Here is a 69664-nt window from a genome sequence, read left to right as displayed (position 1 = left end):
TTACAGAGGTAGGAGAACAGTGCAAACTTCTAAGCCTGCCCAGGTTATAGAGATGCCTACTTGAAAAACTCACTTTTTCATAGTTTATGAAAAGTGGGGTAAAATGAAACAAGTAAATAAGGTTATGCTAGCCTCATGAGGACTGGCTTCACACAGGTTGTTACTACTGCTTCAAAATGTGGATGCAGAACCTCTTAACTGGGCCTACTCTTGGTGGACTGGTTCATACAGGTGATGGGATACTGGGTGGGTAAAAAGACTACCACTTCACACTGCATGTGGAGAATGCATTTTAGAATACTTCTCCTACGTTAAAATCTCCTTGACAATTGAAAACCAGCAGAAAGGGAGATAACTTGTCTACCTGCTGTGCTTCTTTCCCGGTTGTGTAGATTTAAAATAAGGGAACATTCCAAACCGTGATCCTCTATCTGCAGCCAAAGTGGTGCAGTTCATTCTACTTTGCCATTTCCTTCTCCAACATGTGTGAACTCAGCCTAAAATGAGATGAGCCAATCAATGCTCAGGTCAGCTTGGAAGTGTTGTTCACAGATGTATGTGTGTGGGCAAGCCCATGGGGAAGGGGACAAGTATCCTGTACGTGCTCAGAGGCAGTTGATTATTAAACCCCATTTTTGCTGCTGGTGCTTGCAGAGGCCTCCACCTGGTGAAACTCTGTGACCTCTCCTTGTATGTAACAGACCTCATGAAACCCTCCCTGTCCTCAGTTCACAAGTGCACTCCATTTGTCATATAATGGAGCCTAGGGAATCCACAGCTCGGAAACCCAACGGTGTGACTTTTGAGCGAGCCCCAGAGGACGTGACTTCATTCCTTTTGCCTTGTAACAGGGAATCCCCCAGCACTGAGGCAAAACGACATCTCTTCTTCTGCCATGTTCCAAGTCCCCCTGCCAGCGAGGTTCTGGCTGCCGTGCGACAGGGAATCCCGTGCCTGGGAAGGCTGGCTTCTCATCCGGACTGGAGTCTAGACATTCCAGGGGAATCCGGGATGGGTTGCCAGGGGTGGGGTCACTTTTTGGACACGGCGGTTAGACTCTTGAGGTTGCTGCGCTCATGGGGCGGATGAGTCGGTCCAGGGAATCGGTGTCATTTTTGCACTGAGATGGAAAAGTTCTTAGCTAGCAGGTGACGGAGCCGAAAGGGCCGTGGGAGGCTCCCGCTTTTTGTGTGTGGCGACTCTCCCCATTCTTTTGGCAGGATGAGGTATTTGGCAGCAGACATTGCCAGAGGGCTGGAAGACAGACCCTTCTGCATTTGACAGAAGAAAACAAGCCCTGTGCTGTGCCAGAAAACAGGCAGGCAGAAAAAGTACACACAGAAAAGGGAATGGATTTCCTGGGAGGGGGGGAGACATAATGGCGTGCCAATTCCGCCCCCCCCCCCCAGGAACAACCGGACAGCTAACTGCAAAACTCAGCAGCATTCCGCAGTACTGAAGGTAACTTTTTAAACATTTGGATGCCACAAATATTCAGGCAGTTTAGGATTTCAAACAGAGAGCGCCGAAGGAATTAATTTCTGTCTCAAAGCAGGGGAGGAGGGAGGCGGTGGGCGTATCTGTTCCCACCAGGCTGGCCCTGAAACCGACCCAAGCCCACAGGCTCACCCTCTCACTCAGGGTCACAGATGCATCAAAACCCTCCCTCCCCTCCCTTTATGCTCTGAGTTTGGGCTGCCCCATATTCTGTCCCACAATCCCTTCTGTTCACTTTGACGGGGGACCATGTGCTTAAATGTATTTAATGCTGTTCACTTTACTTCATTCACAAAGTAGTAAAACAGCATACTAGAGTCAAGGCACTGAAGTGGACAGGGGTGTGGGCCTGATGGTTACTAGACAACCACGAAGAGCTACCTGCCCCCTCTTCAATAGTAAAAAACATCACCGGGAGTCTAGAGGCGCTTTGCAGTTGCCTAGCAACCACAAGGTCCAGTCTCTATTTTACACCACAGTGACACACACCACATTATGCACTCCTGTCATTGGTTTCTTCCTAGGGTTGCCAACTCCAGGTTGGGAAATGCCTGGAGATTTGTGAGTAGAGAATGGGAAGTATAGGGTTTGCGGAAGGGAGCGATTTCCCTTCCCTGTAGAGCAGGAATTTTCTCCAAGGAACTGATTTATGTAGTCTGGAGATCAGTTGTAATTCTTGGAGATCCCTAGGCCCCATCTGGGGGTTGGCAACCCTATCTGTTCCTGAGACCACAGAGGATTATCTGGGCTATGCAGTGGTAATCCGCACTCTGAATGTACAAAGAGTTGGTCTTCCCTGCAGTACTAAAAACTCCTCTGAGTCTTGGGAAAAGCCAAAGCCTTCCCCACAGACAGAGCAAACCTGAGTTCAGATCTAATCACTGTGGCTTAACTCACACACAGCAGAACGCAGGCACGTATGCGAAGAAAGAAACACAAAATCTACATGTACATTAGAATGTGCAATTGCAGTGCATGCAGGTTTTTGCTGTGCCTACATGTGATGGAAAACAAGCTAAATAGACAAGCAGCAGCTGCACACACAGCCACAGCAACCACAGCAGGCCATTTTAAACAGAGCTCTCTCAGCTTCAGTCTCCTGTTGGGTAAATGGTCATAATCGTGGTTTATCTTACAAGACTGTTGCAGTAATAGGCAAGGTGGAAATTGTAGAGCACTGCACACACGTCAAAGCACGGTTGTCGTCTAAAACAGAAAAACTTCCGTTGTAAAATCTGCTGCTCCGCTATTAACTCCAAATCTAATTCCCGCCTGCCAAAAATGTTGGCACACTTTGCCTACTGTTACAAAATTCTGGACTATTTCTCCAGTTTTCTTGCTGACTTTGGGCAGGAGAACAAGTTACAAAGCACAAGAAATGAGGAGAGGCCAATGAACTGTTCTCAGTTTTGTAATCCAGCGACCCAAAGAATTCTGCTGTATTTCTCAGGCACATCCCAGAATCCATTGCTGTGCCTTCTATCTCTAGGTTCTTCCCTCTACCCAGAAAACCTTTCCACAGTAATTGGGGGGGGGGCATATAGAAAGGAGAAGAGCCAGAACACTCCTGCCTGGCTTCAGTTGCTTGGCCAAGGTGTGCAAAGGGGTGGACCCTCCATCTCTTTCTAGGTTCCTTTTGGGAGAATTTGGCCCATGTCAGCACATTCCAGCTTTGAACCTGCCTCCCCCATGGGTTCTTCCAGGCATACCCCCTACCAAGGGCTCCAGGCTTCTCTCCCTTGCCTTTAGTGAACCGGCCAGACCTCCAACACCATCAGACACGCTAAGCCTCTGCTGTTCCATTCCTCGCTTGCTCTGAACTGCTGCCCAGTCTGAGGTTTGGGAGGCAGCCTACTGGAGAGAAAATGGAGCCAGCTCCTGTCCCACTCCCTACCGTCCTTCCCTCAGACAGAACTCTGATCCTTATTCCCCTCCGGTGGCTTCCCCACCACCACCCTGCTCTTCAGAGAACCCAGGAGTCCTGGCTCCGTGCCCTTCTAGGCTGACCCAAGTAGGCTGCTGTGAAAGTAGCTCTCCCCCTAGCTTTGACTATTGAGCCAATTTTTCTAAAGAAAAGGCTAGTCTCACTACTAGACAATGACCAGCTTTACGCATTTGCGTGCATGTCAGTTAGTACACACAAATGAACCACTGCCTGGAACATATAAAAACCACTGCAGCAGGCGTGAGCTCCCTTTCCCAAGACGCGCTCCTGTTCTGTCCACTTCTGCGCCTGCAAACCACCCACTTCACAATGGTTTTGTTTGCATTCCCCCTCCATCCCACCCCATCCTTCTGGACCAGCGCCTGCTGTGCTGGGAGTTCCCTCCTTGCTGTGGCTCTGCTTAGCGGGCCCTGGTGGCTTTGTGGTCGATTCAGACAGGACGATCATGGCCACGGCCTCCTGTTTTCATCCCAGCTGCCTGCTGTCTGTCCCAGGGAGAGGGTGTGAGGCCCTAACGGTGGCGGCAAAGAGCCAGGCTGTGCTGCAAGGGATTATGGGAATGAGGAATATAGCCCCCACCATCACCTATAGCCAGGGCCCAGAAACCATTCACAACTAATCTATGTAGCATCTTTTCTGCTAGAGTGTACATGTGAGCTATAGGGTTGCCAACTCAGACTGGAGGAAATTCCTGGGGATTATGGGGTGATGCGTGGGCAGGGCAGAGTGCGGAGAAGGTGGGGTTTGGGGAACAGAGTGAATGCAGTGGAGATACCATGGATTTGCCTTTCCTCTGGGGGACAGCTGCAATGCTGGGGGGACTCCAGGTTCCACCTTGAGGAGTGGGCTGTGATAATGATGATGATGATGATATTGGATTTATACCCTGCCCTTCACTCTGAATCTCAGAGTACCAAAGCAGCCTACAATCTCCTTTATCTTCCTCCCCCACAATGAACACCTTGTGAGGTAGGTGTGGCTGAGAGAGCTCTCACAGAAGCTGCCCTTTCAAGGACGACTTTGCGAGAGCTATGGCTGACCCAAGGCCATTCAAGCAGCTGCAAGTGGAGGAGTGGGAAATCAAACCCGATTCTCCCAGATAAGAGTCTGCGCACTTAACCACTACACCAAACTGGCTCTCATGTAAAAGTAGCAACAACCTTTGGTGCAATTTGCAAGTGAACAAAAGGATAAAGAAAAAAGAGATCTCTCTTAAGCAAAAATAAGAAATACACCAAAAAAGCCAAATGTACAAAATGTATTAAAGATTTAAATTCCAAAAAGGGAAGTCTAGGGGCAAAATGAGACTAAGAAAGTCAGCATATTGTCCAATGACCCTCAAAAGCCTAGGCCTGGCGCTTTCTATAACGGGGCATCCGAAATTACACTTTGTCATGTGACCACATGGAGCTGCTGCTCCTGAGTCAGACAACTGGCCTATCATGGTCAGTGTTGTCTATTCTTACTGGCAGCGGCTCTCTGGAGTCTCAGGTCTCAGAGACTTTCACATTACCTTCTACCTAATCCTTTAACTGTAGATGCTGTGGAATAGACCCTGGGTGCTAGTTTCATGTAGCATGGCAGGTGTGAGTGGAAGCACAACTGCTGGCAAGGCAGGCTGGAGCATCTTCATGTGAGGAAACTCACTTGCAAATCAGCCCAGTTTGCTGCTTCACATGGCAAGCTTCTGTAATGACTAGTGAGTTATCCAGTTTGCTCTTTGCAAACAATGGACTGAATATGAACAAAGGGCAACCCAGAAATCCATCTAGAGGCAAAGAAGAATAGAGCTTTCATTGCCCTTTTCCCTTGTCCCCCGGAAACATCTTCTGGTGAAGACACAACCTAAGAAGGCAGTACAGAGAATTAGGGACCTAAAGTTTTATGACAGTACCACTATGTAGATGCAGCTAACTATTCCTGTCATAGTACTACAGCCACAATTCACCAGTAGTTACTCTCCATATGGATTTTTTTTAAAAAACAGTTCCTTCTCCAGAGTGTCTGGATCCTGGGTAAGTAGTCTGTAGATTAGCACAAAGTTGGAGTTCAGTGGCACCTTTAAGACCAACAAAGTTTTATTCAAGGTATGAACTTTCATGTGCACGCACACTTCCTCAAATACATTGAGATGAGGTTGAACAACAAATTAGCATACAGCATAATAAAGATGCATACAGAAATAACAAATATGGTTACATACAGTTCTCAACTCAAAACAGTTCAATGCATCATCAGTGACTTACAACCTCTACTGGATAATGACAGTTCTCTTTCACAAGTACGGGGGGGGGCAAACTTTTTATTGTGCATAAACAGCCCCCTAAAGAACTCCTCACCCACAATAATACAACATCTAATTTGAGCATGGGCACTGGTACCAGAGCTTGCAGGTGCCAACTTTGCTGCCACATACACCCAGACAACACAATCACTGGACCTAACAACATCAACTACATCATCTCAGGCTTATTCACACACTCATTTTCTAACATTGTATATGCCATTAAATGCCCCAAATGCCCTTCAGTTCTCTACAAAGGGCAAACAGGTCAAACCCTATGCCAAGGGATAAATGGACACAAATCTGACATCAAGAATCACAAGACTGAGAAACCTGTAGGAGAACACTTAAACGTTCCAGGACATTCAGTGGATGACCTCAAAGTAGCTGTTTTATTGCAAAGAAACTTCAGGAACAAATTGGAAAGAGAAACTGCTGAATTATATGTTATTACAATACTTGGAACAATCCCCCAGGAATTAACAAGGATATTGCTTTCTTATCTCACTATATATGCTAAACTCATTCTGTCCTTATATCTGCATTCTCACCAAGAGGGGCTATACATCCTCCTTGTTTTAGTGTATTTCTTATTTGGAATAGCAGATTAGAATAGTGATTGTAATGTAATGCAAGTAATATTAGAATGTAATGTCATTTAGAGTGGTATATTGGAATGCATTTCTCTGGTAACAGTGGAGACATAGCACTGCACTGCAAATTACCCCACCCAAAGAAAAGGATGGTGTTAGTTACCTCTATGCTTGAGAGGAAATGGATGGAACAGAACAACAGGGCCTCAGTTAATTATTCTTAGCGCTCCACGATTAAGAGGGATGCATTTACACATCTGTCTCCAATTCTGACATATTTATTTGCTTCACTTCTCCCCCCTTCCCGGAATTAAATCAAAATAAATGGGCACCATATAAATTTAGCTTCTTATTTCTGTTTGTATCTGTTAAAACATTCTGCTATGGCAATCCTACTGTGATCTGGGGCAGTTAGATACTGCTTTCCCCCAGGGGCAGAGTGTTGGGTTGGACTGTCTATGACCTACAGCCTGAACTTCTGGTTTTAAATTGAAATCCACCATTGGCCATGATTATCTAACAGACTTAGACGTATTGGCTCAGGTTGTTGTTGGTGCATGCCTTTGTGGTGAAAAATCTAATTGTTTTGCATTGGCAACAGATGAATACTGAAAATGTTTGGTTTGTAAGGACTACAGTGGGATTCAACCTGCTTTGTTCCTTTTCTTCTTTCCTCTCTTACCCAACCAAATACAGAGCAGCTATAAATGCATGATTTCCAGCAGGTAAATACGTGAAGAGCAAGAACAGGAGATCCTGCCTGGGATGTACTTACTCTGGGAAAGAAAAGGTAAACGGAATGGATACAAAAGCAGCCGGGAAGTGGGGTGCTGCTTTACAGTTCCAAGTTCAACTTGAATTCAGGTTCCGAAAAGCTCTAGATTAGAACCACCAGGGTTTCTTCTTCCAAGGCAACTGTGAACCAGCGGTCAAGATCCAGGTTTCTGTAGTATGCCTTTGAGAATAACTAAAGGAAGGTTTTGCTTTAGATGTTGGAGGTGTACTTTGGTTTACCTTGCTGCATATAAAAATGCAAATGTATGCAAATTAGCATTGGGATATGCAAACGAGCATCAGTGATCTCCTCTGTAACACTGGCTACTGCAAACTGCTTAGGTTGCTGCGTCCGTCCAGCAGGGAAAGGCAGGAATCCCAAGTGCATGCCCAACTGGATTCAGTGGCACAGCCAGCGGCTTCCCTCCCCCATGTGCTAACTGTAGTGGGGGTGAAGTTTGCAAGCCTGCCTATTTCCCCCTCCTTCCCTGCTTCACAAGGCAGAAATAACCTCCTGCTTACTGAGGCTCTGATGCTAAGCATGCTTACTTGAGAATAAGCTTGCATTAAGTTCTTCCTTGACCCCTGGGAGTCGACCATATGTGTGAAAGAGCGACATGGCTCCCAAGCCTCAGTTTGGCCACCCTTGTGCTAGAAGGATCCAAACTTACTAGTGAGATCCAGAATCAAGGTTGCCAAGGCAACACAGAATTCTGCAAAGGAGGATTCCAGACATAATCATAGGAAAGCGGGTAGGTTTCTAAAGATGCTCTAAAATGTAGATATTGTATGATGTTGTCTAATAAGCCCATACAGAGCAAGGATCTTCTATATTAATAGTTGTGGAGAAGGGATTCCAACAGGGTGTTCCCTTACTGAAGCATGCCAGCAGGAGAAATGGCAACTGCCAAAGTTCTAATCCCTCTATGCAAGCAGAGGTGGCAAATATCCCCATATTTAAATTGCTACCAATTTTAAGTAAAGCCAGCAATTTTTAAATGTCTTGCTCAGAAGCAATACTAAATCAACTTTCCTCACAATGAGTTGGCGACCTCTGGTGATAAATGTTTGTAACTGCAGGGAATTGTTTTATTTTATTTTATTTTATTTTCTGTAGAAGCTGATGCATCTGGCAAAGTCCCAGTTTCCTTCCCTTCATGCCATTATGACCTACCCAGAGAACCATGAAGTCCTAGCTTGCGCCACTTTAACTCACTCAGCTCCTTTACCTTCTGGGAACGACCAAAGGATTCAAACTGCCCTCTTCACCTTTGCTCAGCCGTTTCTGAGGAGTCTTGGCTAGGGTTGCCAAGTCCAATTTAAGAAATATCTGGGGACTTTGGGGGTGGAGCCAGGAGACATTGGGGGTGGAGTCAGGAGACATTGGGGCGGAGCCAAGAGCAAGGGTGTGACAAGCATAATTGAACTTCAAGGGAGTTCTGGCCATCACATTTAAAGGGACTGTGCATCTTTTTAAATGCCTTCCTTCCATAGGAAATAATGAAGGATAGGGGAACCTTCTTTTGGGGCTCATAGAATTGGACCCCCTGGTCCGATCTTTTTTAAACTTTGGAGGTATTTTGAGGGAGAGGCACTAGATGCTATACTGAAAATTTGGTGCCTCTATCTCAAAAAACAGCCCCCCCCCCCAGAGCCCCTGATACCCATGGCTCAATTCCCCATCATTCCCTATGGGAATCGTTCATGGAGGTGCATGATGGCTGTGGGGGTGGGGCTTCCCCCTCCAGCCAGCTGGCGGGGGGAGGGGGAAGCCTGTAAAACCGGGGGATCCCCCTCTGGGACCTGGGGATTGGAAAGCCTAGTCTTGGCTCCGGCTCCAAGAGGTCTAGCCCCAAGATGGTCAGGTCAGCTGCTTGGCCAGCAGCTAAAGCAGTTTTATCTGGCCCCAAACTTGAATGAAGATGTGTTTAAAAATGAATCAGATATGGAAACTTCAGGAGGAACAGTGGCACGGTACATAGCCTGACCTCAGATCCCAGAAGTTTGGTACTTGGAAGGGTGTCCTCCAAAGAAGACTCTGCAGAGGTAAGGTGATGGCAAATCACCTTTGCTTCTCACATGCCCTGAAAGCCCCTTGCTGGGGTTGCCATAAGTCAGCTGTGACTTCAGCACTTCACACACACACACATGGAAACCGCCTATTTCTGGGATGTCCTTGGCCTACCCTAGTCAATGTCCTGGTCCTCTGGGAGAGCATGTCCCTGCACCCAGCAGGATCAACAAAGATCCTTTATCAGGCAGATTCAGTTTAGAGTCTGTTTACTGTAAAGTAGAGGTAGCAACTAGCTACCTCTAGACCAAATCTGCCCTCTGCTACCAAATGAAGCTTCGAAAGAAGAATGTGGAGGGAACAGCAGCCATGGCAACAGGATTTGTCAGCAGGTTCTAATCAAGGGAGGCTGTGGCCTAGGCCCACCCCACTCTCTCTCTCTTGATTCTCAACTTTCTCTTGCTCAGCTCTGCCAACTAGGGTTGTAAACAGTTGGTAAATGGATTTTTGATTGACTGAGAGCCAGCATAGTGTAGCGTTTAGAGTGTTGGACTAGGATTCAGGAGGCCCAAGTTCAAATCCCTGTTCCCCCATGGAAACTTACTGGGTGACCTGGGCCAGTCACACACTCTGGGCCTTTTCACACTTACCAGTGGAAACCGGAAGGGAGTTGGTATTGTGCCACCTTGCAGTAATCCAAGACAGGGATGGGAGTTTTCAGACACATGTTTTTTCCCCTCAATAGGGTTCCGTGATTGAACCGAGCCATTTCACACTGTTCCACTTTTATCTCGCATCCACCAGCGCCAGCTGTTTTCGCCTGCTGGCGCGCGATCTCCGGCTTTTTTTTTTTTAACGTCTGGCTAAGACCGCTATAGCGACATCTCATAACAGCACCACCATAGGGATGCCTGGGCTCCATTGAGATGCCAGAGATTGCCGCTGCTGAAACTTGGTAACAGGTGCCCCATTGGATACACAGTTCAAGCGGAAGATCAGGGCACCAGGCATTGGTCTGTCACCTGTTACTATCACTTCCATGCCCACACAGGAGTCAGGGGAATGAGATTGGTTTGTAGGTGACTCTGAGGCACATTTTTTTTTGGGGGGGGGGTGCTGTTACCACCTGGAGAGGGGTTGCCCATAGGGCAGCAGCTTTCAGCGTGAGAACAGACCAACAGTGATTGGTGAGACAGATGGTTTGTGTGGAAGGCTATTGTTCTATTAGTTCTATTGTTGTAATAGTCATGGTTTCCATCACAACAGTATTGAGACTTTTTGGATTTCATCATCTCCCCATACTGCTAGGAGATCCAGAATCTCCTGCTCACTCCAAACTACACCTCTTGACCCACTCATCCTCCTCACAATTCCTGACAAACCACTCACAAACCTATTAAACCAGACAATCCACTCACCAACTACAACCCACAGAAATCTGTGGCTTCCCCCCCCTGACGTTTATACCTGCTGCAGCTTGGCACAAGTCACTTTCCAGCCAATGGCCTGTGGGCATGGATGGGTGCACATCAGGCTAGGTTAGCAACATCTGTCTCACCAATCACTGTTGTCTGTTCTCCCACTGAAACCTGCTGCCCTATGGGCAACCCATCTCCAGGTGGCAACAGCCCCCCCCCCCAAAAAAAAATGTGCCTCAGAGAAACCTACAAACCAACCACATTCCCTTGACTCTCATGTTGGCATGCAAGTGATAGCAACAGGTGACAGACCAATGCCTGGTGCCCTGATCTCTCGCTTGAACTGTGTATCCAATGGCGACCTGTTACCAAGTTTCAGCGGCGGCGATCTCTGGCATCTCAATGGAGCCCAGGCATCCCTTTGGTGGTGCTGTTTTGAGACGTCGCTATAGCGCTATTGTGCAATAGCGCTATAGCGATCCTAGCCCGATGTTCCAAAAAAAAAAAAAAGCCGGATATTGTGTGCCGGTGGGCAAAAAAAGGGTGCGAAAACTGCTCCCGGATTAGGTACTGGACATTTCACACAGCGCTCCATACCGATTTCAACCCGGAAGGAAGGGTTGAAAACTGGAAGAAGCTGCTCTTTGTTAGTAACGACTCAGGCATGCCTCACTACCGGGACAGCCGCGGGACTGTGTGAAAAGGTGACAGTATTCCGGTAGCAGCCAGTGACTGAGTCAGGTCTGTCTGAAATGCCAGCAGAAACCTGTTACTGTTCAGTAACTGATCAGCTTCCATACCGGAATACATAGGTTGTGTGAAAAAGCTACCTCACAGGATTGCCGGGATAAAATGGAAGCGGCGAGAGTCACATAAGTTGCCCTCAGCTTTTTGAAGGAAGGGCAGGGTAAAAATGTACTAAATAAAAACAATGTTAATGATTAATTATTGCACCACATTGATAATTGCGGCTGGATTCTCCAGTGCTCTGAGATGAGCATTTGAAATGCTGCAAGAAACTAAAAATAATTTGCAATGGGAGTGTTAACAAGGTAGCCTTCTGAGATGCAAAAGGCTTTCAATTGCTTACTTGTTTGCCTCTTGAAATTAGGTGATATTCCCACTTTACAGGGGAAGGCTGAGGGTCAGTCGTTGGCAGCAGTGGACTGTTCTAACCCTCTGAACTAGACTTGTGTGGCTCAGAGGCAATGCATCTGCTTGGCATGCAGAAGGTCCCAGGCTCAGTCTCCAGCTAAAAGATCAGATGGTAGATGTGAAAGACCCCTGCCTAAGACCCTAGAGCACCACTGCCAGTCTGAGTAGACAATACTGACCTTGATGGACCAAGGATCTCTGATTCAGTAGAAGGCAGCTCCATGTGTATTCATGTGTCTGTGACTTCGAAGCTGGGTCTGCAAATGCCACTCTGGTTTCTGGACTGCACTGTCTGTTAAGCCCAGGATGGAGAATATGTTTTAGGGGCTATGATTTTTTTGGGGGGGTCTTTAGCAGATATTGGGGGGCAGCTTTGGGATGAGTCCAAGGGCACTGCGGGGCTGAAGTGGGGAGCCTCTGCAGTAAGAGAGCAAGGCAGGAATTCACTCATTCCCATCATTTCCCCCGGGGCATCACAGCCATGACCTCAGTTCCCAATAAACGTGGAGGCTCCAGATTTTACTGCCTGAGCCCGACATGGAGGGAAGGGTGGAGGGACGTATCTGCATTTAATAACCCTTGATTAGATTGTACTTCCATGCCGCTGGGCGCCAGGAATGGCGGAGCCACGAATGGCCGGGAATCTGTAAGATGGCTTCCCGCTAGGGTGGGAAGCAAGGACGGTCCCCCCTGAATCCTAGCCCATGAACACAATTGCCCGTTTTATTGATTAAAGCAATATGGAGAGAGTGGGGATCGTGATGACCAAAGGCACTGGAACAAAGCATGACTGTTGAATAAAAGGACGCGTCTCAAGGGAGATTTCTGGGGGGTGGGGCATGGTCCAGATATGTTTAATTTCTTTGAGTTAATCAGTTAACCAGTCTCGGTGGCCAATTCAGAAGCACCTGTCAAAGGATAGGATGTATACATAGGGCTGATTCCTTTGCCCTCGTCCAAACATTCACTGTCTTTGTTCTTCTCTTTCTCCTTTTTAGGGTATGCTTTTGGATGGAATAACAATTCTGAAATAGGTTTGCTAAGTAGCCAGCAAGGGCGGGGAGCACAAGGACAGTGCCTCCTATAGAATCTGCAGCACACTCATCCAATCTTCTCTTGAAAGATTGAGCGGAGGTGCTGCAGATTCTGAAGGGGGCATTGCCCCATGTGCTGCCCCCGCCCTGCTGTCTATGGCACTGGCTAAGTATAAACAATAAACGGTGGGGACTATTAGTTACTCCCAGGTAAGTTGATCCAAATTGCAGGGGTACAATCCTTGTGATTTATAATATGACCTTGGAATCAGTAAAATCAGGGTTTTCTTTGTAGAAAAAGCCCAGCAAGAACTCATTTGCATATTAGGTAACACCCCCTGACATCACCATTGTTTCACACAGGACTTTTGTGTAGAAAAAGCCCAACATGAACTCATTTGCATATTCAGCCACACCCCTTATGCCAAGCCAGCCAGAACTGTGTTCCTGCTAAAAAAAAAGAGCCCTGAGTAAAATAGTGTGACGGGAGTGTACTTCCATAGTTTCCAGCGAAGAAGTAACCATTTTTGCTTTAGCATGATTACTTGTTAATGAGCACTAAGGGTCAGTCACTTGTTTCCAAAGCAAGCTAAAGATTCTTGATCAGTGGCTTTTGTGGATAAAATATATTCCTTTTAATAATGGTTGGCGGCTGCTAAGGACACACCTGGTAAGCCCAGGTAGGAGAAAGTCGAGTCTGCGGAATAGCAATGAGGCCAATGGAAACATCTTCCACACTCATCTGAAGTCAACACTACTGTGTTTTAAGAGAGAATCCAAAAGATAATATGGACTGCACGGATCCCTTCTAGCATGTTTTAAGGATCTGAGTTGTGGCATCTGTTTATTGTAATCATGTGATTACAAAATCGCACTCATGAACTTTAAAAAAATAATAATAATAATGAGCAATCACTTTGACTGCAAAGGGAAAAGCAGAAATATGAGTCAAGTGATTCAGGAGCCATTGAGGAATGCTGTAGGCGCTGAGAGCTAGCAAGAAGTAATGAAGAAGTGTGGAGAAACAGAAACCCTGAGAGATGATGCACTGTGAAACCCTAGAGGGAAGTAACACAGTGCAAGAGACAGCTGCAGGGAGCAGTAGTATACTGAATGGGACTTGCTTCCAAGTAATCATAGTAGTAGGATGTCTGTGGGAAAGACATGCTATATTTTATATGTGATATAGTCATAATGTGCGGTAAGGAGCCCCTGTTTTAATTCTTCTTGCACCTGACTGGTAAAGGAATTCTTCCATTGCATGAACAGGTTATAGTATAAAAACAACCTGTTTAACAGAAACGCCATAACTCTTCAGTTATGGGTTCTCCCCCCCCCCCCCTTCACACAAAGAAATAGACCCAGAAGAAGCTGTTCCTGAAACATCCAGCTGGGAGGAAGGAACTGGAGAACCACATTTGCATGAAATAAACTTTGGTCTGACAATCTGCTTCCCCATGACAAATGCAGACACTTGGTTCTGTGAATACAGTGCACAGGTTGCCAGCCTCCAGGTAGGGCCTGGAGAACTCCAACTTTTACAACTGATCTCCAGCTGGCAGAGATCAGCTCCCCTGGAGAAAAGGGTGACTTTGAAGGGTGGACTCTGTGGCACAGTACCATGCTGAGGCGCCTCCCCTCCCCAAACCCCACCCTCTCCTGGATCCACCCCCAAATTCGTCAGGTATTTTCCAAAACAGACCTGGCAACCCTAACACACACACACACACACACACACATGCATGGAACTGCCTTATACTGAATCAAGCCATTGGTCCATTAAGGTCAATATTATCTACTTTGACTGTCAGTGGGTTTCCAGGGTCTCAGATAGAGGTGTTTAGTATCTGCTACTGCCTTGTCCTTTTCAACTGGAGGTACCAGGGATTGAACCTGGGGCCTTCTGCATGCAGTTTGGTGTAGTGGTTAAGTGTGTGGACTCTTATCTGGGAGAACCGGGTTTGATTCCCCACTCCTCCACTTGCACCTGCTGGAATGGCCTTGGGTCAGCCATAGCTCTGGCAGAGGTTGTCCTTGAAAGGGCAGCTGCTGGGAGAGCCCTCTCCAGCCCCACCCACCTCACAGGGTGTTTGTTGTGGGGGAGGAAGGTAAAGGAGATTGTGAGCCGCTCTGAAACTCTTCGGAGTGGAGAGCGGGATATAAATCCAATATCATCATCATCTTCTTCTTCTTCTTCTTCTTCTTCTTCTTCTTCTTCTTCTTCTTCTTCTTCTTCTTCTTCTTCTTCTTCTTCTTCTTCTTCTTCTTCTTCTTCTTCTAAGCAGAGGCTCTTCTGCTGAGCCATGGCCCCTCCCCTAGCAGCTCAACCCTGGACACTGCCGAGTCTCCGTGACATCATTAATCCCTGGCTCCCCCTCCCCCCAGTCTTACTGGTTGCTAGGTGTGTGAGTACTCTAGAACTCCCAGGTTCTATGACACTTCTCTGCAGTTCTGACGCCACCCATGAGCTGGGCCCAGCCCTACTACCACAGCAGAAGAAGGTGTTTGTCAATTTCTGCTGTCGCTGTGGGGAGCCTGTTGTGGGCACTGGCCCCACATGGAACGGGTATCCCCCAAGGGAGAGAGAGATGAGCCAGCCTGCTCTGGCTTTACTACTTTGCCTGGGAGCACTGGTCCTGAAAGGTACGTGGAGGAGGCCCTGGACTGGGAAAGGGATGGGTGTGCGGATGTATTGTGTGGGGCAGGACTTATGAGCCCGCTTGCTTTCCTTCTGGCTCTCATTTTGTTCTTTCCTTCCAGCTAGTGCTAGTGCTAGCGAAGAATCAACTTTCTTCAAGCCTCTCAGTGAGTAAAAACACTCCTCTTCTATTCCCCCGTCAAATTCCCTTTCTAAAACAAATCCTGGGCCTGGAACTAAGTTTGAGTCCCGTGGCACCTTTAAGACCAACACAGTTTAATTCTGGGTATAAATGTTCCTGTGCATGCACACTTCTTCAGATACATTGAAACAGACTTCCTCAAGCCTTACATACAGGTAAAGAAAGGGTGTGGGGGAGCAGTTGCCAAGAGGGGCTAGGGAAGTCTGGTCCTGAAATGTTCATGGCTCCCTCTAGAGGCCAGAATAGGAACCACAGCTTCAAAGATTCTCCCCATTAGAATTATCTCAACATTCTTGCTGAAATGCTCAGGAAGGTTTTTCAGATATCCTGTCATCCCCCATATGCTTGCCCCATACCTTTTCTGCCCTCAGCACCTCTCCCCCTCCCCCCAATGCCTCCTGTTTCCAGAGACATGATCTTCTCATCCACTTCTCATCCTGCCTTTGATGCTGGGCAGGAAGTTGCACAAATAATATAAGATTGCCAACTTCCAGGTGGTTGCTAGAGCTCCCTCACTATTACAAGTGATCTCCAGGTGACAGAATTCAGTCTACTTGGAGAAAATGGCTGCTTTGGAGGGCATGATACCCCACTGAAGTCCTTCCTGTCCCCAAATCCTGCCTTCCTCAGGCTATACCCCAAAATCTACACCCCCCAAATTGGCAGCCCTATCCTTGTGTTTGTTTTGTTGTTGAAAGCATGAGGGAGGGCAGGACAGAGGGGCTGCTGCTGTGCAGGCATGGAGCCATCTAAGTCTTAGACAGGGTTGCCAATTTCCTGATGGGGCCTGGAGAGCTCCTGGAATCCCAGTTGGCCTCCAGACTACAGGGATCAGTTCCTCTGCAGGAAACGGCTGCTTTGGTGGGTGAACTCTATAGCATTATACCCCGATGAGGTCTCTCCAACCCCGTATTCTCTGGCCCCTTCTTCCCCAGGCTCCACTTCCCAAATCTTCAGGAATTTCTCAACCTGGAGTTGGCAATGCAAGTCTCAGAGGTCAAGGGGTGCCTAGGCTGTTGCCAGCTTTTGAGACTCCACGCCATAATACAAATAAATAAGAGGCCAGCTGATGCTGGTATAAAAAAGTTTCCAAAATTCCCAAATGAGGCTCCCTTTGAGCCTGAGACCCAGGCCAAATGGTGCTTCCCCTCCCTTTGGCTCTGCATATTCCCTGGGAGGTGGTGTTGGTAATGGTAAATGTTCTCACTCTCTCTTCTAGCGTGTGACCAGGATCCCTCACACCGCCACAATTGTGGGGGCGAAGCAGAAAAGTTCTACCCTCACCAGTGTCTGCAGAAGAAATGTTGCTACATGAATCATACCTGCTACCACCACATCATTGACGGTGAGATGACAGCCTCTCTAAGCAAATGCATTTATGGTGCAATTCATGCACAATTGCTCCATAGCTGCTCTGGGATACTTGGGCACCTGCCTTTGCTACTTGTCCTTCTGGGCCATCACGCTTCCTTGGGCCTTGGTATAGAGTAGTAAGCTAAAAGTTCCAGCTCTCACCTGGGATGTCGCTAGCTGTCAATTTCATGTCAGCTGCCAACAGACTAGGTAGTCTCGGGCCATCCTCAATTCCTTGGCTACAGCATGGGTTTAATGATGCAGATCTACCTTGTAGGGCTGTTGTGAGCATTACTTTGAGAAGTCTGTAGTGGAAAACTGCAAAGGACTTTGAGTGCTGAAGGCACTGCACAAATTATTCCTGGTAGCGTTCTTACACTAAGGCTTGCACTAAGTTTTATGCCCAGGGGTCGTTTTGTAGAAAAATGTGGTGGAGCTCATCCAGAGATTGTTATGCAGCTTTACATACTATTCAATGGACAAGGAGGTGGAACTCTCAAAGGAGGAGGTGGAACTCTCAGAAAGGTTCAGGAGCTGAATCTGAGGCCTGTTTATGCCCATTCCACAGTCATGGTTTCCCCCAAGGATCCTGGGAATTGTAGTTTGATAAGGGGACAGAGTAGTCTTTGTTCTCTATCACTGTCTGCCAGTGAGTGAAGACTTTTCTGTTTTGTTTGGCTTTATCTCAGTGACCCTCTCTTCCTGTTAATGTGTTTGGTTGAATTGGTGTTGTTGTGTTACGTATGCATTTTAATGTTTTGACCAGTCCCCATCTTGGGGCCTTGAACTGGGTGGAAATGCAGCCTAAAGTGTTTTAAATAAATAAATAATAAAGCGATCCCTAGCTCCACTCACAGAACAGAAGTGCCCTAAGACAAGGGAGTTATGGTTCAACCAGTTTAAATATGTGCTGGAGATACAAGCAAGATGCTGTTGCAGAGAAAATATACCTTTCCCTAGGGCTTTTTTTGAGCAGCAATGCACAGGAACACAATTCCGGCTGGCTTGGTGTCAGGGGGTATGGCTTAATATACAAATGAGTTCCTGCTGGGCTTTTCCTACAAAAAAGCCCTTTATCTCCCTTGTGTAGTAGGGTCATTTCAGTTTGAAATGTGATTGGGGATGTGGCTTCTCATAGGAGTGCTAAGTTTGGAAATTTCTGGATATTTGAGAGGGAGAGTTCGGGGGAGAGGAGGGACCTCAGTGGGGTATAATTCTCTGGATTCCACCCCCCAAAGCAGCAATTTCCTCCATGGAAACTGATCTCTATCCCCTGGAGATCAGTTATGATCCCAGATGATCTCCAGAGCTTGGCAACCGCAGGGCTTTTTGAGCAGGAACGCAGTTCCAACTGGCTTGTTGTCAGGGTGTGTGGCCTAATATGCAAATAAATTCTTGCTGGACTTTTTCTACCAAAAAAGCCCTGGGCAACTCTATTAACTGTCTGCACCATCATTCATGGTAAGGAGCATATTTTTGCCCCTAATGTTGTCCAAGCCAGATTGTGTCCCTAATACTGATGCTCAGCCTGCAAAGAAGAAGAAGAAGACCGTACATTTATATGCTGCTCCTCACTCTGAATCTTAGAGGGGTTTACAATCTCCTTTATCTTCTTTCCCCACAACAGACACCCTGTGAGGTGGGTGGGGCTGAGAGAGCTCTCCCAGAAGTTGCCCTTTCAGGGACAGCTCTGCGAGAGCTATGGCTGACCCAAGGCCATTCCAGCAGCTGCAAGTGGAGGAGTGGGGGATCAAATCCGGTTCTCCCAGATAAGAGTCCGCACACTTAACCACTACACCAAACCTAAAGGGGCGTCATCCACTCTGTGGAACTGAAACCTACCAGGTACTAAGGTGAAAAATGAATAAAATTCCTGGTTTCGCTCTCTTCCCCTCCCCCAAACTAGTTTCTTCAGTGGAAGGCATTCTTTACCACAGAGGACAACCCACATAGGTAATTTGAAGAGCTACAAGCCTGGCCAGATGCTGGACTGTACCATTTCCAGTTACAGGTTGGGGATTTACCCTCCCCCCTCCCCCACCAAATAAAGGACTTCTTGTACAAAACCAGAACCTGTCTCCCTAACACACTCGACCAGTCGACCAGTCAATCTGCCCCATTGAGGTGGCACAGTCCAGCAAAAGCTATACACTGACACTCTCCACAGGGGTAGAGCTCAGCTTCAGAAGTTGTGAATAGACCTTAGGTGGCTTCTCTGCCAAGACAATTCCAACAGGCCTGCTTGAAGATTAGTGTGGATTCAGATCCCATCCTGTTGTTTGGGGTGAGCAGGACTGAGCCCATACAGTGCCCTAGCAAGTGTGTGTTTGGGGCGGTGGGGGGGGGGGACAGAGACAGTGGAAACATGCCCTGTTCATTCCCCTTTCCTGTGGTGAGCAGCAAAGCCAGTTTATAGAAGCAGGAGAATCTGGATATGACAGTCAAATTTCCCGTAGGTTGCACTGTGCCAACCTGCAATGGACAATGGAGATGGGCTTTGCACATTTGAATGCTCCTCCATTGGAGGGGGGGTTTCCTGCCCAGAAAAAAACTAGCACTGAAGGAGAAGAGCATCTTACCACCAACATGTATCTTTTCAAAGCAGGGATATTTCTTAGCCAAAGGACCAGACATTCAAACATGTAACCACACCACCATGTAACCACTGCAGTCTGCAGTGCTATCCTCAAGGGGAAAAACACTCACCACTTGATTCAATGTAACCATGCCTCTCAGGGCCTGCCCTGCAGAAACCAGAATTATTCCAACCTGTAGGTCTATCAGTCTCCAGATGGGGCATGTTCTTTGACAATTGCAGCTGATTTCCAGCTGTTGGAGAGCAATTCCCCTCAAGAAAACAGCAATTGGGCTATATGGGATCACATCCCTGCAGATCTTCCTCCTCAAACCACACCCACCAGGAATCCCCCTCCCCCAAGCCAGAGCTAGAACGAGGGTGTTTTTTTGAGCAGGAACACACAGGAACCCAGTTCCTGCTGGCTTGGTGCAAGGGGTGTGTGGCCTAATATGCAAATGAGTTCCCACTGGGCTTTTTCTACAAAAAAAAAAAGCCATGGTTGAAACTATAGCTGCCTGGTCATGATTTCTGTGGACTGAAGGTTCAAGACCCCTTTTCAGCTGTGCAGGAGTATCAGCCATTCTGTTCCCTGCCCACCTCTGGCTTCTATCCAGTGTTGCATCATTACACCTTGGCATCCAGGTGAGGCGTTTCCATCAAGACAGATGCTTTTCTTTGACAGGTGGAATTCAACGGCGCAATGCAGGGATCCTTGGTGGCACCTGCGTCGTGGTGATCATCTTCTGTGCATGTCTCTTTTATGGCTGGTAAGTCATAGGACCTTTGAGGCCAGCTGGCTGCCCTGGCCTCTTGAATTGGGCTGCAGTGTGTGTGTGTGGGGGGGGGGGGGGCGGGAATGACAGCTGGTGATTGTTCTCATGCCACATGAACAAAATTTGTCTTTTGCTTCTCCTGGGATTGCTGCTATCAGATGGGCGAGAAAGACAAAACAACTGTGCCCACAAAACAATCCTTATAATTGGCTTAGGAAATGTTTCTATTAAATAAGCATAACAGCATTTAAAACATTCCTATAGTTTCATAGTATGTTCACAAAGTCCAGTATCTCTTAAAGCAACAAAAGATAAATTCTTCCTGTATGACTCCTCATGAGAAACACTTCTCCTTTCCCAAAGTCCTGAAGGCTCCAAAGTTCAAGATGCCAGGAAGAGTCAATGTGCAGGATTCGGCTCCAAAGGGTAAATTTCCTTCACGGGGTTGCCAGCTGGAAGATCCACGTTCCGCTATACAAAGCTTTTTCGCAAGCCGAATAACAATATTTACAATTTGCTTTCAAAACATCACTTTGGTGTGCCTACTTCTCAAAACATTTCTTCAACAGACAGCTTGAAGTGTACATGCTCATGTTGCTTTAAGAGATACTGGACTTTGTGAACATACTATGAAACTATAGGAATGTTTTAAATGCTGTTATGCTTATTTAATAGAAACATTTTCTAAGCCAATTATAAGGATTGTTTTGTGGGCACAGTCGTTTTGTCTTTCTCACTCTCACTGTGCTGCCACTGACTTTTTGGCTATTAGATGGGCGGCATCAGGGCTCTTTGTGTAGCAGGAACTCAGTTGCATATTAGGCCACACACCCCTGATGTAGCCAGTCTTCCTGGAGCTTACAGTAGGCCCCATACTAAGAACCCTGTAAATTCTTGGAGGATTGGCTACATCAATGGTGTGTGGCCTCATAGGCAAAGGTGTTCCTGCTACAAAAAAAGCACTGAGCAGCATCAAGAGGAAGCCCAACGACCAGGCTTCCAGATGCAAAAGAACGACAAAAAACTCTATTGCAAAGGATTAAACGATAGTCCCTGTGGGACGCTGTTAGTCTGTGATAGATGGATGCATGTTGATCTCAAGCTGCTCAAAGCTTGATCTAAGGAGCTGTCTGCATGTGGTACATACCAGAACTAGTAGCAAGACTGTCATGGCTGGCTGGCTGAGAAATGGATGTTGGGAGCAGTATGTTCCCTCTAAGCTGTGGAGCGAGCAAAAATTCTACTTTGTGAGCAACTGGCATTAGAGTTGCGAGCTATTGGCATTAAAGTGGTGAGCTGGTGCATGAATTAGTTTGCTCTAGAGCCATTTTCCCTGAGCTGAGACAAAAATGTGTGAGCTGGAGGCTAAAAAATTATGAGGTAGCTCACACTAACTCAGAGGGAACACTCGCTGGGAGTCGTAGTGATGTGAAAGAGCTAGAGAGGGCATGATCTCCACAATCTAAAAAATAATAGGCAAGGGAAGTCGCGCTAATGAAACCTCACCTCAAGTGGGTTTAGAGTGCTGGTGGATGAGAAGAGTCCCTGCGGCTATAAACCCTCTCCCAGTTCTGCCACCTTGAACTCGCAACCCCAAGAAAACTTGTGACCCACCCCATTCACTGGTCAGGATAAAACAGATGAAAGCAGGATCCTTTCCAGCCTCTATTCCACTAGCCACCCCACCCCATAGGGTATCTGCACGAGGCTTTGGGGTGTAACTACTCAAAGTTCATTTCCCTAGAAATGAGAGAGAACACAGGAGCCTTGGCTCTAGATCCAGACCCCCCCCACACACACACACACTCTTGCTTTGATCCACTAACTTATTGATTCCCATGCTTGTTGTTGTTCAGTCGCACAGTCGAGTCTGACTCTCTGTGACCCCATGGACAAAGTCACACCAAGCCATTCTGTCTTCTACTGTCCTCTGAAGTCTGCTCAAATTCATGTTAGTTAGTCAAATTCATAGCAAACCATGCTATGCAGCTGTAAAAGCATAGCTATCCTCTGCTTGCGAAAACCGTTTCCCCTTCTCCCCCACAAAGCTGGAAACGAGAAGTACATGAAGTTGGAAAGCTATGCTGATATCCTTGCTAGTTAACATAAGAAGAGTTCAACTGGATCAAACCAATGATGCATGGAGACCAGCATCCTAATTTCACTGCATCCTAATGGCCTAATATAATTTCACTGCATCCTAATGGCCAACCAGTTGTCCTGGAGGACCATACAAATAAAGCACAGAGCCAGAGAGGGAGACCAGTGTTGCCTCCTATCACTAGCTGACTGCCTCTAGGCCAGGAAGTTAGAGGCAAGAGGGTCACTGATGGGCTTCTCCTCCCTGAATCTGTCTAATCCCCCTTTAAAGCCATCTGTGCATTCGGACATCACCACATCCCCAGCAGTGAATTACTCATTGAGTAAAGCAGAACACTTATACATCCTGGACCTATTCTTGCACTAGGGCCGGCCCTAGACTATCTGGCACCCTAGGCAAGACTAGCTTCTGGCGCCCCCGCCCCCCACACTGTTAAAGTCACTGAATCACAAGGGGGGTGCCCAATTCAGCACCCTCAGAAGGCTGCCTAGTGGCAGGGCCAGCCCTGTCTTGCACACTGACATTATGCTAACAGAATGTAATTTACAAAATGAAACAGTAATAATAGCCAATCAGAGAGAGCAAAAGGAAAAAAACAAAATGCAAATGCAAAAAACATGTACACAGTGCCCAACTAGAAATACCAATGACAAGTCACGGCTGATAGTATTCTTGTTTCTATCTAGCCGAGAGCTTTTTTTGAGCTGGAACACATAGAAACACAGTTCCGGCTGGCTTGGTGTCAGCGGGTGTGGCCTAATAGGCAAATGAGTTCCTGCCAGGCTTTTTCTACAAAAAAAGGCCTGGTCTAGCCTAAACTTGTGGGGAGAGACAGGAGGTGGATTGTTTGTGTTTTTGTGGGTTCACCCCTTTCTCTATTACTTTCTGGGTTTTAAAACTCACCTTTTGGGGAAAGCTGCTTTGCCACATACCCATGACAAAAAGTGTGGTAGCTTGGCTGTGGATAGCTTAGCCGTATTTGCAGTGGCTCAGGGCTATTGTGACTGAATCTTGATATATAATTTCACTGCAAATAAACCAGGTGTGTATGTGTGGGGGGGTGTGATGGGAAGGGGGAACGGAGAGAATTGACTCTTTCACATCCCATGCTGTTTCTCAGTTTAAAATGCCTCCTCCCATCTGCTTTAAGGCCCAGTAGAGAGAAAAAATACAGGCACCCATATCGTGTCTGTATTTTTCCCCTAATGGAATTTAAAGCAATATGGAAAAGAAGTGAGTAGTCTTTTTAAAATTAGGAAATGGCATGGGGGGGGGACATTGACACTACTCCTCCCAGCATTATGGCCCTGATCCATACCACAGCCTTCTGCAAGTGCTTTTAGCAGCTGAATTCTACCTTAAAGGTAAAGGTAGTCCCCTGTCCAAGCACCAGTCATTTTCGACTCTGGGGTGACATTGCTTTTACAACATTTTCATGGCAGACTTTTTACGGGGTGGTTTGCCATTGCCTTCCCCAGTCATCTACACGTTCCTCCCAGCAAGCTGGAGACTCATTTTACCAACCTGGGAAGGATGGAAGGCTGAGTCAACCTGGAGCCAGCTTCAACTGGGATTGAACTCAGGTTGTGAGCAGAGGCCTCTGACTGCAGTACTGCAGCTTTACCACTCTGCGCCATGGGGCTCTTTGAATTCTACCTTAAGGCAGGGCTTTTTTGTAGCTGAAACGTCTTTGCATATTAGGCCACACGCCCCTGATGTAGCCAATCATCCTGGAGCTTACAGTTGGCCCTGGACTAAGAGCCCTGTAAGCTCTTGGAGGATTGGCTACATTGGGGTGTGTGGCCTAATATGCAAAGAAGTTCCTGCTACAAAAAAAGCCCCGCCTTAGGGTTCTGATCACAGATTCCAGCCCCTGCTCATGAGCAACTGGGCCCTTGTACATTAACTGGAGCTCTTGGGTAGCCTTGCTGCAGGGGATGGGGAATCAGCTTCTTACCCAAGCTCACAAAGACTTGCATTCCAGAGGAATACCCCCCCCCACACACACACACACTGAGTCCTTGTTTCGTTCTTTCCTTATAGTAAATTTAGAGAGTTCCAAAGGAAAGAAAGACTGTCTGAGGGGCCAGCAAGTGAAGGGAACATAGACGATTACCTGGTCAGACTCTTGGACGATGAGAGCATGGCAGGATCAGAGCCCCAAGAGGGGACTGTGTCGCTACAGGAAGATGACTCTTGGACACAAAGAAGAGCCTCTAAGCAGGTGGCATGGAGCCCGGAGCCCGTGGAGCTGGAGGAACTCAGGATACAGCGACAGTGGACCCCAGAACCAAGCCCAGAAATCAGCCTGGGACCGAGCCCCGAACCACCGCCGCTAAGCCCAGAACCACCACCGCCACCAGCTCCTGAAGGACCACCACCTCCACCCTCGGATGCGCCACCACCACCCACCCCGGATGCGCCACCACCACCCACCCCGGATGCGCCACCACCACCTGCCCCAGATGAACCACCACCACCCGCTCCAGATGCACCACCGCCACCTGCCCCGGATGAGCCGCCACCACCATAAGAGGGAGCGTTGGCAGCTGACCGGGAGCCAGCACTGATTGCGCAATAGGTGGTGAAATATCAACCTGATATGGCAATTTCCGTGTACCTTTATGTCTTTCAATAAAAAAGTTTAGTTTTCTGCTTATTTAGGTAGTCTTAAATCCCTAAATCTGTATGTCCCTTTCCAGAGATCCCAGAGTTCCTTACCACCCTAAAGTGTCAGTGTCGCCCTTCCCTATCCCACCCACTTGGGGATCTTGTTTTCCAGCAGCTGTATGACAAAGGCTATAGACAAGCTGGAAGGGGTCCAGAGGGGGGCGACGAAGATGGTGAGGGGTCTGGAGACCAAGTCCTATGAGGAAAGGTTGAGGGAGCTGGGCATGTTTAGCCTGGAGAGGAGGTGACTGAGAGGTGATATGATCACTATCTTCAAGTACTTGAAGGGCTGTCATATAGAGGATGGTGTAGAATTGTTTTCTGTTGCCCCAGAAGGTAGGACCAGAACCAGTGGGATGAAATGAAATCAAAAGAGTTTCTGGCTCAACATTAGGAAGAACTTCCTGACCGTTAGAGCGGTTCCTCAGTGGAACAGGCTTCCTGGGGAGGTGGTGGGCTCTCCTTCCTTGGAGGTTTTTAAACAGAGGCTAGATGGCCATCTGACAGCAATGCTGATCCCGTAAACTTAGGGGGAGGTATTTGTGAAGTTCCTGCATTGTGCAGTGGGTTGGACTAGATGACCCTGGGGGTAAAGGAGATTGTGAGCCGCTCTGAGACTCTCCGGAGTGGAGGGCGGGATATAAATCCAATATCTTCTTATTATTCTTTATGATTCTATGATGAGCACAAAGGCAGCAGATTCTGCTTTCTGGGTTGTCATTGGAAGAGGGGAGCCTGAATTTCTGAGGTCTGTGCACATGTTAAAGTAGGCTCAACAGCTCAGGCTTGGGAAATACCTGGGGATTTGGGGGGGTGGAGTCTGGGGAGGAGAAGGACCTTAGCAGTGTCCAATGCCACAGAGTGCATCCTCCAGGGCAGCCCTTTTCTCCAGGGGAACTGAGCTCTATTGTCTGGAGATCAGTTGTAATAGCGAGAGATCTCCAGGTGTTGGAATACAAGCTATGCACATTCCAGCCATTATAGAGTTAACTGTTTGTTTACCTGAAAGAGGAAATGATGTATTGTAACCTAAACCCAATTATGTGAAGAGTCTTCTTTGCCCTGGAATGATGTAAACACAACATTGGTCAGAAAGGACATTAGGTGTGAAATGCTTTGATCTTGTATGCAAGCTGAATTGCTCTTCTTCCTGGCAAAATGCTCTTTGGGAAGAAGAACTATTAGACAAAGGGTTGTATAATGTAGCCATGTAGACAACAGACATAGTTAGACTAGCTGGTATGCTAAATTGTTTTTCTTTTTTATCCCAAGTACCCTATCCTGATGTTTTCTAGTAAACTTTATTTCTTTTGATAAGCTTAAGCCTCGACTCCAATTATTGCCACTCCAGGCCTCTGAATTCAACGTGCATTTCCCATCAAATTGGTAGCAGAGGATGGTTTTTGTTGGAATACAAGCTATGCACATTCCAGCCATTATAGAGACCAGATCCTACTTGGAGTTGGCAGCCCAATGGGGCAAAGATACAATCCCTGCTTCCAGGCACTGAGACCAGCTTGTGGTAGAAATGAATGAACACAAAGCATGGTACTGAAAAGACAGGTTTTTGAAACGCAAAGCAGAATTCACACGAAAATTCAGGTCAGACTGAGGAAAGAGGAGTCCAGCGTCCTGGTTTGGTGTTCAGTGGGCTGAAGGTCAGCTCTGGTACTGGCAGGAGACCAGCATTCGTGCTGGTGAGTTCATCCTTCTTTCCTACAAGATCCTTCTGTTAATCACAAACTTGGGGTGGGTGGTCACCTGTGTAAAAGAATAGACGGAGATCAACTTGAGAATGGGATCATGACACCAAGATACTCCACTTTAGAAGCAGGAAGAGAAACTGGATAGTGTGGCACTGGGGGTGAGGAGTGAACCTCAGTAGACAACATCCTTCTGTTCTTTAGAGGGGAAGAAGAAGAGGCAATTGGATTTATACCCTGCCCTTTGCTATCTGAAGGAGTCTCAGAGGGGCTTACAATCTCCTTTCCCTTCCCCTCTCCACAACAGACACCCTGTGAAGTTAGGTGGAGCTGAGAGAGCTCTGATAGAAACTGGTCTTGAGTGGAACAGCTCTGTGAGAACTTGTGACTGACTCAAGGTCACATCAGCAGGTACATGTGGAAGAGAGGGTAATCAAACCTGGTCAACCAATGAGAGATGCTGGGGGAGGGGACATACAAATATATATTGGTGATGCTGCAACATCACTTTGAAAGTGATGTCATCAAGTCAGCATGATGCTCTAGGATTCCTCTCAAACTCTATGGTATGCGTGATTCCATAAAGTCTTTAAAAATACTCCGGTCAAACCTATGACACCCCCTGCCCACCTCTAGTGCTCAACATCCCCTTTGTTTCCACAGTCCTGACAACCAGGAGGTTATGGATACATTACTGATCTGCCCTATATGGCAGGGAGGCCAGGCTGGGTTAAGCTTGGAAGGCTGCAAGTTGAGCAGACCCATCTTAGGTGGGATACACAAGAACAGACAGGCAATGGCTGGGGGGGGCTGTGAAAGTCTCTCGTTTCAACTGAGACAAAACTAGCATCTGCTTTCTCTGGTTTCAGGTCATGAAACACTACAGAAAGTTGGACAAAGGTGCTGGAAGAGGAACAAAGGGAAGCAACCAAGCAGAAGAGAAACAGCAGAGCTGTAGCTCTCCAAGCATGCTTACGAAAATCAGATAGATCAAAGGAAAGATACTTCACCCTCTTTGCAACAGTGGCCAGGCTCTAAAGAGCTCCAAAGTGGGAATGAAAGACAAGCTGGCTGCCCCTAGCAACAAGGGTTGCCAAGTCCCTTCTGCTCCCCCAGCAGGGGATAAGGGGGCAGGGTTGCCAGATCCAGGTTGGGAAACTCCTGGAGATTTGAGGATGGAGCCTGGGGAGGACAGGGACCTCAGTGGGGCAAAGTGTCATAGAGTCCACCCTCCAAAGCATCCATTTCCTCCAGGGAACTGATCTCTGTAGCCTGGAGATGAGCTGTGGGGATTTAAGCAGGACAATCAAAAGTATATCAATCTGGCTAACATACAGTGTAATATTTATATCCTAGAGTTACAGTGCCCGTTTTATGAAGTTCAAAAGACAACTTGCGGTATGTTAGTTTTGCACTAGACCTTGAATCCTGGTTCAGCCCTGTCCCCAAGCTGACATCCTACACTTGACTCATGGAATCATAGAACCAGCTCTGTGAGTTTATGATTCTATTATTTGAGTGCAGAAATCCAGTTTGGGGACAGGGCCGAACCAGGATTACAGGACTAGTGCCTTTTGCACTTCATAAAATGGGCAAAAACCACCTTCCAAAGCAGCCAGGTGAACTGACCTCTGTCATCCAAAGATCTGCTGAAATAGTAAGAGAACTCCAGCCACCACCTGGAGACTGAATAGAATACAATCCGAGAGAGGTCACTATAATGGATAACACAACAAAAAATGCAAGCTAGTGACCAATTTATTAAGAAGTATATAGAAATCAGTCCAAATGTCCAAAACATGTATATTCAAGTCCCAAATAGTGTGGTGACAAGCCAATCGATTAAGTACAATTTTCAAAAAATATGTTATCTGGTGTATCCAGTATGCCTCTTTTAACTCTGAGTCAAAAGAGGCATACTGGATACACCAGTTGAATTGCATTTCTCCATATGGACTGAATATGACCAATGATTTGACATGCTTTTTATGGTCTTCTTTATAATATTATGAGTGCAGTGCATAATTTGCCTATGTGATAACATATTTTTGTATAAATTATGGGATTTGACATTCTTTGTATGGAATATTTTATATGTTGTATCTGCTGTGATATAGTTTGTGGTGTTTGTGTCTTTTAGCATGTTGCATTAGAAATATGTTACTTTACCTTTAAGAGGTTTGTGTAATGGCAGCTGTAAATGAAATGCCTTTTTAAACATGTTAGTTGCACCATTAGGGTGTGCAAGAAGCCATATACTGAGCTGTAGCTGATGTAGCTCTGTGTCCCTCTTTTTTTGAAAATTGTGTAAAAAATCTATATAATTGAATCAATTTGTAAGTATGATATATTTTTTTCACTGGAAGAGGGTTGGTGGTGTCTGAATGTCCTTCTGATATTTTTGTATAATATTTTCTTTTGTTAGTGGTCCCAGGTCTGATGAAGACTGGAAAGAAACAAGTACTTAATCGATTGGCTTGTCACCACACTACTTTGGGACTTGAATATACATGTTTTGGACATTTGGACTGATTTCTATATACTTCTTAGTAAATTGGTCACTAGCTTGCATTTTTTTTGTTGTGTTAACCACCTGGAGACTGGCAACACTAACACTATGCGGCAGGCCGATCATGAGGATTCCAGCTAAGATGCCTCTGACTTCAATGGCTGCATAGAGAACTTGCAAGGGGTCACTGCTCTCCATCAGGCTGTAAATTCCATTGCTGTTCTGTGCTCTGCCAGTTGATCTAGAACTGCTTCTGACCCCGGACTCACAATCATAAATGCCAGCTGGAAGTGGAGTAGGGTTGCTGGGTCTGTGTTGGAAAATACATGGAGGCTTTGGGGATGGAGCCGGGAGAGGGCAGGGCTTGGGGAGGGGAGGGGCCTCAGCATGTCATAGAGTCCACCCTTCAAAGCAGCCATTTTCTCCAGGGGAGCTGATCTCTGCCAACTGGAGATCAGTTGTAAAAGTTGGAGATCTTCAGGCCCCACCTGGAGGCTGGCAGGAGGCTTACATTTCTGGAGAATGTTGTCAAATTGTAGTCCACTTATGGTAGGCTTGCCAATCCCCAGGTCCCAGTGGGGGTTCTTCCTCTTTCCCAGGCTGCTTCCCACCCTCAGTCAGCTGGCCAGTGGGGGAAGCCCCGCCCACAAAGCCACCATGTGACTATTCCCCTCCGGAGGCTCCAGTCTCCTATTGAACATATGAAGCTGCCTTATACTGAATCAGACCTTTTGGTCTATCAAAGTCAGTATCGTCTTCTCAGACTGGCAGCGGCTCTCTAGGGTCTCAAGCTGAGGTTTTTCACACCTATTTGCCTGGACCCTTTTTGGGAGATGCCAGGGATTGAACCTGGGACCTTCTGCTTCCCAAGCAGATACTCTACCACTGAGCCACCGTCCCTCCTTATTGAAAGGCTTCCTCTTGGGATGGGGTGTCTGTGTTACTTGGAAGAAATTGGCTGCAACTCGTGAGTAGAGAGGCCAATCCCTCGCTTCAGAGTCGCCAGAAAAAGGGGGGGACGGGGGGAGAAGGGAGGGACGTCTGCTGAGCACTTCATTATTCCCTATGTGGAGATTGATTCTCATAGGGTATAATGGGGAATTGATCTGGAGGTTTCGGGGGCTCTGGGGGAGCTGTTTTTTGAAGTAGAGGCACCAAATTTTCAATATAGTATCTAGTGCCTCTCCCCAAAGTACCCCCAAAGTTTCAAAATGATTGGACCAGGGGGTCCAATTCTATGAGCCCCAAAAGAAGGTGCCCCTATCCATTATTTCCTATGGAAGGAAGACATTTAAAAAGGTGTGCTGTCCCTTTAAATGTGATGGCCAGAACTCCCAGAACGCCCCCAATGTCTCCTGGCTCCACCCTCAAAGTCCCCTGGCTCCACCCCCAAAGTCCCCAGGTATTTCTTGAATTGGACTTGGCAACCCTAACTTATGGTGGTTTGTCCTTGCCTGCCTATGTGTTACCACTCTGGGCTTCCTGGGTGGCTCCCATGCATGGACTAACCGACTCTGCTTAGCTTCCAAGATCTGACAAGACTGGGTTACCTGGGCCTTCCAGGTCAGAGCATAAATGTGCCATAAAAAGATGTGGGGGTGGCACTCACCTTCTTACTGCTTTTCCATTACCCTAATTGCAGATAATTGCTAATCCAGACACCAGAAATTGTCTGACAGAGGAATGCGGGAGATGAAGACAGATGTTTCTTCACCCACAAAATGTTCAAGTGGCTGCCAACTGATCACCAAAAAAAAGTGTCACCTGTCCTTGTGCTTTTCAGAGTAGCTTAGTGAGCAGAAATCTGCAGCGGTGTTCCCTCTCAGCTGGGTTAGTGTGAGATAGCTCTCAGTTTTTTAGCCTCCAGATCACACATTTTTGTCTTAGCTCAGGAAGGATGGCCCCGGAGAAAACTAATTTATGCAGTAGCCAAATTGCTTGCTCACAACTTTAATGCCAGTAGCTCAGGAAGTAGAATTTTTGCTCACAAGACTCCACAGCTTAGAGCAGAGGTGGCCATACTGTGGCTCAGGAACCACATGTGGCTCTTTCACACATATTGTGTGGCTCTTAAAGCCCCTGCCGCATTTGTCTCTTTAAATCACCAAGCCAAACCAGCAGGTGGCTTGGATAATGCATTTAAAGTTCCTTTCTTTCCACCTCTCCCTCCCTCCCTTCCTTACTGTTCTCAAATATCTGACAATCATGTCTTGCGGCTCTTGAACATCTGACATTTATTTTATGTGGCTCTTATGTTAAGCAAGCTTGGCCACCCCTGGCTTAGAGGGAGTATTGACCTGCAGGCCAAGTTTTTCACAGCACGAAGGGAAACGTTCCCGCTCACCTAACATTTGCACATCAGGTGGCTGTTAATGGCATAGACACTGTGGCCTGCTGATAAGGTTGCCAACTTCAAGTTGGGAAAGTCCTGGGGCTGGGAGAAGCTGGGGAGAGTGTAATGCCATAAAGTCCATCCTTCAAGGCAGCCCTAATTAGCTAGCCTTCTTAATGGCGGAAAGGAACAAGCCCAAGGAAATCAGCCCAGGGGTGACCACATTACCTTTATGCTGCTTCCCGGCTGCTCTGCACCGTCCTCATGGCCAGCCCGTTGCTCTGGCGTCGAGACCAAGTCCGCGAGATCTTCCTGGCCAGCCGGGCCAATGTGCCTCCCTTGGCGCCATAGTCCCTTGCCAGCTCTTCAGGGGCTATCTCGATATTGCCCGTGTACCACATGATCCAGCCCAGCAGGCTCAGAAACACCAGCACCGCACCAGAGTAGATCAAAAGGTCCCCAAAATCCCGGCCTCGGAGGCGTAGCCGGGCAAAGATGCCTGTCAGGAGGGCTCCAGTGCCCGCAGCATCCATGAGCACTGCGAAAACCAGTGCCAGCCGACAGCGGCCCAGTCCAGAAGTCCCCATGGGTTGGGGGGGCCAGTTGGTGCGAGCACCTTACTTCAGTACTTGGTTTGGAGGGGTGAGATGCGGACTGAGAGGGTGAGATGAGCCAGGACAGAGGTGGGAGAGAGAGGTGTAGAGGGCTAGCTAACCTGGGCAGGGGACAAAGGAGCAGGTCCCAGAGGGAACCAAAGAGGCAATTTCAGAGAGGAGGAGGAGAGGGCCTGCAAAGGACCCACAGACAAAGCCTTCTTGGTTGGTTTCAAACAAAAAAGAAAGAAAATGAGAAAAAATGGTGAAGGGCTTACCTAGGTCCAGAGAAGGAAGAGAAGGAGTGGCCTGGGGAGGAAGAGACCTGGCAAAGCTGCCCAACCAGTTCTAGAGGGGAGGGACCAAAACAGGTATGGGAGGAATTAACTCTGCCTTCCCCTGAGAAGCCCGGAATTCTCCTGGCCCCCAAGTTCACTTTCTCCCATGAGATAACCCGTCCCAAACCCTTTCCAGCTTTTCCCCACAAGACTGCTGCACTTCCCACAATTTAAACTGCATCCTTGGGCATCTTAAAAGGCTAATGAGTTTGTTAGCATTAGAGTTCATGGGCTAGCACTGCTTTGTCAGATGTCAGATCGATCTAAGCGGTCTCTCTATGCTGGAGTTTCAAAAGTGTTCATCTTTGAGCTGCCACAAAATCCCTCCATCGTTTGGAAGTCTTGGTTGCTTCGTCCCTTCAGCTCTACCTTGGTTAGCACAACTTGTTCTTGCTTCAAAGAAGGCACAGGAGGCTGTGCGCTTTGTTTTCCCCAGAGGAAACCTTGGAGTCCTACGCCTCTCCTTTCCCCTCCCTTCCTAACCAGCACAGTCATAAAAAAGAGCCTCACCCTTTTGAGAACTTGGTCTCCCACACATACTTCAAGGGTGCATTTATCCAATCAGTATGGCACAGTAACAAAAAAAAAAAAAAAAACGCTTCCTGCTTACCTTTGTGTGATCAGCCAATCAGAGGCCAGGAAAAAGTTGGAAGGGGTGTGGTACTGATGACACTGGTGAGTTATGGCTGTTTACAGCACCTGGTGTGCAGGAATGCACTGCATGTGTGTGTTTTAAAGCAGCTTGTACAAATGCTGTGCCTCTGGCTGTGCAGCCATACTTCCAGCAAGCTTTCTACCCTAAATCACAATCCCCAGGGACTAAATTCTATTGACCTGACCGCTGGATTAAGAATTAGGCTAACTAGGCACTGGCCTATGGGCCCCCACACCTATAGGGGCCCCGGGCTGCCCCCCCCGCCCCGCTTTCAGCCCTCCCAGCCTGCATGTGCATCCAGCAACTGAACCATTCATTGCCCAACTTGCATGGGGCAGCTGCTGCTGGTGTTGTCGCCAAGTTTGCCTCTCTCTGCCTCTCCCCTGCAGCTTAGTAAATGGGCTTTTAAGAAGGTGCCTGCAGGCTGCAGTGGGTGGCAGGGTGGGTGCTCCGACTCTGAGATAATTTGTGAGGGAGGCCCCAAGATTTTGACTACCTAGTGGCACTGTGACCTGAGTGGGGCTTTCTGCTTAGGATTACACTGAACATCTTTCCACTGCCCAGTTCCTATTTCAGAGTTGCTGTTTCCAACCTGCAGAAGAATCTTTGACCCTCCTAAAAACCACAGTGAATTGGTGCTGGCTGGGGAAGTGGTTGTTCCACTCTGCAGGAAATGACACACAATACTTTTCTCAGGGAGCCAGTACACCATGTGTCACGTGTGCCCTGATCCTTAGTGTGTGTTTTGTGATGCCGTCCTTCAATCCTTCTTTCCTTCTCTTGAACCCAGCACAGCACCCCGATTGACAAGCTCTGCATGAGCCATGGCCTCTCTGTTCTTATATCCTGAGACAATCTTGTCTCTGACCTTTGCTGTTTCTGTTTGCCACACCCTCTACACTCCAAAGGCCTCTTGCTGCTTCTAAGAACTCCACCCTCTCACCTTTGCTGCTCTTGATGCCTGGAACTGCCTCTCAGAGCATCTGCATGATCTGATGCCACCTCACTCCCTGCTTCAGTCCCCGCTTTAAATCCTTACTTCAACCCCCCCCCCCCCCGTTCTGTGAAGTCTGTGCCACAACCTTTCTGTTCTCCTCCCCTGCTGAAACTAAGCCTGGATTGTACAAAACCCCACATAACACTTTCTATTAGACTCAACCCAAATGACACAAAATGAGATGTAGGCTTTTGCGCTCTCCATAACTCTTCATCAGACTAGATGTGGAGTGGGGGAGAGAAAGGGTGTGTGTGTAGAGAATAAAATATCTCACACTGTGAACTGAGACATGATCCCCCCCCCTTTTAATGGAAGAAGAAGTGTATACATTCTGTTCATATTATTTGGTTGGTTAATAGAAGGCATTGCTCTGAGCTGGGTGGCCCAGGGGTCTCAGAATCTAAGCAGGGTCAGGTCTGATTACTACTTGGCTGGGAGGCCTCCCAGGAAGTCCAGAGTTGCTTCACAGGGGCAGGCCACAGCAATCCACCTCTGTTGTCTCTTCCCTTGAAAACCCTACAGGATCATACACCTTATCCCAGAAAACTACTGATTGTGAAACGTATTACACTTACCACCTGATGTAGGATGGGAAACAAATCAACAAAGCCAGAAGGATACCAAGGAATAAATAACCTGCTACAAGACAGGCCCAAACAGAACAACGCAGAACTCCACTGGTGTTCATAAAGCTCTCAGCTCAAACTGGGTCAACAGAGGCTAGATGGCCATCTGACAGCAATGCTGATCTTGTGAACTTAGAGGGAGGTATTTGTGAATTTTCTGCATTGTGCAGGCGTTTGGACTAGGTGACCCGGGAGGTTCCTTCCAACTCTATGAGTCTATAAAGCCAGGGCTTCTGGGATCAGGATGTGCAAAAACCCAAGATGCCAACTCTGTCTCCATATCCACTCTGGCAATGCAATAACTGGACCTAATAACACCTGCTGCACCATCTCAGACTCATTCACTTTTTTATCTTCCAGTGGTACATATGGGGGACACACAGGTTTAGTTGGAAAGGCTGCAAGCACAAATGCCATCAAATGTCACCAATGCCCTTCCAACACTTTACATCAGACACACAGGTCAGTCTTTATGCAAAAGAACAAACAGACATAAATCCGACATTAAAAACAGTGCTCAAAAACCAGTGGGAAAACATTTTAATTTTCCAGGTAATTCCATTACTGGCCTAAAAGTGGCAGCCCTCAAACAAGGAGAGATCACGAATTTGAGTTACTTCACAAGTTCAGAATGAGTCCCCCTAGGACTGCAAAGGGACATAGGATTCTTATCTCATTAAAAAGTAAAAGTCAGCTGTGCAAGTAACCAGTTGTTTATGACTCTGGGATGACATTTTCACAGCAGAATTTTTTTATGGGGTAGTTTGACATTGCCTTCCCCAGTCATCTACACTTTCCCCCCAGCAAGCTGGGTACTCATTTTACTGACCTTGAAAGGATGGAAGGCTGAGTCAACCTTGAGCTGGCTACCTGTACACAGCTTCAGCCAGGATCAAATCAGGTTGTGAGCAGAGAGCTCAGATTGCATACTGCAGCTTTACCACTCTGTGCTACAGATGCTAATTTCCTGCCCCCAAGCATTTCCCCTCCACTCTAATCAAGCTGGCTGCAATCTACATTGTACTTTTGCATCACAACACCCCGCCTACCTTCTGATTGGGATAAAAGGGCTCAGAGATCACAATTTCTACCGGCGTCTGTCAAAGAGAAAGCCTCCTTTGACTCTCGAAGGTGCCTACTCTGAAACTCGTGTTGGTCCCGAAAGTGCTCCTGGATTCGAATTTGGCTCTCCCTCTGCAAACCAAGGCTGTCCTCTGAAACTAGCCAAGTACATCTTTGTGTACTTTAAAGACCTACCTTGCACAACGGTTGTAAGGATTACAACAGAATGCACGTGTAGCACTCTGCACAAAAGCTGCCTGTTAAGTGTTATCATGACAGAACAACAGTATAAAATTCATGGGCTACAATCCAGCAAAAAAGTGCACCAACTTCCAGCCTGACGGTTATCCAGAAGTTAAATATCAGCAACGTGGGTTTTTTTTTTTGGGGGGGGGGCATATCCTATTTAGTTCAGTAAAAGTTGAACAGGAGTTGGCTGGAAATCCCACCTTTCAGATCCTATCACGACAGGGATAAAAACTGTACAGCATTTTTATTTCATTGTTACAAAAAAAACAAAAAGCAGCAGCACTAAAATCAACTTCCTTGGTAGCTCCTGCTCTGTAAAAACGACGCAGCAACAAGTGGCCTTGAAGTTGCCAGTTCCGGCAACTAGCAAACTCCAGAGCCAAACTTCTCACAACTGAGGCGTTCAGACGTGAAACCCGCCGAGGCACCAACCAGCTTTTTAGATCATATGACCCAAGATCATGTGATTGCTGAAAGTTAATACTACCACTGTCCCCCTCCCCCCCCCCTCCCCGCTGCCGGCCCTTTGGAGGAAGCCTCCTTCCTCCACGCACTATTGGCCATCCAGGCGCATCGCAACGCGCAATTGGTTACTCTTGACACTTTCTTCATGCGCCATTGGCTGTCCTTGGAGGCTCCGGCTCCGCCTATCTTTCCACTTGCAAAGTGACATGAAGTTAGGATCTGGGGGAAGAGAGGGCGAGAGCCGGGCTTAGTGGGTAGAGTCCCAGCCTGAGGATTTTTCTAGGTAGACGGTGCGGGTTCCAAGGATCCGGGATCCTTTCAGAAAGAGCTTTGTGGTTACAGCCTGGAAGCGAAAGATGCCGGGAGGAGAGGGAGACCTTGCATTTACGAAGGGCTGCGAGAGGGGAGTGGTGTCTAGTGGTTAGAGCCCGGGGGGTGGGGTGTTGTCCGGCGGCGCTTAGAAAGCAAAGGAACCCGGCCGAGGGTGAAATCGTCTGCGGAGACCAAGACTCGGATGCGTGCTGAGGCAGGAGAAGTCAAGCTCCCGGCCTCCTTAGAGGGCAGGAAGTAGTTAAAGGCGAGGACAGCGGAGGCAGCGCAAGAGGCTCGAGGGGAGCACGCGGGGGTCGTTGGGGCCAGCCGGCTAAGCAGCCAAGAAGTGATCTGCGGGGAGAGACTGGACGGCGCAGGGGTTAGAGCGGCGGCCCCGAGGATGGATGACCCCGAGGAGACCTTTGGGGGCGATGGCGATGTGGGCTCCGCCGCGCCTTACGAGGAACTGGTGTCTGCCATGGCCGGCGGCCTGTACGGGGAGCTGGAGCGGCTGGTCGGGGCCCACGGGCCCGGGGCGGTGTCGGGGCTCCTGCCGCAGCTCGTCTCTGTCCTGGAGTCGCTGCAGAGGGCTTGCGGGCAGGTGCGGGAGCGGGACCAGTCCCTGGAACGGCTGCGCGATGACCGGCTGCGCCTGCTGGAGCAATACGAGCGGGAGCGAGCCGGCCGCAAGCGGGCCGAGGAGGTAAGTGTGGCCCGCCGTCCACCTGTAGCGCTGCCCGGTGCAGAGATTTGACTCCAGTCTCCCGGGGGCCGGCGACGGAAGGGCTGCGGACCCTGGCCTGGAGGCTGGCAACCAGGACTCCCTGGTGGGCCCAGCGGTGGTAAAACAAGTGGCAGATGATTCATGGCAACCAGGTGGTTTTCAAGCTAAGAGATGAAGAGGTGGTTTGCCGTGGCCTGCCTCTGTGAGGCAACCATGAGCTTCCTTGGTGGTCTCCCACCCAAGTACTAACCAGGGCTGATCCTGCCTTGCTTCTAAGATCTGATGAGATCAGGCTAGCCTGGGCCATCCAGGTCAAGGCTGAGAGTGATGTTGGGGTGATTAAAAAGCCACAGTCCATTGGGATCTGGGGTGGGGGCCAGGTGACAGTACAGCTAGTGTAGAAGGCGGAAAGAGGGAGCTGAGAAGGAGTGATGAGTGCCTGGGCTCAAAGGCTGCCTATCGGTGCAAGGAATCGGGGAGCATGTGATGTGGGGACATGTAGAATTGTGCTAATGTCCTTGGAGGCACATGACACAGCCCTCCTTGGTAAAGCTGTGGATGGGGAACCACCTGGGAACCCTAAAAACACAGCCTTGAGCTTCAAGGATGAGCATTCGGAGGTGGGAGCAACTGCCTGGACCTTTGGGTTCCCTTCCTTGCAGCGGTTCATGGAACTGGAGGATGTGATGGAGCAGGAGCGCAAGGCAAACGCCACCACCATGACTCGGCTGGAGGGGCAAAGCCGTGTCCTGGAGGGCAAAGCACGGAGCTATGCTGATCAGGGTATGTGAATGGACCAGCCTTTCCAAACTTGGTAACATGTGTACTGTACCAGCAGTGGAGACGGGCATCCTGTCCAAATGCAGAACTGAATGGATTCAAACAGTGATCTTCCAGCTGGGGCCTCTTTTACTTGCAAGGTGGCTCAGTGCCCGCCTATGCCCTTCCCACTAACACGCGTGCCCAGTCCTGCACCTCTTCCAGCGCTCTGCTGGGCCAGTATATCTGGTTTCCCAAGACTGTAGGGTGTCGGTATAAGAGGGAGCAGCATAACCTTTCTAGCATGCTTTCTTAGGTTCGTCACAAACTTGGATAGCTGTCAGCCCTGTTGGTGTTTTGTATGTCTGTGTGTATACACATACCACCATCACCCACCTGCATTCATAGCAGCACCAGTTTCTTTCCTTCTCTCGCTTTTGGCCTGGGAATAGCCATTCCATTCTCCTTTGCAAGGGCTACGACAAACCTGCTTTTGGAAAAGGTGTTTGATTCAGTTCTCTTTGCTTGCAAGTGGTGTGCTAGTTACGCAGTCCTTTCAAGGCTCCTAGTGCGTTAACACTGTTATCTTCAGAACTTTATGACCTTGACCATAGCAAGGGAATTCCAGTGCTTCTGTAAAAATTTGCTAGCGTGAATACATTGTCTGTGTTTGCCTGAGCCTGTCAGTTTCCGTGCAATCCCATAGAAACAGGCCCCTCTGAACTCAGTGAACTGACTTCCATCAGGAAGGTGTAGGGACAATCCAGCAAAAATTAGTCTCGTCTGAATTCTGTTGAAATTCACTATTTTGGTTGCAATTGGATGCATGGAAAAGTCACACTGAACTCAGAAAGATGTAATTTCCAGCCAAGCATGCTTAGGATAGCATTGCAGGTCTACAGGATTCAGCTGAGACTGTGAAGAGCCCATTAATGCTAGTTTTAAACCTGATGTTTGTGTGGATAGTGCCTGCCTAAATGCACCCAGTGTCCTTTTGTTGGTGTTCTCTTCACAGTGGCCAGCCTGGAAGAACAGAAGTCTTTGCTCTTGAAGGAGCTCTCCGCTCTCAATCAGACCCACACCAAGGTACCTGCAGTCAGTTGCGGCCTAGACCGGCCTGTTCTTTTCTTTCCTCACCCTCCCTACATTTTCACCTCATACTCTGTGTTTTACAGATGATGCAAAGTTACAGGGAACTGAAAGCACAGCGGATAGCACTGGCTGGCACAAGCCAAATTGGATCTCCCTCTGCAGAGACAAAAAGGTCAGGAGAGGCAAAGTCCTGGGGGGGGGGTGTCACTGTTCTGTGAATTCCTAGGTAGAGGCCCCGATTTTGAATTAGATGGGATATTTCTCCATAGTGCTGAGGCTGTGGGGGGTGCTCTATGGTCCAGATGCTGAGCATCCAGCTTCTTCAGTCCCTGCTGCAGCTATCATTCAATCAGGATCCATTTCAGGAGAATGGGGAGAAGCCCATTGTGGTTGCTTAGCAACTTTGGGGCCTGGTGTTTCACCACCTCTTCCAGTGCAGAAGTGGCTGAGACTGCCATGTGGTTGCTCTGGGTTGCCTTCTTGGCAAATAGTAGACAGGGTTTGATGAAGTGGAGCAGGAAAGACAGGAACAAAGCAAAGCTGCTCTACAGTCAGCCTGGTGGGAATGGATAGTGACATGGGCCTATGAGACAAATGCAGCAGAGAAGAGTGGTGTGTTTGGACCTGCAGAGGAGTTTAAGGGTTCTGGTTGTTTCTGGGACAGCTAAACAGTTGGAGGCAGGAAGAGGGCTGTCAAAATTTATCTTTTTTCACATGGTTAGGTTGAAGCCCCCGCCCATCTGGAAGGCCCCCCAGTTTCTGCCAAGCACTTCAGACCCTGGATCGCCCAAATCACCACGTCTCCTAGAGGTAAGCAGCTCTTGGTGATGGGGTCATTGGAGAGTTTGTCAAGAAAGGAGTGGTTGGTTGAGAAGGCAACCCCACAGTTTATCCCCTTCAGTGGTTTCTTTCATATTTCAGGAGCCTGGTGAGATTCAAGACCCACCCTGCTCAGAGAAGACTCCCCAGAAAGAAGCAGGAAGGAACGGCTGTCCTTTGGCCCAAGAGATGGTGCAGCTGGAGAAAGATGGTATGGAGTGGACTCAGTGACCTTTTCCTCTTTATGCCAAGCCAGGCCATTTGCCCACCTGGTCTAGTACATATTCCTTTGGTTAATGCGCATCAAAAGCGGTCTTTCCCCATCCTGAGACCCTTGTAAGTAGGAGACACAGTCTCAGACACCTATATATCAAGTGTGACCTCTATCACTAGGCTTAACTATATGGGTAGAAGTGAGAAAGGGTAGCTCTCCCAGCCTGGAAGGGATGCATTTACATATGCCACGCAGAATGTGAGTGTTAACATCTTGAAGTGGTAGCCGTATCTCTTTGGATGGCAGAAAGGGATTGCATTTTTAAAATGTAGAAGAAGTTAGCACCATAGGGAGAAGACTGGGCTTGAATCTTAAGTGACACAAAATCAGATCCTGAGTCCCACAAATTCAGTAAGGTATTTGTTGTTGCTGCTGTCAAATCACAGCCGACTTATGGCAACCCTGCAGGGTTCTCAAGGCAAGAGATGCTCAGAGGCGGTTTGTCATGGCCTGCTTCCGCATCACAACGCTGGTACTCCTTGAATGTCTCCCATCCAGATACTAGCCAAGGCTGGCCCTGCCTAGCTTCTGAGATTGGACTAGCCAGAGCTATCCAGGTCAGGGCTCAGTAGGACCTACTCCCAAGTAAATTTGGATTGAGACCCTAGTAAGTCAATGCAGTGCTGGCTTCGGAATGTTATTGTTCTGGATGATGTTTCACTCATTTAATAAATCTATCCAGTATGTCTCCCCCCACCCCACTCTGTTTTCCTTTGTTGTCTCCTCTGTCAAAATGCAGATAAGAAACTCCTTTGGGGGCAGGGACTTGTCATCCCCTCCGCATCTGGTTTGGCTTTCAAAGCCTGTTGATGGCACCATATAAATATGTTATGCTGCTATTATAGATGGGCTAAATATAAAAATAACACTGGCACTCCCTTTTGTTTTCCTTCAGCTTCTCCTGCCCAAGAGGAGCGCTTTGACCTGGACGAACTTCTCAGCTCTACTCCAGAACTGGCACCTGCCCCACAGCCACCAAGCAGGTAAAAGGGACGTGTCTGCTTCCTAAACTTCCTGGTCTAAGCAGAAAGCACATGGATAGGGTAATCCTGTTTGGCCAGTGCCCAAACACAGACTGTGCTGGCCTCCACTGGTGGAAGGCAACTGCTAGGCTCTTCCTCCCTGCCCCTTCATCCTCAGTGTGGCTGTGCTGCTCCCTTCACCCCCCGCCCCCACTTTTCCCTTTACCTTGTTAGTGTTTGCACTTGAGCCACATTTGCCTTTTAGCTGTCATATTTCCTGTGTTGGAGGAAACAACCAATGAGTCTGATGGCCAGACAGGAAACTTTTCTTCCCTCATACCTTTCTGCTGCTGTTGTTTTGAAAGCACTGTAGTCACAGGAGGGAGGAGAGTGCCAGAAAGGTGATGTTTTTTGTGAAGGACACCTTAATGCCCCCCACCTTCCTCACAGACCCAGTTCATGTTCACACTGGTTTCTGTCTACTGTGGTGTCACCTGTGGGTGTGTGTTCCCAGGATGAAGGTGGGTGGGTACTCTGTCTATTTGTCTGTCTGTCTGTCTCTCAGCCCCCTGAGTACCACCCTCGAGCGCAACACGGTCTCACTTTTCGCCGAGGTCTCGGGCCTCAGCCCAGAAATTCTCAGCGATATGGACGACGGTGCTGATCTGCAGGGTAAGCGTATCTGCTTTGTCCTTTCTGCTGGACCTCCCAATTCCCCCTCTTCCAGAGAACTCAGCTTATGTTATGAACCAACTGGTGCTACTCCTGGAACACCTGGGCTCCCAGAGCCCCTGTGAGGAATTAGTGTTTGAACCTACAGCACACTTCAGTAATATCCATGTTTTTACAATCATTGCAGGAGATGTCTTAGAAACCCTAATGACGGAAAACATGCAACTACAAGAGGCACGGTGAGGAGGAGGACCCTCTTTATCCCACCCTAAAGTGAAGGAAATTTGGGTTCCTGGGAGGGAAAGGTTTGCTTATGACCTCAACCAAGGCCTGGCCTGTATATGCGGGAACGAGATGTACCACCAGATTGCAGGGGAGTGCACATTTTAATTCCACTGAATAAAATGCAAGCTGCAAGAAGAAAATCGATGCAGCTGGGAGTGGGCTGAACTGGGCCTTTTTTCCACTGATGAACTAGTTGTTTCTTTTACTTGTAGAGACTTTTTAAATCTTTTTTTTTTGGGGGGGGGGGGATAAAAAAATGGTATATCCTGCCTGCTGCCTGAAGTCCACTCAACCACCTCTTGATTCTTTCTCTGTATTCTGCTTTTCTTGGCAGATTACTAGATGAACCTTAACCCAGACCTGCCTCATTTGTATATATGCTACATAATGCTTTATCAGGACCAGATCTACATGGTTTTTGAGGGAGGGGGGGTGCAAAATTAAAAAATGATGCCCCCTTATGGGCTTATTCTATTTTATGGGCCCATAGAATAGAATGGACTCCATACCCAATTTGGTGCCCCCTCTGGCGATGCCTGGGGCAAGGGGCCTCTGCTTCTCCCTAGATATAGCCCTGTGCTTTATAGACCAACAAGATTTTTGTAGTATACCTGTCTGATGAAAGCTTAAATCCCCAAAATCTGTTGGTCTCTACTGGACTCAAATCTTGTTCTTCTACTATGGCTACCATCCTGAAAATCTCTTCATGGAAGGCCCCAGATTAAAGCTGTATCTCTTGCCCTCCTGTCTCCAGGATCACTCTGGATACTGCCCGCCGCCATCTGATTGCCCGCGTGGAGGAGCTTGGTGAGGAGCGCGAGTCACTGAGGTTGGAGCGTGATGCAGTGGCTGGCACCCTGAGCCGCTGCCAAGCACAGCTGAAGGAGGCTGAGCTGGAGCTGAATCGGTATGACCTGGGAACCACTCCCCCTGCCGCAAAGTGCCTGTCAGGATTTGCCTCTGGCGTCTTGCTTTACCAGAGCCAATGTTGTCCAGGAGGCAAGGAGTTGGACTTTGGCTCCCAGTGGACTTAGTATTGCAGGCTTGTTTGAGTCCTAGCTTTTTAGTCATCCTGCCAGTGAAACAGGAAGAACTGGTCCCATGCTAGAAGGTGGCTGGGTAAAGCAATGTGCAAACTGGATCATTGAATGATCTCTCTGAAGTTTGAGAGGGACCTGGGCACTTTCCCCTGCAGATAAAGGTGGTACCTACAGATAATGTTCTTAAGGTGTCAGAGACATGTATGGCACACTAGGGTCTGTTGGATGACAGGTATCTTTGGAGTAAGGCCCGGTCTACACCTGCAACAGGAGCTGAGAGAATCTTTATAGGACTGAGTGGACTGTACTACTACAGACTACAGGTGGGTATTGCCGCCTTGGAATGGTTCTTAGTGTGAAAGCTTCACACAAATAAAAAAAGCCAACCCACCAAGGAGAAAGTTTGCAGCCCAGGTTCCTCCTTCTTGTGCTAGTTTTCTAGGGAAATTTTTTTCATAGATCGTTCAAAAATATTATTTCCACTCCCTCCTCTGGCAGCCTGAAGTGGTGCAGTCCAGTCTATGACCTTTGAGCTCTTCCAACTAATTTTGCTGCAGGTGTAGAGCCGCTAGCGCATCTTAGTTGGGGCAGGGCAGTGGCTCAGTGGTGGAGCCTCAGCTTTGCACGCAGAAAGTCCCGGGTTCCATCAAAGGCAACTCCAGTTTAAAGGGACCAGGCTGGAAGTGATGTGAATAGACCTCTGCCTGAGACCCTGGAGAGCCGCTGCCAGTCTGAGTTGACAAGATGGACCTTGAAGGGACCCAGGGTCTGGTTCAGCACAGGACAGTTTTAGGTGCTGTTCTTTGGGAGAGTCAGCTGAAGTTCAAAAGAGAGAGAGACTGTGGGTTTGGATACTTCTGCCGAAATCTTGCTAATCCTTCATGCAATTTACGGGCTTTTACGCTTTTGGAATGTACAGATTCTTATTTTGAATGATTTTATTATTTGAACTTTTGCATTGATGAGCGAGCTGCCTTGAGCAGACCTTTGAAGAGGTGGCATATAAATGTTCAAAATAACTAATGTTGGTCTTTCTACATTAGCGTATTCTTCTGAATAAAAATACCGAAAAATACTTGTTCAGAATGCGTTAGGGATGTGTTTAAGAACCCCCAGAATGCTTTTCAAGTTCTGGTTTGTCATGGCTGTTTCTGATCTATTGTTTAGACTGTGAGTCAACAATTTCCAGTGTGTGCCAAATGGCAATCATATGATGTTGGTGTTCTCTACTTAAATTATTTGAAAAGGCCTGCCATGTGTACTTAACATGGAAAGACAACATTCTCTCTTCCTGGGTCATCAACCTTCAGTGATTTTTCCAACAACTTTTTTTATAGTAATAATGTGAGCTCATATTTCAGCTACTTGCATTACCTTTCTCATTCCAGGATCCGACAGGAGTTGGAGGAAACAAAGCGTCCAAGTGATGATGGGGAGGTAACTGGAGGAGTACTTTCTGCTGGTGTTTGGAGAGTTTGGTGGGCTGTTGGGTTCTGTGGAAGACCAGTTGTCTGGGCATGGCTTTGAGGGTCAAGGCAAGACGAAAATGGGAGGAAGAACCCCAATCTTCTTGTGAGCAGGTTGTGTGTTGAGAAAGGATCCTTTTTTTTCCTCTACAGGCTGAAGGGGGCCCATCCAGGCCTCAGCGGTTCACCCGGGCTGAGATGGCGCGTGTGGTGATGGAACGCAACCTCTACAAGGAAAGGCTGATGGAGTTGCAAGAAGCTGTTAGACGCACTGAGCTCCTCAGGTCAGACGTGTTGAGGTTGATGGGCACAGTGCTCGATTGGCAGGAAGGGCGTAAAAGGAAAAAGGGAGCTCCTATGGGCTCTGTCCTTGTCCTTACCATCAGGCCCCTGGTGTCATGGCACCACCTTGCCATCTGGAAGGCCAGCCTTTGCTACCAGGCATAGTGGAGCTTTTCCCCTCTCAGGCTCACAGAAGGAACAAGACACTTGGTCAAATGTGTATGGTGGGAGACGGGGAGAGAGAACTTCCTAAACTTCCCTGGTGAGTTTGTGGCTGAGGTGAGAATTCACCCTTGGCGCAATGCCCATGTGTAGGACTGCTGGACTGTACCAGCTCTGCATGCAAGAGGCTGAAAGAGAGGGCATCAGTGAATCTGCTGCAATGGCATCCCTCTCTCTCTGAAGTGTCTCAGTTTGAGGACTAGTTTCCTTTGTTGTGGGGAGAGGAAGGGAAGGAGACTGTAAGCCACTCTGAGTGAAGTACAAATCCAATTGCTGCTGCTTCTTAAAACCATGAAGAAAAGATACTTCAAGTCTCTGTGCTGTGCCAGGGCAGCTGCTGAAGGACGATTTCTCTCTTTGCAGGGCTTCGCGGGAAGAACAGGCAGTTCAGATGAAAAAATCATCTTTCTGGAAAATGTAAGTGTTGTCTTTAAGTTTAAAAAGGTAAAGGTAGTCCCCTGTGCAAGCACCAGTAGTTTTTCAACTCTGGGATGATGTCGCATCACATCATTTTCATGGCAGACTTTTAAGTTTACCGTACAATTTATGTTCTAGATATGCCCTGACATGGATGGTCCAGGATAGCTTGATCTCACTAGATCTAGAAACCTATGCAGGGTTGGCCCTGGCTAGTATCTTGGATGGGAGACAACATAGGAAGGGCAAGGTTGCTATACAGAGGCATCCAATGGCCAACCACCTCTGTGCATCTCTTGCCTTGAAAACCCTACAAGGTCTACCATAAGTCAGCTGTGACTTGACTCCACTTCCATCCCTCTTTGATTATGAATAGCCAGAAAGCTCTTTCACTGTTAACCCTCATGATGTAGAAATGGTGCTTCCCTTCACATTGTATCTGGCTTTATTTTTAGAATTGACTTTTGATGACATTCCCTTCCCCATCCAGTTTTTAAGTAACCATACTGGATTTCCTCTTGCAGCTTTGATCGCTTATTTAGTCCCTCAGACTCTCCAGAGAAAATGCCTGCATCCCCCCAGCTGGGAGGGCGGGCCCGATCTAGCCCCAGCATCTATAATGAATTGGGACGAAATGGGGGGCAGGTGTCTCCAGCTTTGAGGTACATCCCACGAGCAACCTCGCCCACTGAGTAAGTTCTGTGGCTCCTTCTGGGGGTGGGGCAAATAGTCACATGGACTTCATGGTTCTGTCTTCTCTGGAACAGTGCATATGTGCAAATCTACTGACACTCAAAAAATGCAGGATAAAGCACCTCCTTCTTAATCTGCACAATATATACTGTTGGTAGAATTTCTACTTTCCCAGGTTCAGATTTTGGATTCTTCGTATAAAAAGGGTAAAGGTAGTCCCCTGTACAAGCACCAGTCGTTTCCAGCTCTGGGGTGACGTTGCTTTCACGTTTTCACGGCAGACTTTATTTAGACCTGCCAGCAAAAGCAGAAGGTGCCATGAGGATAAAGAACTGTGGCCTTCCAAGCTTTGTCCATCTTATTTTGTCCTTGAATGACCCTTGCATGGCTGAGATGCTGCACTTAGGTTAATACCGCTGAGGGCAGTGGAGCCATATATAGTGTGGTGGCTGGAGTCTCTCTGCTGCCCACTATTGTCTGTCATTTGTATCTGCAGGGGCGACTCTTCCCCGCAACAGAAGCGGCGTGAGCTGTACCGTGATATTCACTCACACATCTGGCAGGAGCATGGTCGGGCGCAGATCCATGGGTGGAGCCAGCCACCTGCACTTCAGGTGAATGTTCTGCACTCACCTGTATCTCAGGCATCTGTAGGTCTCATATGCAGAGGGTCTCTGTCTTGTGGACTGATTATATTCAGCACTGACAATAGATCTGTGTAATAAAACTGCTGGCTTGCAGCTCTGTGTACACTCATAGGTCTTGTCTTTGTACAGGCAGCTTTTCCTCATGGAAATATGATGTCCATATAATATGTGAACATACCCTGTGAGATGCCCAATAGTACAGTAATTTGAAACATTCAGCATTTTCCTTTATCCGAGGAAATGGATCCATCCTTGGTTAGGAACATATAACTCTGCTAGGGGAGTTTCCATGTGTGAAAAACATAGCTGTTTATTCCACTTCAGGGCCACGATCCACCTTCATGCGCTGCTGACGTGCCTGTGCTTGTGCAGTTACGGATGCTGGATCAGAAGGACCCTAGTACCAAGGTGAGAAAGCAGCTTTAAAAAGAACTGGGCTTTCCAGGCTCAATGAAAGCTGACTGAAAGGAGACACCTGAGCAGTAAATCACCCAGAGACAAACTGGGCACCATCTATGCAGATATGTATATGTGTCAGGCTCCCAGAAATGTTTAATTTCTTATGACATGCTGGCTGTTCCCTCATGCCACACTTGTGCACGCTTGTACAAAATCCAGGAATTTATTGTCGCAAAGTCTTCTGGCTCCAGGTGAGCCCAGGAGGCTGCAATTCCTGTGCTGTTCCTCTCAGTAATGATCGCCAGGTAACGCTTGTATCTCTCCCACTGCAGCTGTGGTGCGCTGCAGCATCTGTCGGGCTGGAACCTCAAGGGACACCAGAGACTGTAAGTACTTTGAGAAACCAGCAGCAGTTGCTGTTTGAGGGTCTCTTGAGCAGAACACTCAGCAGGTCCTCTCTGTTCTGAAAGACCAAAGTCTTTTTTAGTTTGCAGAACTTTCTTTGCCAAGCTATTTATAAATAATAATATTAAGCACTGAGCTGTCAAGTCACAGCCGAAATGTGGCAGCCCCTCATGGGGTTTTCCAAGCAAGAGAGGATCAGAAGGGGTGTGCCATTGCCTGCCTCTGCATAGCAGTCCTGGTCTCCCATTCAAGAACAGACCATGACCAGCCCTGCTTAGCTTCCAAGACCTGGCTGGTCAGGGCTATTCCGGCTGCTGAAAGAAGAGAAAGGAGGAGAAGTAAAATTGAACCCAAACAGTTGCATTAAGAACCTGGAAGGTTAAATAAATAGAAATCTCATGGCCAATTCCTAAAAACAATAATTGTAAAACAACATAAAACTATCAAAAATACCTGTATTTATTACAGGATAACTTAAGAACAGATAAAATCATTCAATGTATGCATTAGATTTCTTTTGTTTAAGTTCTACAATTTTATCTTGTATTGTGGCCAGTGTTCCCTCTAAGCTGAGTGTGAGCTAGCTCAGTTTTGTAGCTTCCGGCTCACACATTTTTGTCTCAGCTCAGGAAAAATGGCCCCAGAGCCAACTAATTTAAGCAGTAGCTCACAACTTTAATGCCAGTAGCTCATGAAGTAGAATTTTTGCTCACAAGACTCCTCAGCTTAGAGGGAGTATTGACTGTGGCTACAGTTGGGCTTATTCTGGCTGCTGCCAGGCCATTTAGAAAGGATAAATGTGAGTGGTAATGGGATCCTGAAAACAAGTGTGGGTGGGTGGGGAGGCTCAGTGTCTTGCTGATGCCTCTCTTTCTTCTCCCCACTTCCCATAGGGTATGCCTGATCAATGCCTTGGAGGCAACTCTCGGCTGTGGGTGGCCTCAGGGACCCACTCAGCAAGCGAAGTGATGCTTTTGGATGCTCAGAACCCAAACCAGCTACTGGAACACTTTGTGTTACCTGGAATTCACATCCTCTCTCTTGCATGCGTACCTGGTAAGTGTGAGGGAGCGGAACTCTGGGAGGAAGAAAGGAAGGGCATGTGCGAATCAGGAACTGAGGGAGGGGGTGAGATTGTGTAGTTCTCAGAGGGTAGGTGGGAAAAGATTTCTAAGTGTCTTCATGTTTTATAGATAATTGACAAATACTTCATTCTTTTTTTAATAAATACAGCTGTTCAGATAAAATACTGTAGATTTGCACAAATGGTACCATAAACAATTGTGTGGGTTGTCTGTACACTGAATATCTCTATTGTGAAGGAAAATCCCTGCTGGGTTGGACCAAAGGTCCATCTGCTTCAGCATTCTGTTCCTACAATGGCCAACCAGATGCCTCTGGAGAAACCCCCAAGCAGAACATGAAAGCAATAGCTCATGGTTGTCTTCTATCCCCCCTCCCAACTTGGCCAACACTGGTGCTAGAAATACACTGCCAGTGAACATGGAGGTTCCATGAAGCTGCCTTATATCGAGTTAAGACCACTGGTTTTTCAATCAGTATAAATAAAGGTAAAGGTAGTCCCCTGTGCAAGCACCAGTCGTTTCCAACTCTGGAGCGACACTGCTTTCACGTTTTCACAGCAGACTTTTTTTTTATGAGGTGGTTTGCCATTGCCTTCCCCAGTCATCTACACTTTCCCTTCAGCAAGCTGGCTACTCATTTTACCGACCTTGGAAGGATGGAAGGCTGAGTCAACCTGGAGCTGGCTACCTGACCCAGCTTCCGCCAGGATTGAACTCAGGTTGTGAGCAGAGTGTTTGACTGCAGTACTGCAGCTTTACCACTCTGCACCACAGGGCTCAATATAAATATCACACCTTTATCAAGGTCAGTACTGGCAGCGGCTCTCCAGGTTCTAAGGCACAATTCTTTCACAACACTTACCACCAGGTGCTTTTAACTGGAGATTCCAGGGATTGAACCTGAGACATTCTGTACTCCAAGCAGATACTCTTACCACTGAGCCATGGCTGTTCCATTTAACTGTCACATGTAATTGGCATTAATAGACCGCTCCTCATCTTTCAATTTGTCTAAGTCAAACATGCAGCCTGTGGGCAGCACTCGGCCCCCATAGGGCGCCTATTCATCCTGCAAGCAACTGGCTGCTGTCTGCTTCCTTCTACCTCTTTTGCTTCCTTCTTCATTGCAGCTTGCTTTGCCAAACTCTATCAAGCACAGGAGCTACAGAGCAAAGGTTCTCTTCTCTCCATTGGCTGAGGCTCCTTTCTTATGGAGGGAGGGAAAGAGCAAGAGCTTGTTTTGCCAGGGTTTCTCAATCACAAAGCAGAGCTACTGAGCCAAGGCTCTCCATTGCTGAGGCTCCCCCCCACCCCATCCCCTGAGGAGGAACAGGGTAAGGGAGGGGAAGAGAGCTTACTTTGCCCAGTTCTTTCAGTCACATGGGAGAGATACAATGTTCCTTTAGGATCAACAAAGTTTTATTTAAGGGATGAGCTTTTCGGAGAAGGAGAGAGACAAATATCCTTCACGATCTAGTCTTTCTCAGTAGGAAAGCAATGTGAACTATTTAGATGAGAAATAACAAGCCAGTTAGGTGGATTAGGCTGAGTGTCTAAAGTTCACCCAGCACAATTCCTTTGTAGATTGAGGAATCTGAACTTAGACTTCCTAGATAGTAGGCTGATACTGACCACCATACTTTGCTGTCTCTTCTTGCACCGTCACATAGAAGTTGTAGTTATTTCTCTGAGGAAGACTATATTTTGGTAGACAAACACATAGCTCTCAGTCTGTGTCATGGTATCTTCACATGTTCTTGACCAGCACATGAAGTAACTTGTGTACAAAGGCTCACAATGTCCAGCCATTTCCTGTTTCCCTCCTGGTAATGGCTCAGAGCATTGACCATGAGGTTTCTGTAATGTCAATAAATAAAAAGTAACTTTGCAACTCACAGATAAAACCTGAACAGCACTCTCAAGATTGTTACAACATAGGCATTGTCTCCCAGTTTTTATGCAATATTTCAAAAAAAGAGGTGTCAGTTATCAGAGACTGTTAAATAAACAAAATATTGCAAGAGTGCTAAATGTTTCAAGCATGTTTTAAGTTTTAAAAAAATCTTTGTGTTTGCCTGTGTCCTTAATAAAGTTTCTATCTTTGCTACCTGGCATTACATTTTACAACACACATGGCCCAGCCTGACAAGGTCTCATTTATGTCAAATCCGGCCATCATAACAAATGAGTTTGATACCCCTGGTCTGAGTTATCTAAATCAATGGCCATTGCTGCATTGTGTGCCAGAATTGTGAACATTAATAATGTGTGGTTGCCTGTTTGTGGTTTTATTGTTGCACAATCTGGTGGCAGAAAACTGGGAGTTCAAATCCTTGCCTCTGCCTCAGGCCAGGCACACCCTCGCTCAGTCTCTGCCTCATCTCTAGACTCCCATTCTCCACGGGGTGTCTAGAGGTGGGTGTTCCAGAACCACTGACTAGCAGGTGGGGTTTTAGCACCTGTCTGTAGCTGCTGCAATGACTGTAATGCACTTGCATCCATTTGTCCTTATATTTATTGCTAATAGCTTTGGTCTATAAATGTCTACAACTGACTGTAAGTATTTGAAAATGTAGTTCACTGAAATGTTTAACTGCATAGCGCTCCCCCATTTTATGGTTATCATTATGAGATCTCAAATGTGAAGCGCTTTGAGCACTTGCAGAAAATGTTTTCTGAACTATTAAGTACCAAAATACTAATGAATTTTAGTACTGAAATAAATATCTGTTACACACAATTTCTGTTTTTAAGCTTCTTTAAAAAAAACCCCTACAATGGCTGGAAAGTGGGTTGGGGGGGGTTGAGAATCACTTGCTCATGATACAGTTTGGATTGGAGCGGTACCATTTGGGGCCTTCTGGGATTTCTGGATGGGGGGTGTGACTGGAATTTGTTGCTGTTTCTTCTTGTCGCCATAGGCCTTACAGTGCCTGGCAGGGAGAGCCCTGAGCTGGAGCCAGAGATCCTCGAAGACCCCCTGGCACCTGGATCTGACAGTGACGATGAAACACTGGAAATTGAGGCGGCTGGCACGGAACCCACCGTGTGGCTGGGAACTCAGGAGGGATGGTAATTGGCAAGGGTTGCAGGGGAAGAAGTGACATGGGGGAAGGCTTTGCTCTGGAAGCCCATTTCTCAGTGGAGACCGTCAGACACACTGCAGTTCTCCAGCCAGCTGCTGCATCTTCCCATCTTCACCCACCGACACCTCATTGTACCTTTCTCTTTCGCGCCTGACAGCCTGCAGTCAGTACGCTAACCCACCACATGGAGGTATCCAGGGATACCGCCATATTTATTTAGACTCAGCATGCCCAGCATGCTAGGAAACTTGCGGAAACTATTGAAATTATGGTTGCCACTGAAAACAGCAAAGATGTGCGGTGTTCAGGGGTTAAGCCAGGAAGGTTTAATTGGCTGCCTTTTCTCTTTTCTTGTAGCATCTGTGTTCACTGTGCTGAGAGAGACTGGCGGCGCTGTCAGGGAAAAGCCCAGCTAAAGGATGCAATTCACTGTATCGTGTGAGTCTGTGACCCTCCACTACTTTCTTGAAAGGCCTGGGAGGGCCCCCACTGTGTATCCCTTGCACAAGCTGTTCAGTGGTGCCATACGAACCTTATCTATCTTGATCATTTCCATTTCAGCCACTTCCAGGGTCGTGTCGCAGCTACACTAGGGGATGGATCTGTAGCCATTTTCCATCGGAATCCAGGTAAATTTTGCTCCTCTGATTCTTCCCCCTCCTGCCTTCCATGCTGCAGGTCCTCCATCTAATCCTGTTTTCCCTCAGCCCGGAAGTGGGACCTGCGTTCTCCACGCCTGGTTGATTTGGGAAGGCCACGGCGCTCCATTCGTTGTGCCATCCCTGTCCTGGATCGGCTGTGGTGCGGATACGGGAATCGAATCTACGTGCTGGATCCACGCACTGCTCGTATCCAGGTCATCTCAGGGACTTGTGGGAGATGGGGCACTTGTGGAGCCGAAGTGGGAGATTTAAATTCCTTATATGGCTGTTTGAGATGGCTGGATCTTGTATGATCCACTCAACTGATATCAGAACAAGATACTTAAATGTAGGAGACAGGGACTAAGCAGTAAATTTGTGTCAGCCATTTGTAGTGAAATTGGGAGATCCCAAGGAGTAGTTTATCAGAGTGTAAAAAGACCAGTTCTTCAGCCATAAGATCTAAGGTCCAATAACCAGACTGATAGTGGTGGTGGAGGGAGGAATTCTGTGAATCGGCTGCCTGTTATAACTTGCATTGCCCTTCTTCTCCCAGCGGTACTTTGAGGTGACTTCGCATCCTGAAAGCCAAGTGCGGCATATGGTGGCTGCTGGCAATGGCATATGGGTCTCTGTTCGGCTGGACTCCACTCTGCGCTTGCTTCACGCGGAGACCGGGCAGCCCTTGCAGGAAGTGGAGTTGGGGCCTTATATCAGCCGCATGCTTGGTGAGCAGCCGCGGCAGAGCTTGGTTCGTACCAACCCTCAGAGTGAGGTCAAGAATGCAGGCAACACTCAGAAGTCAACGGGGTGGCAGAATAAGAATTTTGACATGGGGTGGGGGACATTCAGGCAGACCTCTGCTGCCCTGTGACTAGCAGAGGGATGAATAAGGATAGTGTACTGGTCAGAGAAAATTGGTCTTGGAATAGGGGGACTTGGTTTCAAAGTCCCCGCTCAGTCCTGAATCGCTCTTCCCTGTCCTAACTGCAGAAAGATTTTTTTTAAAAACCCTGTATGTGTAGGGGGGGAGGTGTGCATTGAGTTCAGCATTGTCTGCTCTGTCTGGCAATGACTCACCAGGGTCTCGGGCAGAAAAATCTTTCCCGCTAGCTGTGATTGAAGATCCTTTAACTGAAAGTGCTGGGGACTAAATTTGGGATCACCACCTCTGAGCAATTGGCCCACTTCTGGTAAAAATTCCAGGACTGGCTGCCCTTCTCTAAGGGCAAGACACTGAGCCACTTAGAGCCCAAGATAATTCTTCGAGATTCTGCTGCTCCCAGCAATGCTATTGAGGGTGTTGCCTCCTGGACAGAAATAACTTGAGTGTGTTAATACCTGGTGTTGGCTTTGGTTTTGAATGGCCATGCCTGAAGCTCATTCATGGCCCTTTCTTTCTCCTTCCATTTTAGGGCCCAACAGCCTTAGTTTAGCCCTGAACATCACAGCACTTGGTACTTTTGGGAAGCGGCTGTGGGTCGGCATGTCCGGAGGTCCCATCATCTCTTTGCCCTTCATCTCTGGTAAGCACGTGTAAAATAAGAGGATGGGTCACCCTGTGGAGCTTTCAGAGGATGACAGGCATAGCACTGCCCTCTGGTGGCTGTTTCCATGAACTTCTGATTTCTCTTTCTCTGTAGAAGCTGCAGGAAGCTCGGAATCTCCCATGCCAGCTGTGATCCCTTACTGTGCCATGGAGCAAGCCCAGATCAGCTATCATGGGCACCGTGATGCTGTTCGCTTCTTTGTTTCTGTCCCAGGTAACCAGGTGGCAAAAGGGGGATAAATTGTCCATGAATTCTTTGGGAGAGGAATGGAGCTGAATGAATTAAAATGTGAGACGAAAAAGTGGGAGAGCTTCATTTTTGATGGAAGAGAGCCTGTTTATTTGGGTGAACTCATGGCATTTTAGTATTTTGGTGTTCAGCTCTCCAGCGTTTAATCTAATCTGAGTTAGTGTGAGCTAGCTCAGTTCTTTAGCCTCCAGTTCACACATTTTTGCCTTAGCTCAGGAGGCATGGCCCCAGAGCAAATTAATTTATGCAGTAGTTCACAACTTTAGTGCCAGTAGCTCACAAAGTAGAATTTTTGCTCACAAGACGCCACAGCTTAGAGGGAGTATTGCAGCTCTCTCTCTGTCTTGGTCTCTTGGGTCAGATATGAGAAAATGAGATGGTCTGAAGTTGGTTGAAGCAAGGGATGATGCAAGAGTACGAGGTTGTTTGGGGAAAAGCCACCCAGTTGTACGAGCAGTGAGAAACTGGGAGCTGGTTTGGGTATGTGGAAGGGAGGAGTGGTCCAGTGGGTGGGGTGGGGACTTTGGACAGGACCTGTGTGAAAATTATTTTGTTGTATGAAGCAGCCATGGACTGCAAACCGAGGTTCAGCAGAGCAGGAAATGCTCCCAGCCAGGTGATCATTGGAGCAATGCTAAGCAGGTCTACGCAGATCTTTTCAAAGGAGCTTACTTCCAGGAAGGTGTTCTTTTAGGACTTCGCTGTAAATCAGGGCTGAAGCTGGACTTGTTTACTCTGCACCAAGAAACACTGGATTCTCTGACCCATCTTCGCTTGCTTTCTGATTGTGTACAATCCTGATTGTGCAGGATTTGAGACCCAGCTCCCTTTTCCTCTCCAGCAGTATAATTCAGCTTTCTTCCTTTCTGTTGAGACTTCGCCAGCCATCGTCCACAATCCAAGTCTTGTCTCTGAAATTTTTGAAGACTAGAAATTTGTTAGACAGCAGCCCACCTGGAAGCTTGGGGGTGGGAGAATAAGCCCTCTGTTCCCAACTCTGAGATAATGCTTCACATAAAAGAACTGAATGCTGAAACTATCAGGGTGTGGGATTCTGGGCCCAGCATCCAACTATGCGACATGATTGTAGAATCTTGGAATGCCTTCAGCCCTCATCTAGGGGTATTTTTTTTTTGTAAGCTGTCTGTCTGCCGTGTTCATTTTAGGATGTAAAGATCTGTCCCCTTTGGAGAATCCCAAGGAGTCCCACAAAGAGAGGCCAAGGAAGCCTTGCACTTTGGTGCTAAGTGGAGGGGAAGGCTACATTAATCTCCGGATAGGTGAGCACGTTCCCTAGAAGTCTGGGGGTGGGAACGGGATCCAAGATGCTTGCATGAAGAGGACATCCTACTTGGTTATTTCAGCACCACAGCTCACCTCTTCTCTCCCGTTTCTCCACAATCCCAGGAGATGACACTGATGAACGCTACGGTGACCTGCTTCTCCCCAACCCGCGCTTACGTCGTGCTGAGCGGAGTCACCTGATTGTCTGGCAGGTGCAGGCCTAAGGCTGCAGTGATCGGCATGACACTGCTCAGGTGTCGTGTCCTGGGCTCCCAGTTAGGATGAAATGGCACAGCTGCTGGGTGGTGGTGGTGCCCTCGCTCTCCCAGCCTCTTCGTTTGGGAATTAAGCGTCTAAGGTCTACAGGGCCGGTGATGTGAAAACGCCATGCGCACATCAGGATCTGTTTCCTGAAAATGCTCAGAGAGGGCAGCTGCAGCTGGTTGTTCTTCCTACCACCTTCTTGACCATCTGCAGTGCCTTCCAACTGGAACAATGCATCATTGTGCAATAAAGTTCCCTGCCCATATACAGATGCCACCCCCATCCAATCTTGATACTTTTGCTCCCTGCTCCCATGTCGCCTATCTCATCTGTTATCATTTAGGTGGTTAGGAGCTGAGAGTTAGGAAGCCCACATCTTCCAGCAGAGCAGAAGGAGGTCTAGTTCAAGCTGGGAAAGAAGCAAACGTGCCTAAATAAGTTGCAGCAAAGGAGGCTGAGAACCAGGATTCCGGAGGTATCTGGAGGAGAACAAGCAGGGCATTAGAGCAAGAACTCTTGTGTTCCCTTCTGGCTCCTATTTTTGACTGTGATTCTGATGCACTTTTGATTCCACGGGTTGGGATAGAGGGGCAAGACTGGTGAATCTGGAACTAAACTGGAGTGGAGAGCTGAAATGTGGCGTCGACTTGACCCTGCAGCATTACTCCGCATAACCTCAAGGGGGAGTTGCTTTGCCCTGCTGTGTTGCCTTGCTGTTGGCGGGGAGCAGGAATTGGCTAGTTCCTGGTGCTGTGGAGTTAACCAAGTCCTCCCTGGAGCTCTGGTGTGATGCTTGGCCAGGCTCCTGACTCGCTGTTGGTTTCTCAGGGTTGCTGTTTTGTTTGCCTCAAGAAGGGTAGGGCCTCTGGCACCCTCTCAGAATTTATTATTTTGTGGGATAGCTTCTCAATAAAGCTATTAATTTCTTTTGTCTGCTTTTTGGTTTCACACAAACTGGATCCAGATGCTTTCTAAGAGTGGTGGATAAGCTACTCATAAAGGGTGATGACAATGCAGGCTTTCAAAGCCAGGCTGTATAGGCAAAGACAGGTCAGAAATGGGTAATGCATCACTAGCTTTTGCTTCAGGCTGTGGGGAAGAAATAAACCACTTTTTCAAACAGGTCATGATCCAGGAAGGATGAAGCATGTCCGGTGCAACTATTGTCACAGGAGAGTCTCAGTGCCTCCAGTTAGAAAATGATAGCATACATGTCATAAGAAACAGAAAAGAAATGGCTAAGGAAAAAGGGAAATTTAACAAAAATACTGACTGGAGTGAGAATGACTGATCAGCGTGGCAGTCAGAAGAGAACTGGCTGGATGTTCGCACCCACTCCAATGAGCATGCATGGTGGGGGTTTTGCACTCACCACTGGAATCTGGGCGTGAAGATCCTTTGGGTTGTTAAGTACCAATCAGGGTCAGTGCAGGTGCACTGTGTCCCATAGGTGTGATGCACAGAGACCATGAAGAAGATCTGAATGTTGAGGCCACTGTGATGGTGCCTGTATGCCTTTTAGCACTTAGCAACTACAGAAGCAGCATTTTTACACTTAGTCGTTTTAGTATGAAAGCTGACTAGAGAAAACTACTAGTCAGCCCACATGGTTTCTCCTAACTAAGGAATCCTGCAGGGTTTTTGATAAGTTGGCTCTGGGTTCCCCACAGCAGCTGCAGGGAATGGCTGAGAATACTGCTGCAAAGAAGAAGAAAGAAGAAGAGAATGTATTTATTCCTCGTCCTTTACTACCCAAAGCAGTCTCAGAGCAGCTTACAATCTCCTTTTCCTTCCCCTCCCCATGATAGACATCCTGTGAGGTGGAGCTGAGAGAGCTCTGATAGAAACTGCTCTTGAGAAGAACAGCTCTGTGAGAACTTGTGACTCAAGGTCACAGCAGGTGCATGTGCAGGAGTAGGGAATGAAATCCAGTTCTCCTATATAAGAGTCCACACACTTAACCACTACACTAAACTGGCTCTCTGGATGTGGCTCAGGGACTGTGGCTCAGTGGCAGAGACCCCTTAATATATGTGAAAATGACGTATTTGCACACCCCTAGTAACATTTAGAAAACATAATGTCTGGGAATATTTCATCCAATAGCAGCACTGAAACTAAAGAGATATGGGCTCTGGTCACTGCCTACTCTAGCTGCCTGAAGGCACAAGTGGTGACAAGGTGTTAAGGACACTGAAGCTACACACCGGTGTTGCTGTCATATCCATGCCTGGCAGTGCACCTTTTGGGTTGCTCAGGATCAGCCAGCCATTAGTGGAAGCATGTGTGCAGACGGGAAAGGCCTTTGGATCTCTGGGATCCACTGTCTTGTTAGCTCTCTGGCCAGTGCTGTAATGATCTGTCACCATCCGCACTTCTGTAAGCACTTTCCATACCATGAAGCATACTAGCTGCTGGCTTAGCCTTACAATCCCTGGGAGCTGAGGCGTTAAGCTCAAAACAGAGACTTGCTGAAATGGAGATTTGAACCACCATTGCTTGCAGCCCAACTTGTGGTGCCCTGCAAAAGACTTCTTGTGGGAATAAAAGGGGCATGGGTGGGGAAGAGCTATGTATTCTGCTCTGCAGGAAGAGAGGGTTGCCAACATTTTTTTTAAAGCATCTGGATTTTCTACAACGCCAATGGAGCCTTGGGACTTTTTCATATTGCTAACACAAGAAAACTTGCTTGTTTATTCTGCCCAGCTTGCTGCATTACATGCAGGTTCTTGTGAAGGAGTCCGGGTCAATGCCAGGAGAGAAACAGGGGCTAGAATCAAGGTTTGGTTTGAACCCATTGTAGTTTAGCCTTGGAATATAACACAATCATCCTAAAAAGTATGTCCCCAGGCAGGGCTTAAAAGCCCAGCAGGAATTCATTTGCATATTAGGCCACACCCCTGATGTCACCATTGTTTAGCGCAAGGCCTTTTTTTTGTAGAAAAAGCCCAGCAGGAACTCAATTGAGTATTAGGCCATAAACAACCCCTGACTCCAAGCCAGCTGGAACTGCGTTTCTGCTAAAAAATGTTGGAAATGTTGTTAGCCGCCCGAAATGTTGTTAGCCGCCCTGAGCCTGCCGAGGTGGGGAGGGCGGGATAGAAATAAAATTTATTATTATTATTATTATTTAAAAAAAAAGGCCCTGTCCCCAGGTATGCATGGAGACATGAGTCCTGCTTGATACCAGTCTCCAGGTGGGACTTAGGGATCCTCCAGAATTACAGCTCATTTCCAGATTACAGAGATATTTTCCCCTGGAGAAAGAGGATGCTTTGGAGCATGGAGTCTATGGTATTGCACTTCACTGAGGTGCATCAGGCTCCATCCCCAAATTTCCAGGAGTTTCCCAGCCTGGATCTGGCATCCCTGGATCTGGCTGGGGGAGAGGCAGCAATTCTACTCACAGAAATCAACTGCTGGTAGGGTTGCCAATCTCCAGGTGGGCCCTGGAACTCTCAGAATTACAACTGATTTCCAGACTACAAAGATCAGTTCCTCTGGAGCAAATAGCGGATTCAGAAGGCAGAATCTGTAAAATGCCACAGATTCAAAGTGAATTCTACCCTCCACGGGCTCTGACCCCAACTCTCCAGGAATTTCCCAAGCTGGAGTTGGTAGCCCTAACTGCTGGCAAAGGGAGGCTGAAAACCATCGGAATTTCAGCTCCTGACCTGAGGCATGATCCTTCGTATCAACAGGATGGGACATCCAATAAACAATGCAACAGGATTTGGATGATAGAAATCTGGAACCAACCAGAAATCTAAAGAAGAGCTGAAACAAAACAGGATGACGCTAAAAATGAGTTACAAGGATCCTACTTACAGCAATAGGCAGCATGAACAATATGTAGAGCATAGTCCACTGTTCCTTACTCTTTACTGAACCACGTTTCAGAATTATTTTGTTACAGTGGAGCCCCATTACCTGTCTAAAAAAGCCCTCTTGAACAATTCAGGTTTTCAGAGCTTGCAGAAAGCCAAGAGGGTGGGAGCCTTCCTGACCTCATCAGGCAGGCAGGCCGTTCCATAAGGTGGGGCCCACAACAGAAAATGCACATGTAGCAGTTCAGCTCCTGGGTCTCTGCTGATGTCACAATGTGCAGGCTTGCAGGCAAAGATTCCGCTGGGGCGAGGACACCGTTCAGTCACTTGCAAAGAAGAGAGGCCTCTATGGGTGGAGTCAGGGATCCTGTGGGGACATGGGGGGCCTAGCCCCACCTAGAATAATGAAATCAGTACTCTGTGGCCCAAGGAACACCCCTGTTGTTGTGCCACAATAATCCACAAGGCCCTATAAGTTGCCTCTGAGCTCCACTTACTTGCAGCCATGATCACGTATCCTCCAGGTAGGAGCTTCTTGAGTGGGGAGGCTGAAGGACCCAGTACATTAGAGAGCAGGAACAGCTGAGAGGATGCTGGAAGTTGTCATGAAATTGTGGCCTAATAGGGAAAAAACCTGGACTGATGGGTTTTCTTTGTGCTCAGGAGCTGATGATGACCATGCAGAAAGGAGTTTTTCCATATATCAGATTGGCTAGTATGCCTGGGAAAAGGAAACGAGTAGTCCTATTGCATGGTGCTCTTTGCTCTAGCTTGCTTGCTTGAGTTCTCTAGAGCCAGTACTTGAAGCGCACTTTCTGTGGTCTGGACTCTCATATAAGCCAATAGTTTGGGGAGAGTTGGTGAGAGGTGCTCTGGAGATGGCGGTAGACAGCCAGTTAATGTTGCTCAGCTCTGTAACGTTACGGGGCTAAGGGAGACGATCCTAGCGGCATTAAGGATTTGTGTTCTGATCTATAACTCCTGAATCCTGTGCTAACGATGGGTGGCCCTGACAATGCAGCTAAAGGCCTCAGAAGCCTTTTCTCACTTTCCCATAAGCATCCTCTGTGTTTTCTCTCTTAGGGAACATACGGAGGGGCCAGCACATCTTTCCTGAGTGTGTCAGTGAACATGCCTTTGGCGGGTGGCTTCCAACAAAAGGCGAACTGCATAAGTTGCTGCAGAGGGGCGAATACAACCTGATAGGAGATGCACCCATTTTTGAAGGCACTTTTGTGCAGGTGACTAAGCACTGAGGGGAGGGGCTGTGGCTTAGAAGAAGATGATGTTGATATTGGATTTATACCCCACCCTTCACTCTGAATCTCAGAACAGCTAACAGTCTCCTTTCCCTTCCTCCCCCACAACAGACACTCTGCAAGGTAGGTGAGGCTGAGAGAGCTCTCCCAGAAGCTGCCCTTTCAAGGACAGCTCTGCGAGAGCGATAGCCGACCCAAGGCCATTCCACCAGCTGCAAGTGGAGGAGTGGGGAATCAAACCTGGTTCTCCCAGATAAGAGTTCGCACACTTAACCATTACATCAAACTGGTGCTAGAACACCTGCTTGGCATGCAGAAGGTCCCAGGTTCAGTTCCTCAGTTAAAAGGAGCACAGGCAGGCAATGATCTGACAGACCTCTGCCTTAAACTCCGGAGAGCCTCCTGAGTAGACAATACTGACCTTGATGGATCAAGGGTTTGATTCAGTATAAGGCAGCTTTGTGTGCACTGCCCTCTGCTGTCGCTGTGGCAAGGAGAGACTGCCACACCTTTATCTGTTGTTGCAGATCCTACACAAATGGGCAAGGATGTGCATTGAATAAGCCAGCTCTGAAGCATACAAATGGTTTCAACTCTGTTGCCTGCAGCCCCCCTGCAGCCCTGGTTAGGTTGCCACATTTTCTCAGGATACCCTCTGTGTGTGTTGCATGTAAAGGAACAAAGAGGCCAAAACTGTAATGTTGGCAGCCTACAGCAGAGAAAAGGATAAAGGCAATAGACTAGAGAGTGGAGGGTCACACAGGTCAGAGCTGTGGTGCAGGGTTACAGTTTGTGCTTTTCCTCTCTCCAGTGGCTCACTTTAAAGGATCTAAGGTTTGGATATGGATAAGCTTTTCCGTGTCCTGGAGAGCTGCTGCCAGTCAAAGTCGATGCTACTGCACACTAGACGAACCAGGCGTCTGACATTGTCTAAGTCTCTTCATATGTAGAAGGCTGACTGGAGAGAGGCCAAGCCAGACATGGCCCAGTGATCACCTTCAAAGGCACAGAAAGGGCATCATCTTGATCCTTGTACTCTGCATCTACTATGGCTGGATGCCAACACCCTTTGGCTTGCATTCATGACAGCTTCTCTCCTTTCCTCCACCCACAGGTGACCAAGAGGGGTGAATTCATTGGCATCCTCAACCACCCCAACATAGTCATCTTGGGTATTTTGGCTAGCACGCCCACTATGCTGCTGCCCGACTTGATGATCATTGCCCGGGATAAAAAAGAAGGAAATTCCAAGTCCAGAAAACTGGAAATTGCTCGGTGCGACTGATGCTCCCTCCACTACTCCTTGTCATTGCAACTCCCAAATTCTCAAAGAACCTGAGACTCACAAACTAAGAACTTCTTCCTTCCCCACAGGTTGATCCCTTTGGAGCTGGTGGAGATTTATGTTCACAACTTGAAAGAGCGACGCCTGAAAATACACATGGCAACAGGAAGGAACTACTACCTGCAGCTCTGTGCCCCTGATGGGGAGGAGGGTTTCCAATTTGAACGCTGGATGCGCCTGATATATCTGTTGCACGTGGCTGCTGGTAAGGCCAAGCCTCCTTCTAACGTCCCTTCCCAGGATGCTGGGCTACACACGATATGGAAGACTGCTAGCATGCCTTCTGAAACACAGGTGAGCATCAGGATGTAAGCAACCATTTGCCAGAAAGAGCTGTCTGAATAAGGCCGATCCCAACACCACCACCTGAATCCTCAAAGAAAGAGAATGACAAAATCAAAAAAGCATCTTTTGCTTCTTCAGCCATCTCCACACCAGCCTACCCAGACCCACCTATTTTTGCAAATGAAGACAGGTGTTTTGCCACTGACTTTAGGTAGCTGTTTTGAAATTGAATAAATGGGGTATCACAGAAACAGCCTGATGAAAATCTACTCAAAAGGCTGGCAATCTGTAGTTTGCCATGTTGGTTAGCTCCCTTTTGATGTTGCTATTTCTACATTTGATTTTGCTATTTCTATTTTTTTTTGTGTGTGTGTACATGCACACTTGATGTTGCTATATTGAATATCATTTGCAATTGTATGTGTGTCACATTTTTTCATATTGTGGGTTCAGGTGGTGTTCTCAATTTTTGTAGTTTCAATACACCCTGATTTTTCAAATATACTTCCTTGTACATGTGTGTTTTTGTAGGGTCAAATAGTATTGTTCTGGGAAAGGCTCTAACCCATCAATCCACCAGCTGGGCTCTCTCTATTCTACATGCCTCTGCCCATCCCTGTCATGCTCTTCCATCTGCAGGTGACGTTGTTCTGTGTTCCTCCAACAGCACTGGCTCCCAGTCATCATGGATAAAGGGTCTTTGGAAGAGCTGAAGAAGTGGTCTTCCCATGCAAGTTCCACCAAGACAGAACAAAAATCTAAGTACGTACCTGTAAGAGACTGTAGGGATGAAATGGTCCAATGCCACTTAAGGCTGGTCTCATCTGCTTCCCAGTATGTATTTTTAAACGGGTGGACAAAGACTCTCCAATTCATGAGATAAAGCAGAAATCCCATAACCTGCAGGAACAAGAATACATCAAATTCTAGGCTATGTATATTTAGAATTCCTAGTCTCCTTGACTTGCCTATTATTCAGCCAACACACCTGCCCTGGATGCCATGAAGCTGCAAAATCTGAGGCCGGTGACAGACAATAGCTTGTAGGAAAGAGGCATTGCTGCTGTACCTAGAGTGCATCCATTGATCTCACAGGCAAACTAGACAGAGGCTGGAAGTTCCATGCATGGATCTCTGGCATAGTTTCAAAAAATTGTTAAATAGCAACCACAGAGCCCTGGCAGGGCAGGAGGAGTTTCATCCTTTTCAGTGCACCATTTTCTTGACCTCAGTCAGATTCCTGGATCTATTCTTTGCCCCACTGATAAAAACATATGTTGTCTTTATGTTTCCCCCAGTGGGAACACACAGCAGTTGTGAACGGACAACTAAGGATAAGAATACAGAGCAGGGGGAAAGGATTAAACCCCTCCTTCCACATTAGGTTCCCTATATGAATCCCCCTCTTGCACATGGCTCTTGTTTTAACAATTTAAAATGTGCTGGAGAGCTGTTCACAGATTTCCTAGCATCTCATCTGGGTTCACCCTAGGGAATGTGGTCACAAGGCTAAAGAAGTTCCGGTGTAGCTTTTTTATCTGGTAAAGAGGCTGCAGTGGCTTCAACTCAGGTACAGGAGTGGTGGGAGGGAAAGGAGATTTTAATCCTTTCTTTCCTGTTGTCTACTCATAATCCCCCCCCCCCCAAGTTCTCTCTGAGACAGAAGATTCAGGTTCCTCTCTGTCTGAAGCCACTACCAGCTGATGTTTCTCATTAAAAAATAGAGCCCTCGGGGAAAACCAACTCAGAAATTACAGGTAAGGTATCTTCCTTCCCTCTGACAAATAGGATTTGCAGGTATTGTAGATGTCACATCTGATGGGGGGTATTCAGGTGCACACTTGCTAAATAATGCAGTTTCGATCCAAGTGGATTTTGCCATTTTACTGTATGTGAAATGGCAAAATCCACTTGCAAATGGTCAAAGTGGATTGAAAGTGCCCGTAAGTCACCATATAAACTACAGGCAACAATGCCTCTGCCATAGTTCTTCAGTTTTCCTAAAAACAAAAACAATTAACACTGGCTGAGGAAGCGCTGACTTGAAAATGGAGAAAGCATCCTCCCTATATATTATGCTAATATGTGTGTGTGGCTATTTGGGAGAGGGAATCATGGGGCAGGGTGAACTGCCTGAGGTCAATAACTCTGAGGTAAAGTTTTCCACCATGACTTTGCATCTGGGCAGTTTTTGAAGGAAGTGCTTGATGGTTACCTAGCAACCACCCACATACTCTCTTTTTCTTTAGTTGATGGGAAAACTCTTAAATACATTTTCTTTCCAAATCAGGAAAAACATTTCCTGATTTACAAGGAATAAAAAAAAAAACATAAGGTCCATCAAAATAGCCCATCTCAGCTGTCCTCAGGTTATGTGATTTGACCAGTGTATAGGGAACGGAGGCAGTTGCTTGGTGATGTTTTCACCAAAATTTTTCTGTTGCAGGCAAAGTGCCATCGCTTCAAAGCAGAGCCCCCCAAAATCAGGTATGGATGGAAGTGCTGAAAGCAGAGCAATGAGCAGGCAAAACCTTTGTCCCATTTCTAGTTGTGACTGAGGCAGGTAGGATGAAAAGCCTCCACAGCCAGCATGCTGCTCTATACCACCTGCTGCTGGGGTGAAGCTGCTGTGAGAAAATCACACTGCTGGGCCCCTGGGGATGTATATCCTCCAGAAACAATATCCCTTCACCATGCCCTACACCAACATGTCTTTTGGGGGGCCCTGTTGCCTTTGTTGCTCTCCTCCACCCCTCTTTCTCCTTTTATTTCCAAAGGTGCTTTGCAACCCTCTTCTCAACAGCTGTCTGGAACTGCACAACCTCAGGTAAGGTCATAAGAGTCTAAGATGCTCCTTCCCCAGATTTTGTAGATCCTATTGCCTCCTAGAGGATGCAGTGACTGTAGGCTGGCATGCCTTAAGCCAGGGGTGTCAAACATGTGGCAGAGGGCTCCTATCAGGCTCCCGAGCAATTGGCTCTTGTATGCTTCCTTCTCCCTCTCTCTTGCTTTCTTCTGCTTGCTCTATCATACAGGAGCTACAGAGCAAAATCTTGATTTTCTCCATTGGTTGTGGCTCCTCCCCTTCCTGGTTCCCTGGGGAGGGAGGGAAAAAGCCAGTGCTTCCTTTGCCCAGTTCCCTGGGTCCCATGGGAGAAATACAAAGAAAGCACCTTTAAGACCAACAAGTGCTAATTTTTAAGCAGGTTTTATTTAAAGTTAAAAAAAAAATCTTTAGTCGTGTTTGTCTGTGTCCTTTAAAAAGTTTATATCTCTGCTACCTCATCTTAAATAGGTACACACATGGCCCGGTCAACATGGCCCAGCAGGGCCCAACAAGGTCAAATGTGGCCCTCATAACAAATGAGTTTGATACCCCTGCCTTAAGCGTTACTGGGACATTTGCCCAAGCTGTTGGCCTTCACCCACCATTTTTGGTCATGGTTGGCTATTTTGATGAGAGAAGAGGTAAGGATGGAAGAAGAATGACAGACAGAGGAAAGGAAGTAAAACTATTAGAGAGCAGGATCTGATAGGGTTACAGAATGTGTGTTTGTGAGTGGAAAAAGAAAAAAAACACAGGAAGAGGATCAGGAAGGGATATACAAGCAGGTTCTCATCTTGGGCTCCAGTAAGCCTCAAGCAGGGACTACTAGCCCTCCTTTTCCACCTGCATTTCTCTCTTAGACCTCTAAACAGTGCATTACAAAGCAACATGGGCAATACTCCTCTATGCCATTCCCTGGAAAGGTGTCTCCTCGTGAAGTCAAACTTTTCATCTATCCCCATTGTTCCTGTAGTTAAAGGAGACAACTCAATAATCTTAGAATGAAAACTCAGTTATTTTCAGGTGTGGAGGGAGTTACAAATAACAGCTTAAGTGATTTGGGGCTAGATGGCAACTCAGCCAAAACACTTCCAGGGTCCAGCTCTCTCATTGTAGGTATTCAGTTTCAGTCCTTCAAATTCTGTCAAACTGTTTTGAACATGCCCACATTCTCTTAGGCCATATCTACACCATGAAAACTGGTTTAATAGTTATTCCTTCCTGGCAGCTTCTGTGAGAAGCTTTAAGAATCTCAAACAGAAAATTCTCCTCACATTCAGCAAAATACGACTCCTGGGATTCTTTGAGGGAAGCCATGTTAGATAGATTTAGAACGGACAGTTTTTCAGGGCTTTTTTTTGTAGAAAAAGCCCAGCAAGAACTCATTTGCATATTAGGCCACATCCCAGACATCACCATTGTTTTGCACAGGATTTCTGTAGGAAAAGTCCAACAGGAACTCATTTGCATATTAGGCCACACCCCTGATGTCAAGCCAGCCAGAACTGCATTTCTGTGTGCTCCTGCTAAAAAAAAGCTCTGCAGTTTTGTAATACAAACATGCTTTTAGTGTTCTTTTGCTTTTGTTCATAGTGGTCTGATAGTCTAGCACCAAAAACAGAGCTCAAATTCTGTTCAATGCAAGAAATTAAGAGCAGCCCATCAAAAAGGAGGAGCTTTGGGTAACTGATCAGGAAGATGGGTGGGTCAAGAAAGTAACTTGCTAGGAAGCAGTTGCATTTACCGTATCTTCAATTGTCTTCTGAGAATCCATACTCTATGGCCGTTTTCCCACTCACGTTTTACTGGCGCCACGACCATCCTGACGCCGGCGAATCTGCCTGGATTTCGCATCAGAAGCTCCGGCGCTCCCAGAAGCGCCGGCGCTTTCCGTCGCTAAGCCAGCGCAAACGTTTTCCTGCATCTTTGCGATTTCCGTTTGCGCTGGCTTAGCGACGGAAGTAGCCGGCGCTTCTGGGAGCGCCGGAGCTTCTGATGCGAAATCCAGGCAGATTCGCCGGCGTCAGGATGGTCGTGGCGCCAGTAAAACGTGAGTGGGAAAACGGCCTATATATGCAACGACACTGTATATTTCTTCTGTATAGGCACATACTTCTAGAGAGCAGCCCCAGGATTCAGTTTCCAAGGATCTATCAAAGCTGAAAAGTGGGAGTGCAACTAAGCAGAGCGAGCAGCAAATGGGCTCCCAGCTTCGACGTTTTAGTACTTGCAAGCCATGTGCTCATTCTCCCCCACCATCCCATTACTCAGTGGCGGTAGAGACTTCAGGATATGACACTATGTCTGTGGGTACTGGGCCTTCTGTGCCGTTTACCGTCTCCGAGGCCATTGGTCCCTCTCAACCAGACAGTCAACTCAGCCCCTTGGCATCCAGTCAGAAGAGGAGCATTGAACAGCCTAGTGCCACAGCAGAGCATGAAGCTGTCATGGCCAAAGCCAGTATAATCACAGAAAGAGAATCTTGGGCATCTGGAGAGGTCCCTATTAAACTCGAAAGGAGCAAAAAATCCAGGTCTTTGGTGGAAACGACCATGTCTCAAGACAATCAACAGAAAACCTCCCAGAGCCGTAGCAATGCCTTAAGCTTGACAGAGAAGTCTGCCACAAAAGCCCAGGTCACAAGCCAGGGCTCATCAAGGTCAGCCAGGCCTCTAAACCAAGGAGAAGGAGGTGGCTTAACCTCCCAGCGTACATCAAGAAAGCAGAGTCAGATGGCATCCAGAACGGCTTCAACAAGAGCACCTTCAGCCAATGTCGTTGCAAGGTCCCGTAAATCAGAGGCTGCGGGTTCTTCATTTGCGTTTACTAAATCGGTGGCTGCTGGGCCTTCAGAGGTGGGTGCCGTGTCAGTGGCAGCTGGCCCATCCCAGCCAGCAAGTAAGACATCCAGAGTGGCAACTACTAGGTCAAAAGCCTCACAGACATTACCATTTCCTGTCCTTCAGACAGTCAGTCATGAATCTAAAGTGACACCAGCAAAAAGCAAAGTTTCTGATAATGCTAGTGCTAGGATTTTGGAAACTGTGAATGCTGAGGCAAAGGGAGATATGAGGAGCAGACCCATTTCTAGAGAGATGTCAGTAAAATCAAAACCTTCTGGGAAACAGGGAACCTCTGCTGCTCCTTCTAGGCTACAGAGTCCGGGCAGGACCAGCGTCCCCTATTCACAAATGGCTGGCATGGATGAAGTGCCTGGCACCAGACCCATTTCTAGAGAGATGTCAGTAAAATCAAAACCTTCTGGGAAACAGGGGACCTCTGCTGCTCCTTCTAGGCTACAGAGTCCAGGTAGGACTAGAGCTCCATATTCACAGGTGGGAGGGATGGAAACCCAGAAGCTTAGCAAGACAAAGAGCAGCAAGCCAAGTCCCTCTCAAGAGCCAAGTCCACTAGGGAGGACCAAAAAAGGTTGGTCACAATTTGGCAGGAAATTTGTGTCAGTAGGAGCAGGGCCTTCTGAACCTGGTCTGAAATCTGTGGCTGCGGGGACCTCCCAGCCATTCACAGGGGGTCAAAGCAGGCCCCAGAGTCGATCACCGGATGCATCTAAGCCAGTCAAAGTGAAAACAATATTCAGCAGAAAGAAGAGCAAGAGCGGGGACAAGACGCAGCCAAGCAGTGCCACGCAAAAACAGCAGCCAGTCAGGTATGTTGGAAAAATCAGCTGTCCAGGTAAGAATGATCTAAACAGTTTGGAGTGAGCAAAGCAAGGGAAGCAGATGACACAGGTCTGATTTAACCTGAGAGCTACTTCCCTATCACTGTCCTTCACCAAGGATTGGCAACTCCAGGATGGGAAATTCCTGGCAATTTGGGGATGGACCCTGGGGAGGTTGGAGAGGGGAAGGACCTCAGTGGGGTATAATGCCATAAAATCCATCTTCCAAAATGGCTATTTTCTCCAGGGGGACAGATC

General features: G+C 47.6%; 4 protein-coding genes across 4 annotated transcripts; 3 read left to right on the top strand and 1 right to left on the bottom strand.

The window, feature by feature from the left end:
• Positions 1 to 16441: 16441 nt before the first annotated feature.
• Positions 16442 to 24889, top strand: LOC132583321 (circumsporozoite protein-like). The gene is made up of 4 exons (XM_060254984.1): positions 16442 to 16460; positions 16771 to 16896; positions 20165 to 20249; positions 24400 to 24889. Exons 1-4 carry the CDS (start codon positions 16442 to 16444, stop codon positions 24887 to 24889), a joined length of 720 nt encoding a protein of 239 aa, XP_060110967.1.
• A 1686-nt stretch (positions 24890 to 26575) lies between these two features.
• TMEM238 (transmembrane protein 238) lies at positions 26576 to 32613 on the bottom strand. The gene is made up of 2 exons (XM_060255296.1): positions 31799 to 32613; positions 26576 to 26787 (listed from the first exon to the last, which is right to left on the bottom strand). Exon 1 carries the CDS (start codon positions 32155 to 32157, stop codon positions 31801 to 31803), a length of 357 nt encoding a protein of 118 aa, XP_060111279.1. The 5' UTR covers positions 32158 to 32613; the 3' UTR covers positions 26576 to 26787; positions 31799 to 31800.
• Positions 32614 to 37220: 4607 nt separating this feature from the next.
• On the top strand, positions 37221 to 57113 carry LOC132583676 (C-Jun-amino-terminal kinase-interacting protein 4-like). Its single transcript, XM_060255297.1, has 27 exons — positions 37221 to 37570; positions 38254 to 38374; positions 39366 to 39436; positions 39526 to 39614; positions 40165 to 40252; positions 40364 to 40472; positions 41431 to 41518; positions 42063 to 42169; positions 42357 to 42408; positions 43209 to 43361; positions 44883 to 44931; positions 45114 to 45244; positions 45828 to 45881; positions 46406 to 46573; positions 47071 to 47188; positions 47546 to 47629; positions 47953 to 48006; positions 48919 to 49081; positions 52032 to 52182; positions 52554 to 52634; positions 52758 to 52825; positions 52904 to 53052; positions 53394 to 53565; positions 54253 to 54363; positions 54481 to 54600; positions 55803 to 55916; positions 56044 to 57113. Exons 1-27 carry the CDS (start codon positions 37268 to 37270, stop codon positions 56142 to 56144), a joined length of 3069 nt encoding a protein of 1022 aa, XP_060111280.1. The 5' UTR covers positions 37221 to 37267; the 3' UTR covers positions 56145 to 57113.
• Positions 57114 to 60254: 3141 nt separating this feature from the next.
• Positions 60255 to 69449, top strand: GARIN5B (golgi associated RAB2 interactor family member 5B). The gene is made up of 8 exons (XM_060254983.1): positions 60255 to 60535; positions 61095 to 61252; positions 62385 to 62545; positions 62645 to 62909; positions 63568 to 63662; positions 65347 to 65387; positions 65678 to 65727; positions 67833 to 69449. Exons 1-8 carry the CDS (start codon positions 60517 to 60519, stop codon positions 69447 to 69449), a joined length of 2406 nt encoding a protein of 801 aa, XP_060110966.1. The 5' UTR covers positions 60255 to 60516.
• The last annotated feature ends 215 nt before the right edge of the window (positions 69450 to 69664 follow it).

This window comes from Heteronotia binoei, chromosome 15 (genome assembly GCF_032191835.1).
Source record: "Heteronotia binoei isolate CCM8104 ecotype False Entrance Well chromosome 15, APGP_CSIRO_Hbin_v1, whole genome shotgun sequence".
In the NCBI taxonomy this organism is placed as follows: Eukaryota; Metazoa; Chordata; class Lepidosauria; order Squamata; family Gekkonidae; genus Heteronotia; species Heteronotia binoei.
Note: the sequence above shows the minus strand (reverse complement) of the source record. Positions and strands in the feature narration are given on the sequence as shown.

What these genes read in the sequence shown, in the direction of transcription:
- LOC132583321 (XM_060254984.1), top strand. An exon ending in CTACCACCACATCATTGACG is followed by an intron (nt 16,897 to 20,164) that starts GTGAGATGACAG and finishes TTTCTTTGACAG; the next exon opens with GTGGAATTCAACGGCGCAAT. An exon ending in GCATGTCTCTTTTATGGCTG is followed by an intron (nt 20,250 to 24,399) that starts GTAAGTCATAGG and finishes CTTTCCTTATAG; the next exon opens with TAAATTTAGAGAGTTCCAAA.
- GARIN5B (XM_060254983.1), top strand. An exon ending in TTGAAGGCACTTTTGTGCAG is followed by an intron (nt 61,253 to 62,384) that starts GTGACTAAGCAC and finishes CTCCACCCACAG; the next exon opens with GTGACCAAGAGGGGTGAATT. An exon ending in AAGACAGAACAAAAATCTAA is followed by an intron (nt 63,663 to 65,346) that starts GTACGTACCTGT and finishes TTTCTGTTGCAG; the next exon opens with GCAAAGTGCCATCGCTTCAA.
- LOC132583676 (XM_060255297.1), top strand. Translation starts at nt 37,268, where the DNA reads ATGGATGACCCCGAGGAGACCTTTGGGGGCGATGGCGATGTGGGCTCC. An exon ending in CGACGGTGCTGATCTGCAGG is followed by an intron (nt 42,170 to 42,356) that starts GTAAGCGTATCT and finishes CAATCATTGCAG; the next exon opens with GAGATGTCTTAGAAACCCTA. An exon ending in AAATCATCTTTCTGGAAAAT is followed by an intron (nt 45,882 to 46,405) that starts GTAAGTGTTGTC and finishes TTCCTCTTGCAG; the next exon opens with CTTTGATCGCTTATTTAGTC.
- TMEM238 (XM_060255296.1), bottom strand. Translation starts at nt 32,157, where the DNA reads ATGGGGACTTCTGGACTGGGCCGCTGTCGGCTGGCACTGGTTTTCGCA.